Source organism: Hibiscus syriacus, unplaced genomic scaffold (assembly GCF_006381635.1).
Source record: "Hibiscus syriacus cultivar Baekdansim isolate YM2019G1 unplaced genomic scaffold, ASM638163v2 tig00110076_pilon, whole genome shotgun sequence".
Taxonomy (NCBI): Eukaryota; Viridiplantae; Streptophyta; class Magnoliopsida; order Malvales; family Malvaceae; genus Hibiscus; species Hibiscus syriacus.
The window spans coordinates 938,950-1,011,038 of NW_024062586.1; positions in this window are offsets into that span (position 1 = coordinate 938,950).

Genomic DNA, 72,089 nt, shown 5'->3' on the forward strand with positions numbered 1-72,089 from the left:
ATATGTCCTATCAGAGCATCATATAATATCTAAATCCATGCCGACTCATACTGTTACTGATGAGGTAATCCTTGACAGATGATATCAGATGCACTCTTCACTCTGATTGTACGCTATTACCTATGCGTGAAAATATAACACACTAAATATTCACTTAGTGAGGTATAATATAATAAAAGAGGCATATTAAAACATATGAGTTTAATCCTATAAAATATATTAACACATAAAACTAGCTTGAAAGGCCAATTTTCCATCAAATAACGTACGAAACAGTATTTAGTAAGCCTAGCACACTTATCAATTAGTATATTTCAAAATATCCATTTATAACCCAATGTATGAAAAATGAGAATTCAAGGTACACAATAAGCACCTAAGTCCCCCAATAGTGTATAGGTACTGTGGTACACAACAACACTATACTAACCATTTCCGGAGTAGTAATCCCGTACGACTACCATCATTGCACACAAAGTACTACTCCAAGTACACAAAGTACTAGTACAAAAATGCAATAATGCATTAAACAAAATTGATAGATATCCATCATACACCAAGTATGCCAATTACATACATAGTGCTACAATACACAAAGTACTACTACAATATCACCTTATTTATAGTATTATTATTGCACACATGACTCTCCATGTACATAAAATAGGCTTTAAAATCCAAATTACAGGCTAAACATTTATTCCAAACCATCAATAAATAATAATTGGTGTGAAAGACATCCATTCATTTTAGGGTAATTTATACCCTAAAAGCATTCGTTAATTCATTTTAATAAACTTTATAAAAGTATTTCAAAATGCGTTAAAACATATTTAATTAAAAATACTCAAAGTTGACTCATCGCAAGACGTCCTCATATCATATAAGTACATAATAAATGCACTCACCTGGTATGCCTCACTATTATCCCTTACTATCAATATATGATTACTCGTGGACTTTTTCCTTGCCTTTCGCTTTGCTTGTATCACGATTTTCATCACGTTCTACAAAAGCATCCATACAAGAACATACAAATATAAAAGACATGTTAGTAATCTTTCTAATATTTTATACATGATAATAATACCCAAAAGTATAATTATTTTTCGAATTCTTCTAAAATTCATCTTAAATTTTCCTTTTTACGTATAATGGGCCCTTGCTATTATTTCTTTCAATTCAAGACCCAACTAGCCTAATAAATTTCCAGCCCAATATCTCAAGAATACCATAATTACCACTTAAGCAACTAACTTTCTCTATAATTAGCATTTAATAAATAAACTATGCCAAATTTTCATAATGACTAAGTTTTACATTTTAAATTCAATTTCAATCCTCAAAAAATAACTTCCAACAATGTACATCAATTATTGAGTAATTACACATTCAACACGTAACTTTTTAAAATTGTCGAATATGTCCCTCAACTTTTGAAAATTATAAAATGACCTAAATTTTTTTCCAAGGTTTGTAAAACCTTCCAAATATCATTTTTAAGCCATGGAAATTTTCTATAATTTTCTCAACTTATTTCCTCAAGGCCGAACAATATATATGTTAGGGATTCAATGTTTTCACATGATTCAAGCATGAAACTAACCATTATTAAACATTATAAAATCTCTACAATCAAACCCCTAACTTAATTTCATCAAATCATAATCTTTCCCCAATTCTAGGGTTAGGTCGAAATCAAAATAAACATGTATATACATGTATAGATGATTTTAATCGACAATCAAGCTTTAAATGATTCTACTACCTTAATAAATCTAAATCTTTCATCATATCATGAAACCCTAATGTGAACATAAACCCTAAAATGTGGGATCTTTGAACACAAACCAAATTAGCATGCAATAATGGTACCAAATGATAACGCTTTTTGAATAGAACAATTTTATAGTTCACAACTCGATCCAAAATCCAAAAGAAATTGCTCAAAATTGAAAAATACAATTTCTCTTACCTAGGTATGGGGGAGCACGAAGTGGATCTGAAAAATAGCTTGGTTTCATGAAATTTCTCCTTAATTTCATGTTAATTTACCTTATATTTAAGCTTAAATGAATATAATATTCATTTAATGAGAAATATCCAATTTGCCATAAATGAAACTTGATATTTACCTTAATAGCAAGCCACATAACCCTTATCATTTTACCCATGCAATTTTTCCAAAATTTTAATCTTGTCATTTTCATCCAACAGTCGAAAATAAGCATGTCAATAATTTATCAAATTCAATGATCAATATTATTTTCCATCATTTTAACATGTGGAAATAACATTTTTAAGTTTGATTTAATAACCTTTAATTTTCCTGAATTTTTTATTCGATCCGATATACCGAATTTTTACCGGACTTTAACACTTTATAGCTTTTAACATAAACTACAAATCCAAAATATATTTCCAATAGAACCCCACACCTAAGGGTAAACTATTTATTTACGGGGTCAAATTACCTAACTATTTTAAAATTACCTTTTCAGTCCCTAAACTTTTTCTAGCTTTATGCTTTGGTCACCAAGCTTTGAAAATTTATGTTTTGGTCACTAACTAGAGTTTGGGGTATTACAATTCTCTCTTAAGAAAAATTCATCCTCAAATTTTAGTACATACCTGATGTGAAGAGGTACAGATACTCCTTTTTCATGTCCTTTTCTCTTTCCAGGTAGCTTCCTCAACTTTGTGATTCCGCGGACTTTGACCAACGGAATTGTCTTGTTCCGAAGTTCTTTGACATTTTGAGCCAAAATCTCTATTGGTTCTTCTTCGTGAGTCAAATCTGGTCGAATCTCTATTTTCTACGGGGTGATAACATGCGAAGGATCTGATCGATACTTCCTGAGCATCGACACATGAAAAACATTATGGACATTGTCCATTTCCAGAGGCATAGATAGCTGATATGTCACTGGTCCGACTCTTTTAAGAATTTTATAAGGTCCAATAAATCTCGGACTCATTTTTCTTTTGCATCCAAACTGCAATACCTTCTTTTAAGGTGATACTTTAAGAAATACCTTATCACCTTCCTGATATTCAATCTCTTTTAATTTCCAGTATGCGTAAGAATTTTGCCGATTGGAAGCTATCTTAAGATTATCTTTAATAGTCCTCACTTTATCATCTATTTCTTTCATCAAGTCAGGGCTAACTAGATCTCGTTCTTTTAAGTCAAACCAATTTAATGGTGTTCGACACCTTCTATCATAAAGGGCTTAATAAGGGCCCATCTTGATGCTCGAATGATAACTTTTATTATAAGCAAATTATGCTAAAGGCAAATACTTTTCCCATGATCCATTGAACTCAATTAGACATGCCCTAAGCATATCTTCCAATATCTAAATGGTCCACTTCGACTGACCATCCGTATGCGGATGGAAAGCCATACTAAAACTCAATCGAGTACCCAAGGTCTCGTGCAAGGAATTCCATAATAGCGAAGTAAACCTTGGATCTCTGTCATATACTATTGACATAGGCACTCCATGTAGTCGAACCATCTCTTTTATGTACAACTTAACATATTTATCCATCAAGTAATCTGTCCAAACTGGAATAAACTGAGTTGTCTTGGTCAATCTATAAACAATCACCCATATTGAGTCTTTCTTGCTGGGTGTCAAGGTAGGCTTGTAACAAAGTCCATAGTGACTCATTCCCATTTCCATTAAGGAATCGAGATTAGTTGCAATAATTTGGAAGGCACTTGATGTTCATCTTTCACTTGCTATCCTATCAGACACTTTGCCACAAATTCCGTGATGACACTTTTCATACCAGGCCACCAAATAGACTCTTTAAATCTTGGCACATCTTATTTCCGCGTGGATGCATAGTTAACGGACTATAATGCCTCAAAAACAATATCTTTCTTTAGTTCTTCATCGTCGTGAATACAAAGTGTCCCACGATAGTACAAACATTAAATTCCTTAATCTTGCCATTTTTTACTTGCATAATTCTTACCAAGCATTTTTTGTCTTTCCTTTTTAATTCTCTTATTCGATCTAAAAGCATCAACTTTAACTTTAACTTGACAATCAAGGCACCGTCTTCCTTTAAAGAAAAATGTGCATCCAAAGCTTTGAAGGCTATAAAAGACAAGCATCGCGTTCTTCCCTGGTCTTACAACAGATCACAATAACATCAATGAACACTACCATCAATTAATCCAAGTATAAATGAAATACTCGATTTATCCAATCCATAAGTGTCACAGGAACATTCGTTAAATCAAACAACATTATTACTAACTTGTACTATTTATATTGAATTCTAAAAATTATCTTAGGAATACCTTATTCCTCATCTTTAACTAATAATATCCATATGGGAAATCTGACTTTGGAGACCAATGCACCCTTTTAACTGATCAGAAGATTATCAATCCTTAGAAGAGGATACTTGTTCTTCTTTGTTACCTTATTTAACAGACGGTAATCCATGCATAATTTCATAGGCTCGTCTTTCTCGTCTTTCTTTTACAGAATAACACTGTTTCATCCTAGATGACACACTTAGTCTTGTAAATCCCTGGTCTTAACAATTCTAGTAACTATGTCTTTAATTCTCTGAGCTCAGTTGGAGCCATTCAATATAGCTATAGAAATAGTCCAGGTAACTTTTACGAGTACATATTTGGATACTCTCAAACAGTAAGGATATCTTCCAGCTTAACATTGAAAGCTTGAGTATCCACCTCCTTTACTAGGAAGGCTTGACAAACCTAGTAGAAATAACTTTATAGCAATTGATGCTAAAATCACATTAGAAAAAAAATTTACTCTTTTTTTCTACCACAAATATCTAGAAACTTTTCGAGTTCTTTAAAATTCAACCGCTCTAAGTGGTAATTTATTACAACATGATAGGGGGTAATCAATCCATTCTAGAAATTTAACTTTTAAAGGTAATTCTATCAACTCCATAAAGCTCAACATATACTCTCATTAAAACTCACTTTAAATCCTTTCAATTTATAACATAAGTATTATCTGATTCACTAAGAACTTAGCTTTCTTTAAACTTTTAACTAACAATTTAATTACCGCTTACTTATTTTCTCTAACTCAAAATTAACTCAAATAAAAAATTTCTTTAAGCAACTTAATGCTTAAATTATATGTTCCTCAGATATTTAAGCTTATATGTAGAAACCTCAAAGTCATCAGTAAATTCAATAATCTCTGGATCCTCATCCGATTCAACTTCTCTAGTGATCCATTTAAAGTTTTTAATGGATTCTTCTATTGCAATAACTTCATTAAACGTTGGGGCATTTCTTCCACGGAATAGATGAAAATCCCTTACAACTCCAACTCTTCTAATGCGGATACTGAAGTCTTGTCGGATTTATTTGGATCGATTTGAATCTTGATCTTCTTTTCAACATTATTAACTTTCTTACCTTTATCCTTAGTTTTCGACATCAAACACAACACACATAATAACAAATTAAGTTAGTGAGGAGTGACATCAATCATATCATATCAACACCATATTGTGACTTTGACATCCTAGCGGCATGTACACATTTTTCACACAAAAGACACTCGTTTTCGGTCGAGAATTGACTAAACATCTATCCTTGATACCAATAAATGTAACACACATTCCCCGTATACGTCCCCATACACCAGTCATAGAAGTCACATGACTTTTAAAACATTACTATACTTGAAAACTAGTAAAATATTTTTTATAAAATGATTTAATATTATAATATTTAAAATGTTTGTTCATTAACTACTAATATATAAATAGCATTTTGAAACCCATCACATAGTAGCTTAAGTTCGAATATAATATAATATAATACTACCAACCAAATACCATAGGTCATATCAGAGCATCATATAATATCTAAGTACATGCCGACTAGTACTATCAAAATAAACATCTAGAGATGTCATACTGTTACTGATGAGGCAATCCTTGACAGATGATATCAGTTGTACTTTTAACTCCGATCGTATGCTATTACATACGTGTGAAAATCATCACATTCTAAATATTCACTTAGTGAGGAATAATATAAAAAATGAGGCATATTAAAACATAAGTATTTCATAAAAGGTCAAAATATGAGTTTAATCGTGTATAATATATTAACGCATAAAAATGACTTGATAGGCCAATTTACCATCAAATTACCTGCGAAATAGTATTTCGTATGCCTAGCATACTTATCAATCAATATATTTCAAAATATCCATTCACATCCCAATGTATGACAAATGAGAATACAAGGTACACAATAAGCACATAAGTGTCGCAATAACTTACATGTACTGTGGTGCACAACAATAATATACTAACCATTTCATGAGTAGTAATCCCGTACGACTACCATCCTTGTACACAAAGTGCAATAGTACACAAAGTAATACTCCAAGTATAAAAAGTTCTAGTATGAAAATGCAATAATGCATTAAACAAAATCGATAGATATCCATCACACACCAAGTATGCCAATTGCGTACATAGTGCTACAGTACACAAAGTACTACTACAATACCAACTTATTTATGGTATTACTATTGCACCTATGACTCTCCATGTACATACAATAGACTTTAAAATCCAAATCGCAGGTTAAACAATTATTCCAAACCATTAATAAATAGTAATTGGTGTGAAACACATCCATTCGTTTTAGGGTAGTTCATACCCTAAAATCATTTGTAAAATCATTTTCATAAACTTTATGAAAATATTTCAAAAAAGTGTTAAATTATATTTAAATAAAGATACTCGAGGTTGACTCATCACAAGTCTTCCTCATATCATATAATTACATAATAAATGCACTCACCTGATATACCCACTATTATGTCGTACTGTTAATATCCGATTACTCTTGGACTTTTTCCTTGCCTTTCGGTTTGCTAGTATCACATTTTTTATCACGATCTACACAATCATCCATACAAGCACATAAAAATATGAAAGACATGTTAGTACTCTTACTAAAATTTTATAAATGATAATAATATCCAAAAGTATTATTATTTTTTGAATTATTATAAAATTCATCTTAAATTTTCCTTTTTACTCATAATGGGCCCTTGCCATTATTTTCTTCAATTCAAGGACCAACTAAGCCCAATAAATTTCTAGCATTAAATTTCCAGCCCAATATCTCAACAATACCATAATTACCACTTAAGCCATTAACTTTCTTAATAATTACAATTTAGTACTTAAACTTTGCCAAATTTTCAAAATGGCTAAACTCATATTCTAAATTCAATTTAATCCCTCAAACAGTAATTTCCAGCAATGTACATCAATTATTTAGTAATTACACATCCAACCCATAATTATTCAAAATTCCCAAAAAGGTCATCAACTTTTAAAAACTTAAAAAATGACCCAAAAAATTTCTAAGGCTTGTAGAACCTTCCAAATATCATTTCTAAGCCATGGGACTTCTTCTACAATTTTTCCTAACTTATTTCCTCCAGGCCAAACCATATATGTGCTAAGGATTAAATGTTTTCACTTGATTCAAGCATGAAACCAACCTCTATTCAACATTATAAAATCTCTACAATCAGACCCCTAACTTAATTTCACCAAATTACAATCTTTGCCCAATTCTAGGGTTAGGCCAAAATCAACATAAGCATGTATAGACATGTATAGGTGATTTTAATAGACAATGAAGCTTGTAAATGTTTTACATCCTCAATAAAAACTAAATATTTCATCATATCATGAAACCCTAATATGAACATAAATCCTAGAATTTGGGATCTTTGAACACAAACCAAATTAAGGTGCAATAATGGTACCAAATGATTGCGTTTTTTGAATAGAACAATTTTGTAGTTCACAACTCGATCCAAAATCCAATGTTCAAAATTGAAAAAATAAAATTTCTCTTACCTATGTATGTGGAAGCAAGAAATGGAGCTTAAAAAAAGCTTGGTTTCATGCTGTGGCAATTACATGAAGCATACTGAACCGTTAGAAATGCCTAACCACAATATCCAATCTCCAAAGCCATCTATTAAGGAACCATATATGCTTGATTTTAAACCTTTACCAAAACATATGAAATATATGTACTGTAAAGAGAATGAAACACTGCCAGCCATTGTAGTAGCACAACTTACAACCTCATTAGAAGCTAAGCTAATTGTTGTGCTGAAACAACACAAGAGAACTATCACCTGCAACATCACCGATATAAAGGGCATTAGTCCAACATTTTGCATTCACAATATTCTTTTGAAAGACCCTAATAGAAGTTCGATTAAACACAAGAGAAGGCTAAATCAAATTATAAGGGATGTGGTTAGAAAGGAGATTGTAAATGGTTGGATGCTGGTATTATATATCCAATTTCGGATAGTAATTGGTTCAACTCTGTGCAATGCGTTCCAAAGAAAGGTGGTATTACTGTAGTGACAAACGATAAGAACGAATTAGTGCTGGCAAGGACCACCACTGGTTGGACGATATGCATGGACTATATAATACTCAATAAAGCAACGAGAACAATCATTTCCCATTACCATTTATAGATCAAATGTTGGGTACAATGGGGTATAATAAAATTTCTATAGTACCGGAGGACTAGGAGAAAACTACTATCATATGTCCGTATGGTACTTTTGATTTCCAAATAATGCCATTTGGTTTATGCAATGCTCTACTAACATTCAAGCGTTATATGATTGCCTTATTTTCTGATACAATTGATGATTATCTATAGGTCTTTATGGATGATTTTCTGTGTTTGATAATATTTTTAGTAATGTTTAACAAATTTGGCTATAATATTGAGATTGCGTGAGGAAACCAATATGGTTTTGACTTGGGAAAAATACCATTTCTTGGTTACTGAAAGTATAGTGCTCGGGCATCACATTTCTTGCTGTGGCATTGAGGTGGACAAGGAAAAAGTGGAAGTCATTGAGAAATTACAATCTCCAACTAGTGAGAAAGCAATTTAGAGATTCTTTGGACATTCTGGTTTCTATACAAGGTTCATGAAGGATTTTCCTCAAATTACTAAGCCATTATGTTCATTGCTGGAGAAAAATAGAAAGTTTGTTGTTGATGAAGAAGTGCTTAAGTCCTTCGAAACAACTAAACTACAGTACGCTATGCTCCTAGCACAGTAGCACCAGATTGAAGTTTACCTCTTGAGTTAATTTGTGACGCTAGCGACTTCGCTTGTAACGCCCTATACCGATATGACACACAGTCGACTGATCTGAATATCACGCGAAACCACTGAAGTGGCTAACAATATTTTTTCTTTTTTATTTTTCAATCTGAAATGATCATTTATAAATACTCATGTTAAAATAACTCAACAACAATTTAAATAAAATAGTTTAAAACCAAGAGCTTCCAAAAACTAATAATTCAATTTATACAGACCATTGTTTTAAAATAAGTTACGAATCGAATAAAAAAGTAGGGTTTACAAATATACATACCCTTTAAAGATAAACTCGAGACGTACTTTGCACTAGTCTGATTTGGATCACTGCTGGTAAAACGTTTATATGACTTCTCTTCGACTAACCTATGTAAGGAAACAAATTCTAAATGTTGAGCTAACTAGCCCAATGCTATACTAACAACTAAGCCATACTAAAAGCGTTCATGTCATGTTCAAGCTAACTAATAAACTACAATAGTGAGTATAGTCATATACTAAAATCTCTACTCTATAGTAAACATCATGGTACGGATGAGGGTTCTGCATCTTGGACCTCACGCACCCCTCTAGTATACCGAGGTTGAAGCCCAAAATCTCTACATCAGATATAACACCCTCGACTAGCCCACCCCTCAAGAGTGTTGGGCCTCGACCCTAGTTAGTCAGTTTAAAGTGCCTCACGTACTACTTAAGGATATCCAGACTGATTCTATACTTCTCATCATAATCTTATTAAAGAAACTCAGGTGTCTTGATCAATTCCTAAGCATCAATCAAGTCTAGTTTTTATGTCCCTTACTTGATCTCGTTTCTAAATGTAATTAAGCATCATTAATGTTCTCACTTGTAGTCTATTTCGATGATATACTGAAGTGTTGGGGTACCTCAAGTCTAATCCCTTACAATTGGACTTTCTTGCCCAAAATAAATTATTGGTATCGATACTAATCATTCGTATTGATACCCTTGACATAGTTTTGATACTTTGTGTAAGTATCGATACTAAAAAGCTTACTATAATTTGGTCTCGAGACTGTGACCCTAGTATCATTTCTCTTGATTGAGTATCGCTATCACTGCCTAGAAATTCATGAATTAACCCAAAAAATGAAGAAAAATCTCAATACTCGAGGAGACCCACGATGCAGAATGCACAAAATAAGCACGAAAAATCCTATTCTCCTGTCCCAAAGGCCTTAGTAGGTCCCCATTCATTATTAAACTTTATGTGATGAAAAAGGACCATAATAGAGGCTTTATAACATGCTTAAACATTAAATTATAAAATCTATTATGAGAATCCTCATCATGTTTTTATCTCAACCGTTATGCTATCTTGTACTTCTAATGACTCACTAAGGGTATAAAATAGTTCTAAATATGTTACCTTGGTTTTTTGGCTTTTAGGAACTCTATCAAATTACCCAAGTGTTAACTTTTCATTTCCTCTTGATTTTGAGCCCTCTCCCACCTCCTTCACTAAACAAAGGTAAGAAAAAGGTACTAAACCAACTAAGTTATTGGATTAAAGATAAGGGTACTCTAGTAACTTGAATATATTATATCCAAGCTTAGATTCGTGGATCCCTTCAAATGTCCATAAAACCCTTTTTCGAAAATAAATTATAAAGCTTGCAATATGAAGCTTAAATCAAAGCTTGAAGGATGGAGAGAAATATTCTTACATTGGTTACAAAAACTAATATTGAGTCCTTAAAACTTTTCACTTAAGAAAGGAAAAAAGAAAAGAGATATGATGATGAAGAAGAAGATGAGGGTTTGGTGGGAAATGGGGAGTGCTTCACGTAAACAACATAAAATAGTGGGAGCTTTAGCCTTTGAAATAAAAAATGGGTAAATTATACTTTTGGTCTCTTTACTTTTTATTTTAAACAAAACTCATCACCCTTTATAATTTCTTTTGGGCCCAACTGGAGCACAAAGTCAACAAACTTAGTCCCTTGGGCTTCAATAATGGGTGTCGGGTTGACCCGAACTACTAACTTGGGTTTTGGGGCGTTACATTGTTGTTGGTACAATGTTGGGCAATGAAAGGAAAAAAAGTGTTACATGCTATCCATCGTGCTAGAAGAATGTTAAATGATGCTCAGGTCAACTACAACACGACTTAAAAGAAATTATTTGATGTGGTGTTTGCCTTTGAGAAGTTTTGATCTTACTTGATATGCACCAAAGTAATTGTCTATAGCGACCATTCAGCGCTAAATCATTTATTCACCAAGAAGAATAAAAAGCCTAGGTTGATTCAATGGGTACTTCTACTCTAACATTTATATTGAGATTCAACATAAAAAGGGATTTGAGAATATGGTAGCGAAGATTATTTATCTAGATTAGAATATGGTAGTGAAGATGGCCGCATTATAGTAATTCCAGATGATTTTCCTGATGAGCTACTACTGGCTACTAAACATTACCTTGGTATGCTAATTTTCCAACTATCTAGTCAATTGGATGATGTCACCCGATCTTAACTATCAAGGCAAAAAAATTCATGCAAGATGTAAGGCAATATCATTGGGAAGAGCCATATGTTTTCAAACAGTACAGTGATCAAATTCTATGGCAATGTATTCCTAAGTGTGAATATCAAAGTATTTTATAGCACTGCCATAATGCTCCTTATGGATGTCATTTTGGTGGTTTACGTACAAAGATGAAGGTGCTTTAGTGTGGTTATTTTTGCCATCTCTATTCAAAGAGGCAAATGATTACGCTAAGCAATGCGATCACTACCATTAAACGTGCAATATTTCTCGATGAAATGAAATTCCAATGCAACCTATCTTGCAGATTTATTTTTTTGATGTTTGGGGAGTAGATTTTATTGGACCATATACATCTTCTCATGGCTAACTTTTTATTTTAGTTGATGTTGATTATGTATCAGAATGGATGGAAGATGTAGCTTTACCAAAACCAATGATAAAGCAGTGTTAAGGTTTCTGCACAAAATATCTTCACTCATTTCAGAACACATTGGGTACTTATCAGTGATAAAGGATCTCAGTTTATTGGAACAAGGTTGCTAGAGCATTGAATCGTTATGGTGTGAAACATTGGGTTGCTACAACATATAAACCATAAAACAATGACCAAGCCGAAGTATCTAATCAGGAAATTAAATAAATCCTTGAGAAGGTTGTAAATCCAATCGGGAAATTAAATAAATCATTGAGAAGGTTGTAAACCCATCTAGAAAATATTGTCATAGTTCCTTGAAGAAGCACTATGGACTTATATGACTGGTTATAAAACTCCACTGGGCATGTCCCCTTATCGCCTTGTTTATGGAAAAGATTGTCATTTACCTATGGAGTTGGAGCATAAAGCTATGTGAGTGTTGAAAATGTTAAATTTTGACCTGGATGATGCGTGATAGAAATGGATATTGGTGATTAATGTGTTAGAGGAGCTTTGAAATAATGCCTATGAGAGTTCACGAATTTGCAAAGATAAAAGTAAAAAGTGGCATGACCAACACATTTAGCCACGAAAATTTATCGTTGGACAACAAGTTTTACTATTCGATTCTCGATTAAAGTTGTTTTCAGTGATATTACACTCTCATTGGTCAGGTCGTTTTGAAGTACTTGAGGGTTTCCCTCATTACGATTTGTTACTAAAAAACTTGCTGGATGGGAGCACATTCAAAGTTAATGGGAAACGTTTAAAGCATTATTGCCAACAAGAAATCCCTAAGATTGCTTCAATCACACTAAACGATTCTTTATTTTAATTACTTAGCATTTTAAATAAGTAAAAAAATTTACATTATTATTTTTATTAGTTCTCATTTATATTTTCTTTCTACATGATTTTGCTTTTGCATTAATAGCCTATCTCATATCCTGAGTCTGATATTCTCTTCGCAGTAATCTTTGACTTGGTGATCACTCAATGCTGGTCCTGATGCTACAGCAGTAGCCAACTGGAAACATTTCCTCTACGGCAAAAACTAATTGTTTACTCACATTTAATTTTCCTTTATATCCTTCAGATTCCCTTATTCTTTGTTGACTCTTCGAAGACACCATTACTTTACAGATGCTTTCTTCAACCCTTTGCCATGGCTCCTAAGAAGGAAGCTAGCATGAATTTCTCTAGATAAACATGTTAGAGTATGCCCAAAGACCAATCATATGATGATTGTAATAATATTTTTATTTACCGATTTTATTGAATAAAGGCATTGCCGCTATTATTTTCAGTTATATATATGTGTTTAACATAAACTGGAAGATAATAAAGTCCATATAATGACATAATTTTTATTATTAAAAGATCCCTAGTCAAGTATTATTATGGGCATGGACAATAATAATGCGCTCAAGACTAACACATTATTGATTGATGACAACGACTTGTCATTGACATAGAGATGTCAGAATTAATACATGATTATATTGATAGAGAACAATGTATTGGATTGACCCACCATGAGCATATGTCTTGGATTATTATGTGACAGTCATAACATTACTCATGGTGATGGCTATATGTATGATCCTCAGACTTGAGATCAATACTATCCCAACATATATTGTTGTATGTTTTGATGCAACTAAACAAGCTTCGTAACTGGTTGCTCTATAAAGACTGTTATTGAATATATCTCAATATATGTAGTGGGTGTGTATGATTAAGATAGGATATGTCCTTCCTACATAATAGGAAATATATCATAGGCCACTTGATTGAGTAAGACTAGAAACGCATGGCCATGCTCGAATAAGTTGATATGAGATATAATAAACTATTCGTTAATTAAAGACTACTCTAGAAATCAAGAAACAATAGATGGGCTATACAAGTGTGACTATTCCAAGACTTGTGCCTATTCTAGATATAAAAGACATAAGGATATAATACATAAAAGAGTTAATCACCAAGATGACATATTTTCTTGTAACTTAGGTGACAATGATATATTGCTAGATGTTACTCATTATTTGTAATATTAGAATTGTTCTAATAATTACTTCTAATGTTACAAGAACCTACAGGGTCACACCGTAAGATTGAAATGAGCAAAAAAGTACAATTTGTTGTACGTTCCTAAAATATATCTATAGTTAATTAAGTATATATATTTTAATAATCCTGAATATTTAATTTCAATTAATTAAATATATATTTAATTAATTTGGAATAATAAAATCCCTGATATGATTAGGGTAACTTGGATATAAAAGGATTATTAAATTCTTATTAATTAAATATAGATTTAATTAATTTGAAATAATAAAACCCTAATATGACTAGGTTAACTTGGCTATAAAAGGGTGTGTTAGGTCTAGCAGCCGTTTTGGGGAGAACACAAACAAAACCTTCAGCCACTTTCTCTCAAAACTGTTTTGGGTGAAAACAAAATTGCTCTCAATCGGGTGAACTGAGTAGAGGCCGAGACATGATTTCGTGGAGGCTTACGATTCGAATCGATCTACACCACCAGAATTCACTGCTTTCCTTGCTGGTTTTCAAGGAACCCGCTGTAAGTATTTGCATCTCTTCCTCCCGATTTCAGTTTTTCGTACTTGGATTACTGGTGAGACCGTCGAGTTTTGTTTCTGCTGTGCCATGTGGTGCACCGAGGGTCCTAACAGTGGCATCAGAGCCACTTGTACGATCTGATTTTGGGTTAAATATTTTGGTTGATGCGATATGTATGAGATGCATGTTCTAGTTTTATCGATTTCGGTAAATATGTTGATATCATTGTTCGAATCGATACCCATAACGATTAATTTGTTAATAAGTTTATCAATCGATTTGTTACTGGATGATCTATGGGAGTGCGATAGCAGATCGCGTTTAGTAGTGGAACAATGGTTGTTCCGATGCAGAAAAGCTTCGGGATTGAAAATCCCAAAATAACGATTTTGTTGATAATTGTTATCAAATTGAAGGCCCAAATTAATATTTTAACAAAGGCGTAACAACGTGTATATATATATGATATGTTTGTTTTGCACGGTGTTTGATATGCATGGTTATAGCCCTTGTTCAATTCACAATGGTTTATTTTGAAATACGGTCTGCGAGCCGTGCCTTTCTATATCTCTGTTGTATTTCTCTTCTCATCTTACTCCCTCGTATGTAAAACGAGTTTCTTTTAAAATTGTAAATCTATGAAGATTCACAAGGAGCAGAAGAATGGCGAGAATATGTCTAGAGAGTAGTCTTAGGCTTTAGGGTTCTTGGTTCTCTCATTGACTTGGGATGGGCCACCTTAGTCATTGTTTTGGGCTATAACCATTGCATCTTTTTATTGTTATATTTGTTATGTATGCAATGCATCAAATGATATAATAAGAATAAACATGATGAGATCAATAAGGGCCTAATATAAAAACGAACAATGATGAGATAATTACGCAAATCCCTCTTTGTAATCTAAGTTAAATTAACCGTCCAATATTTACCCTCGTTAAGGCTTTGATCGATATTGTGTGGGCTTTGCCAAAGTATTCGCACATAAATCTATCTTGGCTAAACGCGAAGAATAAGCAAGTGATATTCACCGGTTGAAATATTGGTAATAACTTAGCTAGGTTATTCTAATAGGATTAGAAACCTAGAGGTTAAATATTTGGATAAGTCGTGAGATGACTTTAACAAAAGTTGTTCACCAAAAATGAGGAGTTACATGAGATGTAACTAGTCAAGTGTTACTTACCTAAATAATCACTATCCTAAAAGAAAAGCCAAAGCGGATTTAGGAAATTGATGTATTATGGATCCTCACCCACTAGAAAAAATTTCGTTGAATTTTTCCGAAATTAAAACAAAGAGGGGTTTTAATTTTGAATAAAATAGTGGGAGTAATTTGTAAATAAAGTTTTATTTATAAATTTTAATTCGGTAAATTTACTTACTTTAATATTTCCATTGTTGTAGATTTAATGGCAAACAACACTTTATCACTGCGATCACTCCTTGAGAAGGATAAACTTAATGGCATAAACTTCCTTGACTGGTTTCGTAATTTGAGAATTGTTCTCAAACAGGAAAGGAAGGAGTATGTCATTGAGGAACCTGTTCCTGATGAACCGGCAGCTAATGCTTCAAAAGATGACAAAGACAAATTCAAGAAACATATGGATGATATGTTAGATGTTGGATGTCTAATGCTTGCCACCATGACTCCTAAGCTTCAAAAGCAATATGAGGACATGGTTGCATATGAGAAGATTCAAAATCTCAAAGAAATATATGAAGGGCAAGCACGTCAAGAGAGATATGAGACCTCTAAAGCTCTATTTCAATGCAAAATGGCAGAGGGAACTCCTTTAGGAGCTCATGTCATCAAGATGATGGGTTACATCCAAACGTTGGGAAAGTTAGGATTTCCTCTCAAAGATGAATTGGCTACCGATGTTATCCTGCAATCGTTGCCAGATAGCTTTAGCCAATTTGTCCTTAATTTCAACATGAATAAAATTAACAAAACTTTGCCACAGTTACTTGGCATGTTACGAACTGCTGAAAGTAACATGAAAAAGGTTGGACCTAAGCCCATTCTGATGGTCCACAAGGACAAAGGAAAGGGAGATGCAAAGTCTAAGGGAAATGGTAAGACCAAACCAAAATGGAAAAATGCATTGAAACCCAAGGGGGAGTTAACAAAGAAGGAAAATGTTTCCATTGCGATAATACTAGACACTGGAAGAGAAACTGCCCTGTTTACCTTGAAGAAGTCAAGAAGGCAAAAGCAAACGGAATGTTTCTTTCAGGTATTTATGTTATTGATGTTAATTTTCAACATCTACTTCTTGGGTATTAGATATCAGTTGTGGTTCTCATATTTGTACTTCTGTACAGGGACTGCAAAAGAGAAGGAATCTGGCTAAAGGAGACGTGGACCTACGAGTGGGAAATGGAGCAAGAGTTGCTGCATTATCTATAGGGACATATGTTTTATCTTTGCCTAGTGGACTTGATTTAAATTTGGAGGATTGTTATTATGTGCCTAGTTTGACTAAGAACATTATTTTTATTTCTTGTTTGGACAAGATTGGCTTTGAGATTATTATTAAGAATAATTGTTGTTCTTTTTATCTCGATAGTGTTTTTATGGTTCGGCACAATTGGTTAATGGTCTCTATATTTTGGATCAAGATAACACCATTTATAACATAAATACTAAGAGATCAAAAACAAATGACTCGAATCAAACTTATCTTTGGCATTGTCGTTTAGGCCATATAAGTGAGAGACGCATATCAAAACTCCATAAAGATGGATTCTTAGATTCATTTGTTTTCGAACAATATGATGTATGCAAATCTTGCCTGTTGGGAAAAATGACTAAAGCTCCTTTTAATAGTAAAGGTTAGCGAGCAAGTGATTTATTGGGGTTAATACATAGTGATGTATGTGGACCAATGAATACACAAGCCAGAGGTGGATTCTATTACTTCATTACTTTTACCGATGACTTCAGTCGGTATGGGTATATTTATCTTATGCGCAAAAAATCTGAAGCCCTTGAAAAGTTTAAGGAATTTAAAAATGAAGTACAAAATCAACTAGGAAAGAGTATTAAGGCACTCCGATCAGATCGAGGTGGAGAATACTTAAGCATAGAGTTTGATGAACTCCTAAAATAATGTGGGATTGTCTCACAGCTTACACCACCTGGTACGCCACATTGGAATGGAGTTTCTGAAAGAAGAAATCGAACACTGTTAGACATGGTTCGATCGATGATGAGTCATAGTGATCTTCCGACTTCTTTTTGGGGACATACACTTGAAACAGCCGATTTCACACTAAATCGTGTTCTATCTAAATCGGTTCAAAAGACACCATACGAGATATGGATTGGGAAACATCCCAGTATGTCTTTTATGAAAATTTGGGGTTTGAAGCTTATGCAAAACATTATATGTCTACAAAGCTCGAACCTAAATCTCATAAGTATATATTTGTTGGATATCCTAAAGAAACTAAGGGATACTATTTCTTCAACCCTAACGAGAATAAAGTGTTTGTTGCTCGAACAAGAGTTTTTCTCGAAAGAGAATTTCTCTCATAGAAAGGGAATGGTAGAAATATTAAACTTGGAGAAGTTCTAGAATAACAAATAAATAAACCTAAAGTTGAGCATGTTTCACAAGTTGTTGAGGAGCATTCAACAGATTTAGAAATACAATCACTGCGTAGATCCACAAGAGAACATCATGCACTTGAGAGATTTGGATTTCTCCTTACGACACATGGAGATGTTCTTCTTACGGATCAAGATAAGCCAGGACTTATCAAGAGGCAGTGTCTAGCCCAGACTCTGAGAAATGGCTTGAAGCCATGAGATCTGAGATGGATTCTATGTCAGTAAACCAAGTATGGACGTTGGTTGAACCACCTGAAGGGGTCAAACCTATTGGGTGTAAATGGGTTTTCAAGAAGAAAACCGACATAGATGGTAATGTACAAACATACAAAGAGCGATTAGTCGCTAAAGGTTTTCGACAAGTTCATGGTGTAGACTATGACGAAACATTCTCCCCTGTAGCTATGTTTAAGTCCATCCGGATCCTGCTCGCAATAGCAGCATTCCATGATTATGAAATCTGGCAAATGGACGTCAAAATCGCCTTCCTTAATGGAAAACTTTAAGAGGATGTGTATATGACACAACCAGAAGGTTTTGTCTTTCCAGGAAATACTGGAAATGTTTGTAAGCTATAGAGGTCTATTTATAGACTAAAGCAAGCTTCTCGAAGCTGGAATCTTCGTTTCAATGATGCAATCAAAGAGTTTGGTTTTATCAAAAATGAATATGAGCCTTGTGTTTATAAGAAGGCTAGTTGGAGCATTGTTTCTTTCCTAATCTTGTATGAAAGATTTGGGTGATGCAGCGTATATCTTAGGAGTTAAGATCTATAGAGATAGATCAAGACGACTTCTAGGTCTAAGTCAAAGTACATATATAGACAAAGTGCTGAAAAGGTTCAGTATAGAAGAATCCAAGAAAGGATTTTTGCCTATGAGACATGGCATTTCTCTTTCGAAGGAAATGTGTCCTTCAACTCCACTAGAAAGAGAACGGATGAATAAGATTACATATGCTTCGGCTATTAGTTCTATCATGTATGCCATGATATGTACTCGACCAGATGTATCGTATGCTTTAAGCATGACAAGTCGGTATCAAGTGAACCCTGGTAAAAATCATTGGGTTGCGGTTAAAAATATCCTTAAGTACTTAAGAAGAACTAAGGATAAATTTCTTGTCTATGGAGGAGAGGAAGAGCTTTGTACAAAAGGTTATACTGATGCCAGCTTCCAAACTAACAAGGATGACTCACGATCGCAATCGGGTTTTGTGTTTTGTCTTAATAGAGGTGCTGTGAGCTGGAAAAGTTCAAACAAGACACAGTAGCTGATTCTACAATAGAGGCTGAATACATTGCAGCTAGTGAAGTAGCAAAAGAGGTTGTTTGGATCAAGAAATTTATAATGGAATTAGGGGTTGTTCCCAGTATATCAGATGCTGTAGAACTCCGTTGTGACAATAATGGAGCCATTGCACAAGCAAAGGAACCCAGATCTCATCAACGATCCAAACATATTCTTAGGCGCTTTCATCTCATTCGAGAGATCATTGATCGAGGAGATGTGGAAATATGTAGAGTACACATGGATGACAATATTGCTGATCCCTTGACGAAGCCTCTTACACAACAGAGGCATGATCACACTAAGTCACTCGGTATTAGATATGTGAGTGATTGATCTTAGTGCTAGTGGGTGATTGTTAGAGTATGCCCAAAGACCAATCATACGATGATTGTAATAATACTTTTATTTACCGATTTTATTGAATAAAGGCATTGCCGCTATTATTTTCAGTTATATATATGTGTTTAACATAAACTGGAAGATAATAAAGTCCATATAATGACATAATTGTTATTATTAAAAGATCCCTAGTCAAGTATTATTATGGGCATGGACAATAATAATACGCTCAAGACTAATATGTTATTGATTGTTGACAACGAGTTGTCATTGACATAGAGATGTCAGAATTAATACATGATTATATTTTTAGAGAACAATGTATTGGATTGACCCACCATGAGCATATGTCTTGGATTATTATGTGACAGTCATAACATTACTCATGGTCATGGCTATATATATGATCCTCAGACTTGAGATCAATATTATCCCAACATATATTGTTGTACGTTTTGATGCAGCTAAACAAACTCCATATATGGTTGCTCTATAAAGACTTTTATTGAATATATCTCAATATATGTAGTGGGTGTGTATGATTAAGATAGGATATGTCCTTCCTACATAATAGGAAATATATCATATGCCACTTGATTGAGTAAGACTAGAAACGCATGGTCATGCTCGAATAAGTTTATATGAGATATCATAAACTATTCGTTAATTAAAGTCTACTCTAGAAATCAAGAAACAATAGATGGGCTATACAAGTGTGACTATTCCAAGACTTGTGCCTATTCTAGATATAAAGGACATAAGGATATAATACATAAAAGAGTTAATCACCAAGATGATATATCGAATCATATTTTCTTGTAACTTAGGTGACAATGATATATTGCTAGATGTCACTCATTGTATGTAATATTAGAATTGTTCTAATAATTACTTCTAATGTTATAAGAACCTACAGGGTCACACCCTAAGATTGAAATGAGCAAAAATGTACAATTTGTTGTATGTTACTAAAATATATCTATAGTTAATTAAGTATATATATTTTAATAATCCTGATTATTTAATTTCAATTAATTAAATACAGATTTAATTAATTTGAAATAATAAAATCCCTGATATGATTAGGTAACTTGGATATAAAAGGATTATTAAATTCTAATTAATTAAATATAGATTTAATTAATTTGAAATAATAAAAATCCTAATATGTCTAGGGTAACTTGGCTATAAAAGGGTGTGTTAGGTCTAGCAGCCGTTTTGGGGAGAACACGCACAAAACCTCCAGCCATTTTCTCCAAAACTATTTTGGGGGAAAATAAAATTGCTCTCAATCGGGTGAACTGAGTAGAGGCCGAGACATGATTTCGTGGAGGCTTACGATTCGAACCGATCTACACCACCAGAATTCACTACTTTCCTTGCTGTGTTTCAAGGAACCCACTGTAAGTATTCGCATCTCTTCCTCCCGATTTCATTTTTTCGTAATTGGATCACTGGTGAGACCGTCGAGTTTTGTTTCCGCTGCACCATGGGGTGCGTCGACGATCCTAACAATACTCACTTCCAATCATACAATGGTATGACTCTGCCTGACTATCTAGGGGATGGAATGTTTACTCCATTTCATCTAGTATGTGGGATGATACTTGTGATAGGTCGACTTCCCTTGTAGCAGTGCTTAAAAAATTAAAGTTACTTTTAAGTAATTGGGAGTAATGTACTTGTTCTTAAATGTTTGAATATATGCTACGATAGAATAAATTTCCTTAGAATTTTTAACTAAGCATTAATTGGTTAAATTACGCACATACAATGCAAAAGACCTTGTCTTAGGGTAGTATTATTGAAATCTCCACTTGTCTAGCTTGTTGAAGCCAATACATTCTTGAGGGCTGAAATATAAACCATATATAAATGCTTGAACATAAATTTGGTATAGTATTTTTTACTTGATTATTATTCATTGCTTGAGGACAAGCAATAGATTAAGATTATGAGTGTGATAACCCGTGAAAAATCTATATTTTGTGCTTTTTCACTTAGGTTATTGGTTGTCTTAAGCCTCATTTAGTTCATATAGATGCTTTTAGGATTATATCATTACATGTGGTGGAGTTGTTATGCTGTAGCATCTTATTTTGTAATCTGGTTTTGCTTAATGGGGAAGGTTGTGTTTGGCTGTTGATGTGCATGTGATTGAAAGCAGAGGAAAGAAAAAAGATTTACCATAGCATTTTAAATTAATGAAGCAGTGGAAAATGCTACAGCAGTCAGGTCTCAATTCTTGTAAGCAAAAAAGGAGGAAAGAAAGGTAAAGATATTTTTAATGAAAGGCCTATTGTCCAGCCCACATGTTGTCCCCTCCTGCAAGCTACCGTGTGAGGACCAAAATCATCATTACACACCCCTGCACGTGAAGAAAATGATAGCAATGGTACAAATTGAATTTTGGGAAAAAACCAGGTCATTCTCCTAATATAAATAAATATGGATACCCTAGAATTGAAGTTGAGTCTTTTTGGGAAAAGGGTGAGGTAGACAAGAGTGAAAGTCAGATACAAAGCTTCCATTTTCCCCCTTTTCATATATTTTGTGGTGCCCTCCATATCCAAGCTTAAAGGGGGTAACTAGCTAGTCGTTTGAGAGAAGCTAGCTTGCTAAGGTAGTTCACTATGGCCCAAGGGAGTTCACAGCAGTTCTCGTGTTGGGAGTTTCCTCTATCCTTGTGCTTTCATTTCATTTTTATTTTGTGGGTTCTTATGGAACAAATTATTTCTTTAGGTGATTTCTACCCCACAATGAACTAACCTTATTTGGTGTGGGTTAAGAATGGATGATTAATTTTTTGTTTAATGAATGGTTGATGTTTTTATTTTATTATTTGCTTTACTAATTGTATTTATTTAGTTATGGTTGTAAGAGCTTATGAGAATAGCCATTTCTTATGTTTGATTCCTAGTATCGAGAGAGCTAGGTGAGGTCATAATCCACCTTAGAGATAAGGATAGGATTTCAATGACTAAAACTATTAGTACTTAAACGATAGGAATTTGTTGTATTTCACGCTGAGAGGTATTGTCATAGTATTTTTCCCTGTCAAGTTCCTTACAAGAGATGGCCTAAGAACATTTTTAGCAAACTCTATCAAGAAAATAGGCATAAGAGGCTTAAATCATCGTAGAAGACAAGGCTTAGGATTTCTTAGTGACGCTACCAGTTATCCCCATTATAGCTTGTTTGTGTGAGGTTGTCAGGTTATCTTATTCATTCCCAGATTCTCAATTTAATTTGCTTTCGCATTTCTGAATTGTTACATTCCATTTTACCTCTGCTTTTCCAATTGTTTACTTGCCATATTAGCATCACATTTTCATCTTCATATATTCCATTTTGCCATAACATTTCCAATTGTTGATACCATTATATATATAGTTATACATTAGGATATATAGTTTTAGTGCATTAACGTAACTTGAAAATCCCTCCAATCCCTATGGACATGATACACACTCACTACTATATTACTTTTGATTGTGTATACTTGCACATTCTTGCGTGCCATAGCATAGTACATTACACACGCAATAACAAACAAGGAATATAAACCACATGATTTTTGTTGGAAAATCTATCTTCAATCTAAGCCATTAGATTTGAGATATTCTGGAAATTTTTATTTAGGAAAAAAATGAATATGGTTTATATTATGGGTTGGAAAGAAAAATTATGTGCAATAAGGTGTTCAACTTCTTCTCCTCCTAGACGCCATTTTAGAAGGTAATGGTTCTTATCTTTTTCCTTCTTTTTCTATTAAAGTAATGAGATGATGGGGTAGCTTGTAACACCCTTAACCCATAAATGTGTACTATTATGAGTTAAAGATGCCACATCAAATATTCAAACATTTCTTAACCCAAAATGGTTTAAATTTTGTTTTCCTTAAAAATTTCCAATTTTTAACATTTACTATAAAAGATTTAATCACCGAAAATCAAAATATAATATTATGACTTCTATTTCAAATACAGGTTCAAGCAGTAATATGCAGTTTTGCTCTGTTTCATGTAATAAATAAAAATGTCTAAAATATGTCTGATTTAAAATCTAATTATTTAATATTTAAAAAATAGTTTGATATCATAATAATATTTAGGGTAAATTACATGCTTGTTCACTAAACTTTACTATTTCTCTAATTTCACTCATTGCACTTTTAATTTTTCCAATCTGGTCAATGAAAGTTAGATATTGAACTTTTTTGTTCAGTCTACTATTAAATTTCTAACGGCATTAAATTAAAATTGAAAAATTAAAAGTACAGTGTGATGTGATCATACCAAGGACCAACTTCTTCAACACATAATCATTTCATGGACATTTTACCTTGCTAATTCTAAGGGAGTTTTACCTTATTTTATTACTTATTTACTCATTTATGCTTTATATGTGTTATAAGCATGCTTTCACATTCTAAAATATGCTTGAATATTCATATATTGTCCTATGTTTCCATCCTATATGATATTCATGCATGTCACATCTTTAATTAGCTTGTTTCAAGCATATGTTACCATTCCTTAGTTATGTTATGATATTAGTTGCATTATTATATTAGCCATGAAATCATGAGTTACATTAGAATGTTACTTATTACTTATTCATTACCTTGAGCATTGTAACTTATCTACATTTTGTATTTAGTGCAAGGTACATTCAAGGCAATCCAATGGATAGTGTACGTCAGTCAGATTGATTGCCATTTTTGAACATGTTCCAAGCATCTTTGGGTGATTAAGTATTCTTAACATTTAATCCTATATCTATTATCTTTCCAGCTGACTTTGAATCGTATCAATCTGATATTGGGAGATCGAGATATGGCCATATTACTGATGACGGTGCAGGCTGGAAATAAATACGGGATTTGCAACCATTCATCTCTTTAAATGACTTATGCATAGGAGGAATTAATGTAGACATGCATGGACGAGAAAAGAATATTAAAATGAATCAGCACATTTGTGAGGAGGTTCAAGGATTCATTCAAAAGCTTTAAAGTTCATCCATTCATGCATATTCATGCAAGAAGCCAAATAGTCATGTTCACACAAGGGGGAAGAATTTCAGCCAAGATACATTCATGAACAATCATCCATAGAAGAAAAATCAACAAGTTCACACAAGGTGGGATGAATTCGGCCAAAGGATGCATTTCATTAAAGATGAACATCCATTCATCAAATTCATTCACCTAAGTCATGCTTTGTATCTACTTAAAGTATGAACATTCATCCATGAATGTTCACTCATTAAAGCTTGTATGTGTATCCTATGAATCCTAAGGCCTATAAATAGTTTAGCTTTCATTTTTTCAATTAACTAACTTTGTTTAATTAAAACTTGTGAGATTTTCTATCTTTCTAGTTCTTTGAGAACAATATTGACTTATCAAGTGCTCCTGTGCTTGTGGCGTCGCCGATCTTCTATCCACCCTGCTACTTTTGGTTCTTTTGGTTTAATATACTTATAGGATCAAAGTCCTTAAACACCATCCCTCAAGTTTCTATAAGTTCTAGGGTTATGCTTTAATATAGCTTAGTTTGATTCATTTGTTTCTTGAGATACTATCTTCATTCTTCACTACCATTTCCATACTTCTTTCTTCCATCACCATAACATTGTTCCATATACAAATACTTCTTTAAATTCTTTTAAACATATCCTCATCTTCATCTATTTCATTGTCATTTCTACCCTACCATCTTACTCATTCATATTTAACCATTTTCTTTAAAGCCTTCTTATTTAAGGAACACTTGTTGCCTTCCTATGTCCTACAATCAAAGTGCAAGTCTTACCTTAACAAGTAGAGTAGGGCGTGCATGTATCACAGTGAGTGAAATATGAGAGATGGTAAAGATCAGTGAGCCAACATCTGGCATGTTTTAATATGAAAAAAAAGCCATGTAAGCACCCAATTACTGAGTAAACGGTCGAGTGACCAAAAAAGTTTAATATCTAAAGTTCAGTGAGAAAATTGAAAAAATTGAAATTACGGTGAGTGAAATAGGAGAGAGAGTATAGTTCAGTGAGTAAACATGCAATTTACCCTAACATTTATTCATACTATTAACCATATTTAATACTAACTATATTAATAATTTACATACATTTTTTACTCGTATACATGCCAACTAGAAAATTTAGAACACAAGAGGATGTCATTACTGTTACCTATAAATATTCCTTGGTGATTGATGCCAAACACAGTTCCTTACTCTTCTCGCATTCATTTACCTACGCGTGAAAATCATCACATGCTAAGTATACACTTAGTGAGGCAATCAATAGAAATATTCAAGGAAATGCAACACATAAATGTAAATGAGTTACAATATTTAAGGCATTATGACTACTTTACCAAATGAGTAACAATAATCAATGTATTATGATCACTCTACCTGATATTTCAATCAAGCTATAAATACTAACATGATATGAACCATATATAAAATTTCTTACCAATATACTTGCCATTTATTCCATAAGCTCATAAGCTTCTTCACCTGTATATCAATTATTAACCAATAAACCATAGCTCAATTTAAACCCTAAGGACCTTAGATACTCGAGTCAAATATATGCATTGTATTGCTTACACGTAGGGTCGTGCCCACCATATACACTAAGTGTCTTGGGTATAGACTCTAGTGTTATGAACTAAGTGTCTTAGGTATACACTCTAGTGCCTACACTAAGTGTATGGGGTATACACTCTAGAAATAAATCGATTATGCAATTGCTTTTGAACCCTATGGCATGCTAACTATACCCTGTCCCTCAATGACTTACTTGGGCCTATAGTATTTTTTATTCAATTCATGGCAATGTATATCAATATCATTTAATATTTGGACAGTTCATATCTGAAATAACATTCACATATATGTATCAACAAGTGATCAATGAATTTAATATTTAACTCTTGAAATATTTAAAACATGCCAAACACATGATAAATTACATAATATCATACTGATATAAACAATGTAGACTCATCACAAGTCTTCCTCATGATGAATAAAACATCCATGAATAATGTCATGCATGCATTGAGATCACTTTGACACTTTATATTCAAGTCAAAATTTAAGTCTCACTAAGCTTTAACTTGATCCTTTGCTTTCGATTTTGTTCGATCCCAAAATTTATCACAATTTCATATTATTGCAATTTGCACTACCTTCAAATAAACATTATTTTGTATTAATCTACACATTTAAAAATCATTATGTTTATATCAATGGAAACTATACTCGAATACAAATCTATCCATATAAGGAAATTCTTCTAATTCAATTTGTACAATTTATAGTGAATTTTCAAAGTTGACTTACGGAAGTTGTTTTGAGCAGAATTTACTACAATTGTAACCCCCTAGACCCGGCCTATGCGTTTCGACTAAGTCTAGTGGATCACATTATGATTATTAAATACATTTTTCGAAACCGTTATTTCACCAATATAAAATCACATTATAAATAACCTGAAATTATAAACAAATTATACTATCAAAATTCAACTCGTAAATATAGTACCAATAAATAATAATGTAATTTAAAACATGTCTTCAAATTCAATATCACAATAAACCGAGCAGTATTAGCAAAAGAGTTATCATTATAAAATCCGATATTTTAAAATAAGGTCCATGTCACCAAAATAAAGTCAACTTGCCAGATAAAACTTATTACAATCTGATTTACTTCAAGAGATATGTTGATCCTCCAAGTGCTCGAACCAAGGTATCTAACCAACAGTATCTGAAATGGGAAAACATTTTCAAAAGGTGAGCTAGGCTCAGTGTGTCCCAACATTTCCATAAAATCACAATAGGTACAAATCATAGTCCAGTAATCTCACAAATTCGTAAAAGAGTTTAACTTTTTGAAAATCATAGTTTAAACCCTTTTCCGGTACACCATCAGTAGTTCCCAAAAATTATTTTCCATATAGCTTACTTTATGCACATAGCAAAAAGAAAGCCGACTTAAGGATAGGCTCTGAAGCTTGTATCCTTAAGCCCAAGTCAATAAGTCCATATAGCTTACCTTAAGCACACAGCAAAGGAAAGCCGACCTAATGAAACATCTTGGGGCCCTCAAGAGTCACATTAGGCCCAGTTAGCTTGATCAGAGCTATTCCATCGTAATTCAATTCCAAAGTTCAATTGCACCGTGACACAAATTCCATAAATCCAAAACATGGTAATCATATACCAGTTCAAAACAAAATTAGATAGCAGCCATATTCCATGAATTGTCACATTAAATTGGTGCATCAATAAAACAATAACCAATGAATTCGGTGTACCACATATTAAAACCAATAAAACAGTTCAGTAATAAGTAGGGAACACACCTCGACAATAGATTCAAATAACAAATCTACTGATTGTTGGTTTCACCACGCTCTGCTATAGTTTTCGAACGGGTGAATACTGGTACACGTGGTTTAACTGATCTAGAAGAGCTGGGTCGACCTGTCGAACGATCCGGAGAGTCTCTTGTACCTTCAAACAATAATATTTATCAGTCCCAAATCCTATTTAATTGTTCAAAGCTAAACTTCTTAAGTATATAAGCATTTTTCGGGTTTGACTATCAATTTGAGGTATTTCGAGTCTGAATTTGGACAAACGGATTGCGGAATCGGAATCAGGGAGTCGAAAAACATAAAGTATGACTTTTCGAAAATTCAAATTCTTGGTCAAAGTCAAAGTCAACCACTTTGACCGTAGATTTGGAGACCTTCGGATTCGAATTTGACAAAACGGACCACGGAAACGGATTCGGCACGTCGAAAACTATCAGGATAGGTATACTCGGAAAAGATTAACGGTCGTTTAATGCTCGGTCAAAGCCATTTTAAGTTTTGGTCAAAAAAGTCAACGGTCAACGGTCAACGGTCAACGGTCGGGTCGGGTCGGGTCAACGGTCAAAACCGATTCAGACCGGTCAAACCGGTTCGAACCGGTTGAAACCGGTCAAACCGGTCAGAACCGGTTGAAAACCGGTTAAACTGGTTTCCAGCAGCCACTCGCCCTGCGGCGGCGCGTGTGGCGCGTGAGGAGTCCTCCGGGGCCCTAAAAATCCCGGAAAAATTTCTAAAAATTATTTTGAGCGATTTCGAGATACTTACAACGATCGGTTCAAATTTGTGAACGGCGGAGTGCTCGATTTCAAATCGGCTGAATCTTTGACTGCACCACCTCCTCACGCGCCGCCGTCTACGGCGGACAAGGTTGACACCGGTGAACTCGGAACGGCACAAGGAACACGATGGTGCGGGAGGTGTCATAAACGGAGCAACGATCAGCGGTGAATTTAAGATTTCCTCGGCGATAGAGCTAACAAACCGTCGCTACTTTGACTGGAAATTCCCGACGTTTGGCCACGTTTCGCTTCAATTAATTTGAAGGGTTTGTTCCTCGCTCGATGATGAACACAACGGTGATTTTAAAACGATGATCAGAATTTGGACGGCGTCGGAATCGGAGTTGGAAACTGCGTATGGGAAAGGAAAATTGGGAGCATTTTGGTTCTGTAAATCAGAACCAAATGTACGCTTATAATCAAAGCTGCCGACAGTTTTAGGGTAAATTCAAGGCTTGGTCCTTGGATTTCCTTCACTTCTAAAATGGCCTATAAACTCTCATAAATTTTGATTTAGTCACCAATAATTTACCAATTTTCAAAATTAACCTCCAATTTCAATTAAATATTATTTTGTAAATATTCGGGTTGTTACAATTCTCCCCCTCTACAAGAAATTTCGTCCTCGAAATTTACCTTATGAGAATAGTTGAGGAAACTGAGCCTCCATTGACTCCAATGTCTCCCAAGTAGCTTCTGAGGGGCCTCGATTACTCCACTGAACTTTGACCATTGGAATTCGTCTATTCCGAAGAACTCGTTCATCTCTCTCCAAGATCTGAATGGGCTCCTCTTCATATGACAAATCAGGTCTCAACTCTACTTCTTCAACCTGAATAATGTGACCTGGATGTGGACGGTATCTCCTCAACATTGATACATGAAAGACATCATGAATACGACTTATCTCAGAAGGCAACTCAAGCTGATATGCAACAGGTCCTACCCTCTTCAAGATACGAAATGGTCCAATAAATCTTGGACTCAATTTACCCTTACGCCCGAATCTCAATACTTTCTTCCAGGGTGAAACTTTCAAAAAGACCCGATCTCCCACTTCAAACTGTATATCCTTCCTTCTTTGATCTGCATAAGATTTCTGCCTATCAAATGCCTCTTTCAGACGGTCACGGATTAATCTGACTGTGTCCTCCGTCTCTCGCACTAACTCAGGTCCCAACGTTTTCCTATCACGTAACTCAGTCCAACAGATCGTAGTGCGACATTTACGCCCATAGAGCGCTTCATAGGGTGCCATACGAATGCTGGTCTGATAACTGTTATTGTAAGCAAATTCAGCCAACGGCAAAAATTTCTCCCAACTACCATGAAAATCGATTACGCAACCCCGCAACATATCCTCCAGAATCTGAATTACTCTCTCAGATTGACCATCAGTTTGTGGATGAAAGGATTAACTATAATCCAATCTTGTTCCCAAAGCCGTATGTAACGCCTTCCAAAATCTCGAAGTAAATCTCGGATCTCAATCAGAAATAATAGACAATGGAACACCATGCAATCTGACAATCTCTGAAATATACAATCTTGCCAGCTTATCCAAAGTATAATTTACTCGCACAGGAATGAAGTGAGATGACTTTGTAAGTCTGTCAACAATCACCCAAACTGAATCTTTTTTCGAAGGAGTCATAGGCAAGCCAGTAACAAAATCCATAGTAATACGCTCCCATTTCCATTCAGGAATCTTAGTAGGCTGTAACAAACCTGATGGATGTTGATGTTCTGCCTTAACTTACTGACAAGTCAAACACCTAGCCACAAAGTCAGATATGTCTTTCTTCATACCAATCCAATAATACCTCTCTCTCAAATTTCGTACATCTTATCTCCTCCGGGGTGCATAGCATATGGACTACTATGAGTCTCAGTAAGGATAGTCTGCCTCAACTCAGCATCATCAGGCACACAATTCTACCTTTAAAGCATAAACTTCATCCTGATCAATTGCGTAATCTGAGTTTGTCCCCTGCTCTACTTGCTCAAAGATGGAAAGTAAGGAGCTATCAAGGGGCTGCTTAGCTTTGATATCATCAACCAAGGTCGGCTTAACTTGCAATTCTGCTAACAAAGTGCCATCGTCATATAAATTCATCTTGGCCATTAAAGACCTCAACTCCGATACCGTCTTTCGACTCAAAGCATCTGCTACAATGTTAGCTTTACCAGGGTGGTAATCAATCACGCAATCATAATCCTTTATAAGCTCTAACCAGCGACGCTGTCTCAATTAAGTTCCTTCTGGGTCAGAAGATACTTTAAGCTCTTATGATCTGTGAAAATGTAACACTTCTCTCCATAAAGATAGTGTCTCCAAATCTTCAAGGCAAAAATTACTGCTGCCAACTCTAAATCATGAGTAGGATAGTTACTCTCATGCGGCCGCAGCTGACGGGATGCATAAGCCACCACCTTACTTTCCTGCATTAAAACACAACCAAGTCCTGAATGTGAAGCATCACTATACACTGTAAAATCCTTCCCGGACTCTGGTTGAATCAACACCGGTGCTTGAGTCAAAACCGCCTTTAATTTCTCAAAGCTCTCCTGTTGTGCCTCGCCCCAGTCAAACAGCACATTCTTCCTTAACAACTTTGTCAAAGGAGAAGCAATGATCGAGAAGCCCTCAACAAAACGTCGATAATAACCAGCCAAGCCCAAGAAACTGCGGATTTCAGATACGTTCTTAGGTCGTTTCCAATTCATAATAGCCTCTATCTTGTTGGGATCCACCTGAACACCTCGCGCAGAAATAATATGCCCCAGAAATGACACTTCTTGAAGCCAAAATTCACACTTGCTTAGTTTGGCATATAGACGATGCTCTCTCAAAGTCCGCAAACGATCTTCAAATGCTCGTCATGCTCTGCCTCAGTACTAGAATAGATCAGAATATCGTCAATGAAGACCACCACAAATTGATCCAAATATGGTCGGAACACCCGATTCATCAAATCCATAAAAGCTGCAGGAGCGTTCGTCAAACCAAAAGGCATCACTAAAAATTCATAATGACCATATCTAGTGCGAATGGCTGTTTTTGCAACATCAGATCCTTTAACTTTCAATTGATATACCCCGAACGAAGATCAATCTTAGAGAATACAGTAGCTCCTCGCAATTGATCAAATAAGTCATCAATCCTGGGTAATGGGTATTTATTCTTGACTGTCATCTTGTTCAATTTCCGATAGTCAATACATAATCTTAGCGACCCATCCTTCTTTTTCACGAATAGATCTGGAGCTCCCCATGGTGAAGTACTATGTCGGATAAATCCTCGATCGAATAATTCTTGCAATTGGACTTTCAACTCCTTAAGTTCCTTTGGAGCCATACGATAAGGTGCCATAGAAATAGGTGAAGATCCCGGATAAGTCTCAATCTCGAACTCTACCTCTCTATCAGGAGGTAACCCAGGCAACTCCTCCGGAAAAACATCAGGAAACTCGCTAACTGTACGAATCTCCTCGATCGTGGACAATGCACCTTTGGTGTTCAAAATACAAGCAATGAAGGTCTCATATCCCTTCCGGATCATATGATCAATTTCCATCGCTGAACTATATTGGAGAGATAACCACGCCGTTCACCAATTAACACAACAGTCCGACCATCTGAAGTCTTCAGAGTAGCCCGCTTGTATTCGCAATCCAGCTTTACCTTGTGTTTATTCAACCAATCCATTCCAAGAATTAGATCGAACTCCTCTAAAGGAAGTTCCATAAGATCAGCGAGAAAAATTTCTCCCTGAACCTCGAGAGGACAACGCCGAAATACTTTATTCACTAATACCGCTTGTCCTACTGGACTTGTAACTGTAACAGTATTTTCAGTGTTCTCGATCGAAATCTGAAGGTTTCGAGATACTGAGCTCGACACATAGGAGTGAGTGGAGCCATTGTCCAATAATGCAAAGTATGGGGTAGAATTAATAGTAAATGTCTGCAATAACCTCAGGCTCATCTCTGTCATCACGACGTCTAGTTGCATAAACTAAAGATGGCTGTCTAGCCTCAGAAGCTGTTGGCCCTCTATTTTGCTGAGGTCGGGCTCTACTGTCTGTCCTGGACGCTGATCCTCGAGTCTTTCCTTGACTACGATCTCTAATTGGGGTATGTACTGTAGTCTGCAACGCACAGGAGTTTGGGTAGTGGTATGCTCAAACGAAACTAACTGAGGACAATCCCTCCGATAATGACCACTAGATCCACACTGATAGCAAAGACCCATCTTCTTACGACACTCTCCTGAGTGCTGTTTACCACAATACTCACAAAGGGGCCCATTATAATACGACGAGGAACCGCCTCGACTGACAGCTAAAGGTGAGGATGCTGCAGGCCTGAAACGTGTATTGCTTCTCTGAGGGGCTGAAGTACGAGTCCTCTTTCCGGACTGTGCTGATGACTCCATCGGGCCTGAAAATTTCTTAGATCGATCTTGATCAACACGCTCTCTACCAGAAGCTAAAACCTCCACCTCTTCCGCATCTTTGGCTCTGCCCACCAGCACATCAAATATTTCATCCTGATGGGTTACAACTTGCCTACGCAGCTCGTATCTGAGTCCAAGGGCAAATTTACGACATCGATCTCTCTCCGTAGGTACCATACTGAATCCATACTTCAGCAACTTCAGGAACTCGATCTCATATTCAGAAACAGTCATGTCTCCCTGAACCAGATCTTGAAACTGTTGTCGTCTCTGAGCTAAGTAGCGCTCTCCCAGAAAACGGCTCCGAAAGCGATCCTTAAAGAAATTCCAGGTCAAACGATCGGTAGGAACACTACTGGTCACTGACTCCCACCAAGTGTAGGCATTGCCATCTAACATCGCCACAGCACCCTGATATCTCTTAGTTGAGTCCAAACCCAACTGATCCATGCGTCTCTCTGTATCCTGGAGCCAATCTTCAGCTTCAGTAGGAGCTCCACCTATTTGTCCCCCAAAAGTTCTAACTCCATTGGCAATCAAAGTCTACGAAATAGGAACCTCAGCTACAACACCAGTAGCTCTGACTGCTCCCTGTATTAACTGAAGAAATTGTCTACCAAAATTCTCATCCAAAGCAACTCTGGTAGACTCTGACTCAATATCAGTCGCTCCTATTATCGGTGTAGTCATGCCAATACCAGCGGCAGGAGGCAGATCCGTTGGGGTCGTAGGAGCATGATCACCTATCGGAGGTGGGGGATCTACCCGTATCTCATCGATCGGATCTGCGAATCTAGCCACTCGACCTCGTCCACGGCTAGTTCGACAACCACGTCTAGCACTCATTTTGATGGATCTCAAGTTTACTACAGAAGATAAACTTAGGGTTAGATAAGCACTTAGAGTCTCAAACATAGTTAAAATCTTAATAACTTTGTGACATGGCCTTAGTAACTCGTTTGTAAATTTCAAAACCGTATTTTCAATGTGGAACTCATACACAGTCCGAGGTTTAAAACCAAAAGCTCTGATACCAATAATGTAACCCCCTACCCGGCCTATGCGTTTCGACTAAGTCTAGTGGATCACATTATGATTATTAAATACATTTTCGAAACCGTTTTTCACCAATATAAAATCACATTATAAATAACCTGAAATTATAAACAAATTATACTATCAAAATTCAACTCGTAAATATAGTACCAATAAATAATAATGTAATTTAAAACATGTCTTCAAATTCAATATCACATAACCGCAGTATTAGCAAAGAGTTATCATTATAAAATCCGATATTTTAAAATAAGGTCCATGTCACCAAATAAAGTCAACTTGCCAGATAAAAACATTACAATCTGATTTACTTGTTTAACTTTTGAAAATCATAGTTTAAACCCTTTTCCGGTACACCATCAGTAGTTCCCAAAAATTATTTTCCATATAGCTTACTTTATGCACATAGCAAAAAGAAAGCCGACTTAAGGATAGGCTCTGAAGCTTGTATCCTTAAGCCCAAGTCAATAAGTCCATATAGCTTACCCTAAGCACACAGCAAAGGAAAACCGACCTAATGAAACATCTTGGGGCCCAAGAGTCACATTAGGCCCAGTTAGCTTGATCAGAGCTATTCCATCGTAATTCAATTCCAAAGTTCAATTGCACCGTGACACAAATTCCATAAATCCAAAACATGGTAATCATATACCAGTTCAAACAAAAATAGATAGCAGCCATATTCCATGAATTGTCACATTAAATTGTTGCATCAATAAAACAATAACCAATGAATTCGGTGTACCACATATTAAAACCAATAAAACAGTTCAGTAATAAGTAGGGAACACACCTCGACAATAGATTCAAATAACAATCTACTGATTGCTGGTTTCATCACTCTGCTATAGTTTTCGAACGGGTGAATACTGGTACACGTGGTTTACTGATCTAGAAGAGCTGGGTCGACCTGTCGAACGATCCGGAGAGTCTCTTGTACCTTCAAACAATAATATTTATCATCCCAAATCCTATTTAATTGTTCAAAGATAAACTTCTTAAGTATATAAGCATTTTTCAGTTTGACTATCATTTGAGGTATTTCGAGTCTGAATTTGGCCAAACGGATTGCGGAATCGGAATCAGGGAGTCGAAAAACATAAAGTATGACTTTTCGAAAATTCAAATTCTTGTCAAAGTCAAAGTCAACCACTTTGACCGTAGATTTGGAGACCTTCGGATTCGAATTTGACAAAACGGACCACGAAACGGATTCGGCACGTCGAAAACTATCAGGATAGGTATACTCGGAAAAGATTAACGTCGTTTAATGCTCGGTCAAAGACGTCGTTTAATGCTCGGTCAAAGCCATTTAAGTTTGGTCAAAGAAAGTCAACGGTCAAGTTGAAACCGGTCAAACCGGTTTCCAGCAGCCACTCGCCCTGCGGCGGCGCGTGAGGAGTCCTCCGGGGCCCTAAAAATCCCGAACAAATTTCTAAAAATTATTTTGAGCGATTTCGAGATACTTACAACGATCGGTTCAAATTTTTGAACGGCGGAGAGCTCGATTTCAAATCGGCCGAATCTTTGACTGCACCACCTCCTCACGCGCCGCCGTCTACGGCGGACAAGGTTGACACCGGTGAACTCGGAACGGCACAAGGAACACGATGGTGCGGGAGGTGTCGTAAACGGAGCAACGATCAGCGGTGAATTTAAGATTTCCTCGGCGATAGAGCTAACAAAACCGTCGCTACTTTGACTGGAAATTCCCGACGTTTGGTCGCGTTTCGCTTCAATTAATTTGAAGGGTTTGTTCCTCGCTCGATGATGAACACAACGGTGATTTTAAAACGATGATCGGAATTTGGACGGCGTCGGAATCGGAGTTGGAAACTGCGTATGGGAAAGGAAAATTGGGAGCATTTTGGTTCTGAAAATCAGAACCAAATGTACGCTTATAATCAAAGCTGCCGACAGTTTTAGGGTAAATTCAAGGCTTGGTCCTTGGATTTCCTTCACTTCTAAAATGGCCTATAAACTCTCATAAATTTTGATTTAGTCACCAACAATTTACCAATTTTCACAATTAACCTCCAATTTCAATTAAATATTATTTTGTAAATATTCGGGTTGTTACAACAATATTTTCTGACCTATCCTCGATTAAAAATTCATATATTTTTGTATACTCCATGAAATCAATATTCGTTTATTTTCAACAACAAAAGACTGATATAAAAATCCAACGGTATAAAAATAATTCTCTAATAATTTCTGTAGAATTTATGACGATTTTCTAAACTTACTGTTTAGATCATAATTCTAGGTAGATTTCACAAATTAGAATTTTTCAGCTTATTCACTAATTATATCATCTCACCAAATGCACATATATGCATAAATCACAGTTACACAATATTAGGAGTCACTTATTATCATAGCAACTCTGTCATTGGCTCATCACAAGCCAATGTTTATTCGATAACATAAGTACAAATTAAATATGCACTCACCTGGTGTCCTTAGCTTGCAACCTTCCTTAGAAATTCACATTTCATCCTTAACCTTCTCCTTAGCTTTAATATTGTTTGATCTTGATTTCAAGCACACAATCTAAATGAGCATTATTTACAAAACGTATGCAATTAAAACCACATGTCGAAATCTTACTAACATAGGCACAAATTAGGAAATAAATTCCTAACAAATCTTCTGATGCTCGTTCGATACAAATTCCATGTTAAAACATAAATGTTGACCTTAACATAACATTTTTATCCAAACTTCACATAACATTTTCACTTAAGTTCCCAACGTTTCCATATTTGTGATTTGAACCTCAACTTTTACCAACTTTCCAAAATAATCCAATTTCACAATCTAACATTAGTTTCTAGCACAATCCATCAACTATTAAACAATAACACATTGATCCCATAATTTTCATAATTACTAAATATGTCAACTTAATTTCACAAAATAACAAAAGGGCCCCTATAACTTTCTAAGGCTCGTAGAATCATTTATATATCATTTCAAAACCCTTACGTAAATTTTCCATAATTTTTCTCACTTTCAAAAGCTTAGGTTGAATATCATAGGGGTACGGTTTCATGATTTCACTTAATTTTAATTTCATTCAAGAATGAAATCAACCTCCATTCAACATTTCCAACTCTCTACAATTAAACCCATAAGCAAATCTCATCAAAACACAAACAACCCCAAATTTGAGGTTTAAATCAAATACACAATAAACATATCTAGGTGGTTTTAATCGTCAATCAAGCTTGTAAATGATATAGCTCTTCGAATAGAACAATTTTATATTTCAGCTTTAATCCAAAAACAAAGGAGTTTGCTTGAAATTGAAAAATAAAATTTTCCCTTACCTTTTGTGAAGCTCATGACCAAGGAGAAGAAAGATGAACAAGCTTTCATGAAATTTTGGTCAATTTCATGTTAATGTGTCATTTATTAAGCTTAAATGAATTTAAAATTCATTTAATTGGGAAATGACAATTTTGCCATTATTCAAACTTGATAATTACATCCATACCAAGCCACATGTTACATATCATCTTTCTAGAGTCAAAGATGAAAAAATTATTATTCCCTTTAAAAATTATTATGACATACAAATTATTTTGTCATTTATTATGCACTTTTCAAAAATTTTAATCTTACAATTTTCATCTAACGGTCCAAATCGAACATAAAATAAATTCTCAAATCCAATTATCCATATTATTTTTCATCATTTTAAAATATGGAAATAATATTTCTAATCTTAATTTATCATCCTTCAAAATTTCTCAAATTTTCTATTCCATCTGATTTACCGAAATTTTACCGGACTTTAACACTTTAAAGTTTTTCATAAAAATGTATAAAAAATTTGATTCCCACGAAAATGTCACTTTTAGGGGGTGAATTATTCATTTATGGGATAAAATTTCTTTTTGGAAAATTATCACTTTGGTCCCTAATCTTTTCCCATGTTTATACTTTAGCCACTAAATTTTAAAATTTTCATTTTGGTTACTAACCAAAATTTTGGGGTGTTACAATTTTCCCTTTAATAAAATTCATCCTCGAATTTTTAGTACACACATGATGTAATATATGAGGATACTGCTTTTTCATATCTTGCTATCTTTTCTAATTAGATTTTTCAACTTTTGCTTTCTTTAACGAACTTTAATAGGTACTGATTTCATAAGTCAAATTTTGAATGAATGATACTATCCTCCGGTGTGATAACATGAGAAGGATATGATTGATACTTTAAGAAACACTTGACACCAATTTAATAAAAGTTCTATTTTCTTTTCAAATCTGAATAAGACTTTTGTCGATCGACAGTTATCTTGAGATTATCTTAAATAATCTTTGCCTATTACAAAGTCCACTGTAACTCGTTCCCATTCACACTAAGGGATATAAATTCGTTACAACAATCCAGAAGGCATTTGATTCTATACTTTAACTTGTTGTCATATCATACATTTAGAAATAAACTCAGTGATTGCTCTTTTCATGCCTGCCACTTATATCGAATTTTTCCTCGATAATATAAGTATCCATCACACTTAAGTTCAAAGTCTTTGATTTAAAATTTTCCACTTGTTCTATCTTAGACAAACACAATAATATTCATTTTTTCTTTGAAAATCCTTTACTCAATCTAGCAACATATGCTTTAATTCTACAATCAAAGCACCGTCTTTCTTTAAAAACAATCACGTATTCAAAATTCTCAGAACATAAATTTATTTCAGCTTTATCGTATCAACAACTACATTAGCTTATCTTGGTGGTAATCGATAAACACATCATGATTCTTTAAGGAATTCAATCCATTTCCTTTATTTTAACTCCTTCGAATTAACACGTACTGTTGACTTCTTAGATTTGTAAAGATATAACGTTACTCATCATATACACAGTGGCATTATATCAATAAAGTAAACACAATTGTTACCAACTCAACATCATGAGTCAGATAATTAATTTCATATTTTTAGTGGCTATTAAGTCTAAGCAATAACTTTTCCTCTTACATGAGCACGTATCTCAAACTACTATGAGATGCATCATTATAAATCACATAATCTTTTTCAGATTGGATTATGTTGACCCTGGAGATTATGTCAATAATATTTTTAACAACTTAAAGTTTTCTTTGCACTTATCAGTCCAAATGAATATCATATATTTTCTCAAAAGATTGGTCAGAGGTAAAACAATCATAAAATAGTTTTTTACAAACCCTGGATAGTAGCCAGAAAGTTCCTAAAACTTTGAAATTTGAAACATTCTTTGGACTTTATCATTCGGCTATAGCTCGTGCTTCCTTGATTTATATTCTTATCCCCTCAGCTGATACCACAAGGAAAGCAATACAACCTTAGACAAACATCATTTTAACTTTGTCATTTTAGCATACAACTTTTCCCCGAAGAGTTGGAAGTGTTATAAAAAGATATGCGTCGTGTTTTTCCTTAGTCTTACAATATATCAAAATATCATAAATGAACACTATCATAAATTAATCGAAGTATAACTGAAATAATTAGCTTATCAAATCCATAAATGTCGTATGAATAGTCGTTAAACCAAACGAAATTACTGCAAACTCGTAATGTCCATACTGAATTATAAAAACAGCCTTAGGAGGATATTATTCCTTATCTTCAACTATTAATATCTAGATAGGGGATCAATCTTAGAGAACATCAATGTAACTTTAAACGGATCAAAAGATTATCAATCGTTCAAATATGATACTTATTCTTCACTTTATTTTATATTGACTGATGATAATCCATGCATAATTACATAGACTCGTCAGCCCAGATAACCCGCTTGGTCTTGTAAATATTTTTTCTTAATAATTCAAATAAATATGCATTTTAAGCCTATAGTCTCAAAAGAAGCTAATTAATAGGAGGTAATCAAAATAAACGCATGCCCTGTAGAACCTCTATATTGTTTTATTTATTCTACATCTTAATCTGGAAATAATCCAGGTAACTTTTGTGGATACACAATTGGAACTCTCTAACAGTTGGAATATCTTCAAACTTAACTATGAAATTTTGAGTATCCATCTCATTCACTAAGAAGATTTAACATGTTATAGCATGCCCAAAGACCAATCGTAAGATGATTGTAAAAATACTTTTCCTTTATCGATTTTATTGAATAAAGCCATTGCCACTATTATTTTCAGTTGTATTTCTTTGTAAAACATAAACTGAAAGATAATAAAGTCCATATAATAATATGATTATTATTAAAGATCCTTAGTCAAGTATTATTATGGGGATTAAAAATAATAATACATTTTAAGAGTAACATAGAATTGATTGATGATAACAAGTTATTATTGACATAGAAATGTCAATATCAATTCATGAATATGTTATTAGAGAATAATATATTAGATTGACCCGTTATGAGTTGTGTCTTGAATTATATCTAACAGTGACAACATTGCTTATGGTGATGACTATATGTATAATCCTCAGACTTGAGATCATTATTATCTCAAAATGTATTGTTGTATCTTTTGATACAATTAAACATGCTCCATAATTGGTTGCACTATAAAGACTGATATTGAACATGTCACAATATGTGTAGTGATATGTGAATGATCAAGATAGGATTTGCCTTTCAAAATAATTGGAAACATATCAAAGGCCACTTGATTGAGTGAGACGAGAAATGCATGGCCATGCTCGAATAAGTTGATATGAGATGTCAAATTATTCGTTTATTATAGTGTACTTTAGATATCAAGAAATAATAGAAAGGATATACAAGTGTGACTATTCCAAAACTTGTGCCTATTTTAGATATAAAGGACAAAAGGATATAATACATAAAAGAGTTAGTCACGAATATGTTATGTCAAATCATGACTTCTTGTAACTTAGGTACAATGATATATTACTAGATTTCACTCATTGTGTAATATTTAAATGGTTCTAATAGTTACTACTAATGTTACAGGAACCTACAGGGTCACACCCCAAGGTTGAAATGAGTAGAAGTTAAACGAATTGTAATTGTAAAATTTAATTATACATCAATGTAAATGTCTATTATAAAGTTAATATATATTTCATATATATGTAACTTTAAAAATACTGAATATTTATATATATATGGTTATCAAAGAAAATATAATTATGATTATATTTAAAACCTAAGGGTTAGGTTTTTTTGTCGTATAAAAGGATTATAATGGTCTAGCAGCCGTTCTAATCTCTTGGATATTTTTTTTTCAAAACGGCTTTGGGAAAAAAGAAAAATTGCTCACAATTAGATGAACTGTGTAGGTGCCGAGACGAATTTCGTGGAGGTTTTGGATTTGAGTTTTTCATGACTGTATTTATGAATTGCTATTTTTCAAGAAAATTGAGGTGAATTTCGTATCTCTTCCTTTTGAATCTTAGTTTTTGTACATGGCTCACTGGTGAGACTGTCTAGTTTGTTTATGCCACGCTTTGGGGTATTCCGATGGTCCCAACAGTGGTATCAAAGGCACTTGTACAATCTAAATTCGGGTTAAAAACTTGGCTGATACGATATGTATGAAAAATGTGTTTATTCTACCATTTTTCGATGAGTATGTATGATATATACGTTCGATTCAATGGTTGTTGTGATTAATATATTAATCTAGTTAAAAAAGAATAATTACAATCGTTGATTAAAATTTTAATCACATAATTATTGTCTGATTCAGTGTTTATATATTAATTGTTAACATTGTGAACTCGCGGTTTTGATGGTCGATCGGTTTGGGTAGAGGAACAATGGTTGTTCCAGTGTTAAAAATGTTAAGGATTGAAAATCCCAAAAACATGATTAGTTGATAAAAGTTATCAAATCATGAGGTTTTTACAGTAACAGTGGGTGTTGTTTTCCAAAAATTTCCCACCAGTCGTGCCGCTGCGACCCCTTGACACTGACTGTCGCAAGAGACAACCCCTTGACCTATTCTTAGGTAACAAAGGTTGTAGGCCCGTATCAGTTAGTAATAATAAACTTGTAATGGAATATGTATGATATGTTTGATTTGTACGTGCTTGACATGCATGGTTATAACTCTTTATTTACAATGGTTATAAATTTTGAAAATACGACCTGTGTGTCTTGCCTTTCTACTCATCTGTTGTATTTCTCTTCTCATCTTACTCTCTCGTATGTAAAACGAGTTTCTAAAATTGTAATCATGTGAAGATTCAAAAGAGAAGAAGAATGGATTGACCTAAAGGCGAGAAGATGCTTTAGAAGTAGTCTTAGTTTTAGGATTCTTGGTTCTCCCATTGGCTTCAGATATGCCACCTCAGTTATTATTATTTGTGGGCTATAACCATTGTATGTTATTTACTACTTATATCTAGCATGTATGTTATGCAATGAATTATATGCTAGCATGCTAAATCAATTGATGAGATCATTAAGGGCCTAAAACTAAAATAAACAATGATGAGATAATTACATAAAATTCCTAGTTATAATCTAAGTTATCTTAACCGTCCAATATTTACCCTCGTTAAGACTTTGATCGATATCATGTGGGTTTTGCCAAAGCGATGGCACATGAATCTATCTTAGTTAAATATAGAGAATAAGAAAGTGATATTCACCAGTTGAAATATTAGTAAAAACTTAGCTAGGTTATTCTAATAGGATTGAAAACTCAGAGGTTAATTATTTGGATAAATCATGAGATGATTTGAACAAGAGTTGTTCACAAAATGGAGGAATTACATAATATGTAATTAGTAAGGTGTTACTTACCTAAATAATTGTTCTCCTAAAAGAAAAGCCGAAACTGATTTTGGAAGAGGGTGAAATATGGATCCTTACCCACTAGAATAACTTTTGAGATGTTTTTCCAAAATTAAAAGTGATGGTTTTTAATTTTGAATAAAATAGTGGGAGTAATTTATTAAGAAAGTCCTATTTTTAAATTTTAAACTCGGTAAATTTACTTACGTTGTATATTTCCATTATTGTAGACTTAATGGCAAATAACACACTTTCATTGCGATCGATCCTTGAGAATGATAAGTTGAATGGCTTGAACTTCCTTGACTGGTTTTGTTATTTGAGAATTGTTCTCAAATAGGAAAGGAATGAATATATCATTGAAGAATATGTTCCTCTCGAACCAGCAGCTAATACTCCTAGAGCTGACAAAGATAAGTTTAAGAAAAACATGGATGACATGTTAGGGTTTTCTTATGATTGTTTTCATGACCCCTTAGCTTCAGAAACATGAGGACATGGATGCATATGAGATGATTCAAAATATCAAGGAATTATATGATGGGCAAGGGGCTTAGGAGAGGTACGAGACCTCTAAAGTTCTATTTCAATGCAAAATGATTGATAGATCTCCCATTGAAGCTCACATCATTAAGATAATGGGTTATACCCAAAAATTGAAGAACCTGAGATTTTCACTCAAAGATGAATTTGCCACTGATGTCACCCTGCAATCATTGTCGAATAACTTTAACCAGTTTGTCTTAATTTAATATGAATAAAATTAACAAGACTTTGCCACAGTTACTTGGCATGTTATGAACTATTGAAAGTAACATGAAAAAGGTTAGACCTAAGCCCATTCTGATAGTTAGCAAAGACAAAGGAAAGGAAAAGAATAAAACAATAGTAAAGTCCTCCTGATTTATCTAGCCAGGGTATGCTGACATAGTTAATTTTCTTGTTAGTGGTATTGTTCCTCCTGATTTATCTATCCAGGGTAGAAAAAGGTTTCGACATGATGCACAACACTATTACTGGAATGAACTGTTTCTATTCAAGTAATGTGGAGACCAAATTATCCAAAGACGCATTCCAAAAGAAGAGCACAAAGAAATTCTACTTCAATGTCACTCGTCAATGTATGAAGGACACTTTGGTGGAATGAGAACAATGACAAAATTACTACAATGTGGATTTTATTGGCCAACCCTCTTTAAAGATGCGCATGACTTCTACAAGTCATGTGATAGATGCAAACGCATAGGAAACATATCAAAACGACATGAGATACCATGGTAAAATATTATGGAGGTTGAACTTTCAATATATGGGGTATAGACTTTAATAGGACCTTTTCCCACATCCTTTGGAGATTTGTACGTCCTCTTGGCAGTGAATTATGTATCCAAGTGGGTTGAAGCCATTGAAACACCTAAAAATAATTTCATACGGTGCTAAATTTTTTGTACAAAAATATATTCACACGTTTTGGAACACCACAAGCTATCATTAGTGATGAAGGCACTCATTTTGATAACAAATTGATTGCCAAGGCATTGAAATGATATGGAGTGCGACATAGGATCGCTATGGCGTATCACCCATAGATTAATGGACAAGATGAAGTATCTAACCGAGAAATCAAACAGATCCTTTAGAAAGTGGTCAACCCAAGTCGAATGGACTGGTCGCCAAAGCTAGATGAAGCACTATGGGCTTATCGCACAGCATTCAAGACACCGCTAGGAATGTCCCCATTCAAACTCGTATACGGTAAAGAATGTCATCTACCTGTGGAACTTGAACATAAAACCTATTGGATCATCAAAAAGTTAAACATAGATGCTCAGCTTACTGGAGAAACAAGATTCATGGAACTAAACGAAATGGATAAATTCAGAGCACACGCATATGAAAATGCCCACCCATACAAAGAGAATACAAAACGATGGCATGACAGAAAATATTACCTAGGGAATTTTATTCTGGTCAACAAGTATTGCTCTACAATTCACGTCCAAAGTTATTCCCATGCAAGCTAAAGTCATGATGGTCATGACCATTCATCGTACATCAAGTTCATAACAATCGAGAAATAAAATCAAGAACCGAGATGATAGTTTCATTTTTAAGGTGAATGGGCAAAGCCTAAAGGAATACAAAGGAGCCCCAGTTATGCGAGACAAATCGGCATCAACGGTACATGATGCCCAAGAGTTTGCCTTACTTACTTGAACAAAAATCGTTGCCTAGGGAACGAAAATTTGAATTCTGTGCATAAATAAATTAAGTTATTTTATGCACTCATTATCCGTTTTATTTTATTTTCTTTCTTTATGTAGGCATGCAGAGTACACGTGGCAGCATAGGGAGATAGTTCATGCATGAAAGGAGAGAAAACCCTAGTGCAAGAAATTTGGGTGGCAGAATTAAAAGAGGGAAAGTATCTTTCTCCCAACTTTACGCCTAATCAAATATCACACAATAAATGCCAAATCTTTTCCCCTTATCTTTTGACCGAATTACCCCAAAGAAACCACTCAATAGTTTCTAGAAAAACCACCCTCAACTCCATCTACTTTATCGTGTTTCACTCTCTCTACAACAAGAAATTTTATTTCAACAAAATTTCCCCATCGCTTTCGCTAAACCCACTGCATTAAACAAGTATCATGGCTAGATTGAAGAAAAACCCAGCCCCAACACCAAAGTTTGAGCGTTTCCAAACAGATGAAGCTGAGGCACACTTCAAAAATCTCCAAAATCGGTAAGTATATTTAGAAGACGGGTTTGTCTTTCCATCAGAGGACGAAGAACCATTTGGACTGGAGGTCATGAACGTGATTCGGAAGAACAACTGGGAAAAGTTTACTCACCATCCCAAAGTTGTAGCACCAACAATGGTAAAAGATTTCTACGCCCATCCAACCACATGGTATATGTACGATAGAAGCTCATTCGATTTCCCTTCATCACTCAAGAGATACTTCAAGTTTGGGAAGGTGGAAAAGCAACATTAGAAATTTTTGGCTGAGGTAGACCAAAAAACCTACCACGGAGTACTCGAAGATCTTTGCATCGGGGGGGCTAAGTTCGAGGGGAATGCGCCAAAGAGGAAGAGAGTCGATTGCCGAGCCCTTAAACTGATCGTTAAGTTATGGAACCATTTTCTCAAGGGTAAGCTTACACCAACATCTCATAACACAACTGTGCTCGTGAAAAGACTGATGCTATTACACTCGATAATATAGGGAGAAAGATTAATGTTGGAGAACTCATATTCAAGCAAATCCATGAGTACGCCAAAAGAAACGGAGGAAATATATTATTTCCTAACTTGATAACTACTTTCTGTAGGAGAAATAAGGTCTTTGAGGAGCCCATTGAGTATTTCATTAAATCCAATGAGGGTATTACCTAAAAGAAAGTATGGAGAAGGGAACAAAATCTGTTATCGTGGCCAGAATGGAAGTAGTGGTCACGTATACACGAAAAATGCGTGAGAATATCGAGCGCCTTGAAAATCACATGGAGATCTTCTTGGAGTACGTCAAGGAAAGGGACGCATGGCTCAACGCCTTTTTCAAGGAGTTACTCCAGGTCACAACCGATAATCTGCTACCTTTCCCCAATGTCATTGTCAAACACACTGCTGGCGGCGGAACATTCCATGCTTCAACATCAAATATCCCCCCATAAGTACCCATAAACGTGCCACCACTGGCCACCCATGTCTTGCCTATAATAGAGGAATGCCATGGTGACACTGACGAGTTCCTTAGCTCCTCATCCTTCTCAACCTCCGAGAGCACTCAAGAGACTCCGCCCCACTTTTTCTCCGATGAAGATTTCCCTCCCGCCCCGAAGCGACCCGAGCAAGGTCCCATACAATCCCCTGTTTGTCAGGCAACGCCAGTTCCTGAACCAGCTCAAAGTCCAGCTCCAGTTCCTGTACAACTGACTCCCACTATAGAGCAACCAACTACAGCACGAGCCTCAAGCAACAAGAGACGCATCAAGCGAACAGCAGGTCGTTTCCTTCATCCATCACCCTCAACGATAGCAGCAATAGACTTGGGCTCCGAAAGTCCCCCTCCTCCTAAAAGACATCGAATGAGGGCGTCCAGTCAACCCACACAACTACTGTAAGTTTGCATTTTAGTTTTTTTTATTTGCGTGTAGATTCATGTAGTTTAATTTCTCATGCATTGAGGAAAATGTATCCTTTAAGTTTGGGGGATGTATTGTACCTTATTTTGATAAAAAGCAATTGATAATATTTGGTTGAAAATTTTGGTTGTCATGACACAATCATGTTAAGCTTATTGTTTGGAATGGATTAGGGATGCCCAATGATGAATGCATAATTTGATTGCCTAGCCCAGATTTATTGTTAGGAATGTCTAAAGAAGAGAACCAACCCCAGGCTTGATTCTTTGAAAGTTACAAACAAGATTGTAGGTTGTCCCTACTTAAGGTAGTCAGTAAAAAAATTAGGAAAGAACTCTCTGCTTGCCGAGATATTGAAAATATTTTAAGTTTAAGGTGGAACTCCCTAGTGTTTAAAAGTTTAAAATAAAAGGGGCACTCCTCTACGCAAGGGCATAAACAGAAAAACTCCATAAGAAATTGAGAATTGTCGAGGCATATGAGTGAATGAAAATAGTCACACGATGACTCTACCCAACTAGCTTGGGGGGAAGCTATGCTCCCTTTCACCTAGAGTGTGGGACGGTAGGTGTGATGAGTTGACTCCCAAAAAAGTTAATAAATAACTATGAGTATAAAGTAAGCCTGACAAATAATTTGATGCCTTGACAACCCCGAAGCACTTACTTTAAGTTTTCAAATTACCTTAATGCATAGACTGATTACAATCATGCACACACAATAGCAAGGAATCCTGACTAGGGAAGAGACTTGACTGATATGACTATCGAACATATTAAGGACGACTATTTTTGCTGAGGGTTGAAATCTCAAACCATATGCTTTTTTTAACACTGCTTTGCCATGACAATTTTAATTTTCTTCTAGCTATTGTACATTGCTTGAGGACAAGCGATAGCTTAAGTTTAGGGGTGTGATAACTCCGTAAAAAATTCAATTTCTAGTCTTTTCACTTAAGTTATTGCTCATCTAAACAAAATATGCACAACAATTTAGTTGCATTTAGGTTATATTTGATTAAGGTGGATAAGTTTTGCTTCGAAAAGATTTATTTGGTTTAACTGATGCTGCTGAGGAGAAAGGGTTTGTGTGAATTGTGTATTTACAGGAAACTTACAGAGAAAGAACATTTCAGTCGTGACAACGTAATTTGCAAGGGCCAATAGAACAGAGAAGAACGTGAGGAGTAGATTTATCTCGCCAAGGCAAGGTTTATCTGTAAAGTCTGAAGCAGATATGATGAAATCGCCTATGTCACATGTCAGCTGGATGACCTCCTTCACTTGCAAACAAGCCCTAAATATTCTGATAGTCACCTTTCATTTTTTAGTCTGGACAAAATAATAATGGTTATTTAAGGAATCTCCAATCATGCGAAACCCTAGGAGATTCCTCTCTATATATTTTCAACCATAATCGCCAAAGAAAAGAGGGAGAAGAGCTTTACCAAGAGTGTGAGCGAGCAACTGCAGTACTTTCCCACTATTTACCAATTGACCTTCCTTGGTGTCCTCCATAACCAAACTGTAGCAGAGCGGTGATCAGGTCTTGAGAGAGGTTGATCACCAATGCAGGCGCGGTACTGATCAAAATTGTCACGACAGTGCCCCCAGTTTTGGGAGACGTTCTTCCTTTGTTCTTAAATTCTTTACATGTTTGGGGTTGTATTAAACGATGATACTTGGATGACTTTTTTATAGTTCCATGACTGTCTTACTTGGTGTTAATCTTTGTTTTCCTAGACAATAATTTTCTTTTTTATGAATGATGAATTATGTTTTTGCTCATGATCGTTTTGTTTATTGTTTGAATATTTTACCTTGACACTGTAAGAGCTTCGAGAGATTGCCTAGGGTCTCGGTGAAACATGTCTTGGCAATGTAAGCGCAACGAGAGATCGCCTTTAGTCGAGATAGTGATTCTTAGATTTGAGAGAATTAAGATAGATCTACGTGAACAATGAAAAGGATCTGAGATGGTGATGTTCTAACCTGTCTACCTTAGAGATAAGGAGTAGGTTTCATTTGACTAAAAGAGATCGACGCAAGAGTATGATAGACAGCGACTATATATATCACACCGATAGGTATTGCTACAACAACAGTCTGACAAACCAAGGGTTGTAGTTAACGTTGAGTGGTATTGCCATAGCAACCGTCTAAGAATACTTAGTAATCTTGTCAGCTGGATGACCTCCTTCACTTGCAAACAAGCCCTAAATATTCTGACAATTGCCTTTCATTTTTTAGTCTGGACAAAATAATAATGGTTATTTAAGGAATCTCCAATCATGCGAAACCTTAGGAGATTCCTCTTTATAAATTTTCAACAATAACCGCCAAAGAAAAGAGGGAGAAGAGCTTTACCGAGAGTTTGAGCGAGCAACTGCAATACTTTCCCACTATTTACCAATCAACCTTCCTTGGTGTCCTCCATAGCCAAACTGTAGCAGAGCAGTGATCAGGTATTGAGAGAGGTTGATCACCAACGCAGGCGCTTTGCTGATCAAAATTGTCACGACAGAGCCCCTAGTTTTGGGAGACGTTCTTCCTTTGTTCTTAAATTCTTTACATGTTTCGGGTTGTATTAAACGATGATACTTGGATGACTTTTTTATAACGCCATGACTATCTTACTTGGTGTTAATCTTTGTTTTGCCTAGACAATTATTTTCTATTTTATGAATGATGAATTAGTTTTTGATCATTATTCTTTTGTTTATTGTTTGAATATTTTACCTTGACACTGTAAGAGCTTCGAGAGATTGCCTAGGGTCTCAATGAAACATGTCTTGGCAATGTAAGAACATCGAGTGATCGTCTTTTGTTGAGATAATGATTCTTAGATTTGAGAGAATTAAGATAGATCTACGTGAACAATGGAAAGGATCCGAGATGATGATGTTCTAACCTGCCTACCTTAGAGATGAGGAGTAGGTTTCATTCGACTAAAAGGGATCGACGCTAGAGTAGGATACACAGCGACTATATATCACACCGACAGGTATTGCTACAACAACAGTTTGACAAACCAAGGGTTGTAGTTAACGTTGAGTGGTATTGCCATAGCAACCGTCTAAGAATACTTAGTAATCTTGTCGGCCAGCTTAAGCAAGTCATAGTAATTTATTCTGTACTTAGAATAATTGTTGTCAATACAAAAAATTAACATAAGTTCTCCGTAATAAGTCTGAATATGCAATGTTGTTTGAATTATATTTGAATCAATGTTTGTCATTTTATTATTTTCGATACTTTACAGATTTATTTTTCCTCAACCAAACTTTTATGCAATTATCCTTTATAGTATTTTCTTACTTATTAATAATAGCTTTTTAGTTTGACGAGGTTGTAGGAATTAGCTTGTGACACATTGTTCTGGTTGTGGTGAAGGTTAAAAATGTTCGACCAATCCCTGAGGAGTCGATTCTCACTTAACCTATATTACTTGATTCGATTGTGTATACTTGCACAGAATTGGCTGCCTTAACATATACATTTACAAGAGCACTCATGCTAATCTTTTGTATTGACAAGAAATTATTCTAAGTCCAAAATGAATTGTTATGACATGCTTAAACTGCCCGATAGGATTACTAAGTGTTCTTACACGGTTGCTATGGCAATACTCCTCAGCGTTAACTACAACCCTTGGTTCATCAAACTGTTGTTGTAGAAATACCTCTCAGTGTAAACTATAGTCGTTGTCTATCTTACTTAATCGTCAATCACTTTTAGTAGATTGAAAAAAGATCCTTATCTCTAAGGTAGAAAAGTTAGAACTTCACCATCCCAGATTTATTCCATTGTTCACAGAGATCTATCCTAATTCTCTCGAATATAAGAAATAATATCTAGACAAAAGGTAATCTCTCAACGCTCTTACATTGACAAGACATGTTTCACCAAAACCCAAGGCATTCTCTCGAAGCGCTTACAGTGTCAAGGTAAAATATTCAAACAATGCACAAAACAGTCATGAGCATAATCATAATTCATTATTTATAAAGCAAAAAATAATTGTTTAGGAAAAACAAAGATCAACACCAAGTAAGACAGCCATGGTACTATAAGAAATTCATCCAAGTATAATCGTTTTAATACAGCCCCAAATACGTAAATAAATTTAAGAAAAAAGTAAGAAAGACTCCCAAAACCAGGGGCTCTGTCATGATAATTCTGATCAACACAACGCCTACCTTGGCGATCAGCTCTCTGGAGACCTGACCGCTGCTCTGCTATAGATTGGCTATGGAGGATACCAAGGAAGGTCGGTCGGTAAACGGTGGGGAAGTACTTTAGTTCCTTGTTCATACTTCAAGTAAAGCTCTTCGAATTTCCTTCTCCCTTCCCCTTTCTTTGGCGGCTATGGATGGGTATTTATAGAGGAAAATATCCTAGGGTTTCGCATAAGTGGAGATTCCCTTGATACCCGTTATTTTCTTGTCCATGCTAAACAAGGAAAGGTGGCTGGTGGTTGTCAGAATCTTGAGGGCTTGCTTGCACATGAAGGAAGTCGTACAGCTCGCATGTGACATAGGTGATTTCGACATATCCGCTTCAGACTTTCTAGACAAACCTTACCTTGGTGAGATAAATCTTCTCATCATGTTCTTTAACTTCTCTATTCCATTGGCCCTTACAAATTACATTGTCGCAACTTAAATGTTCTTCCTCAGTAAATTTCCTACACATACACAATCCACACATACCCTTTCTCCTCAGCAGCATCAGTAAAACCAAATAAATTTTGCCAAAGCAAAACTTATCTACCACAAACAACTATAACCTAAATGCAACTAAAATGTTGTGCATAATTTGTTTAGACGAGCAATAACTTAAGTGAAAAGACTAGAAACTGAGTTTTTTATGGAGTTATCATACCCCCAAACCTAAACTATTGCTTGTCCTCAAGCAATGTACAATAGCTAGAAAAAAATTAAAATTGTCATGGCAAAGCAGTGTTAAGAAAATCATGTGGTTAGAGATTTCAGCCCTCAAAAAAAAGTTGGCCTCAACATGTTTGATTATCATGTTAGTCAAGTACCGTCCCTAGTCAAGATTCCTTACTATTGTGTGTGAGTGATTGTAATCAGTCTATGCATTAAATTAAATAGAAAACTTAAAGTAAGTACTTCTAGTTTGTCAAGGCATCAAATTACTTGTCAGGCTTAGTTTTTACTCCTAGTTATTTATCATTTTTTTTTTGGAGTCAGTTCATCACACTTACCTTCCCACACTCTAGGTGAAAGGGAGCATACCTTCCACCCCCAAGCTAGTCAGGTAGAGTCATCTTGTGATTACTTTCATTCACTCATATACCTCGACAACTCTTAGTTTTTCATGGAGTTTTTTGATTATGCCCTTGCATAGAGGAATGTCCCTTTTTTTCTTTAAGTTTTAAATACTAAGGATTTCAATCTCAACCTTAAAATTTTTTGATATCCCGAGAAGCAGAAAGTTCTTTCCTAAAAATTTTATTGATTACCTTAAACAAGGATAACCTATAATCGTGTTTGTAAATTTTCAAAGAATCAGGCCTAAGGTTGGTTCTCTTATTTAGATAATCTTTAACAATAATGTGGGCCTCGGTAATCAAATTATACATTCATCATTGGGCATCCTTAATCCATTCCAAACAATAAACTTAACATGCTCATGTCATACAACCAAAATTTCAACCAAATATCATCTATTCCTTTTGAACAAAGTATGTTACAATACCTCCCCCAAACTTGAGGGGTGCATTATCCTCAATGCATGAAAAATTAAACTACATGTATTTATATGCAAATGCTAAAAGAAATTAAAATGTGATATTATTTTGGTGGTGTGGCTAGACTGGATGCCCTCGTTCAACGTCGTTTGGGAAGAGGGGTACTCTCTGATCCCGAATCTACTGCTGCTATCGTCGAGGGTGATGGCTGAAGGACACTGCTTGCCATTTTCTTGATGAGTCTCTTGGTACTCAGGGCTCGTGCTGGCGTTGGCTGCTCTTCGGTTGGAGTGGGTTGCATAGGAATTAGAACTTTCTTTGAGCTATTTTAGGGTCTGGCATTCTTGACGGATAGGGGACTGTACTGGAGCTTGCTCGGGTTACGTCAGGGTTGAAGTGAAATCTTCATCGGTGAAGAAGTTGGGTGGAATCTCTTGAGCGCTTTCAGAAGTAGATAAGGAGGAGGAAATGAGGAATTTGTCTGTGTCACCATGGTCTTTCTCTGGTATAAGCGAGACATGAATAGCTAGTGGTGGAAAGTCTGTGGGTTCCTTTAGGGGAACATTCGATTTCGAGGCTTGGATTGTTGCCGTTAGTAGTGTACTTCAGGATGAAATCAGGGAAGGTGGCATATTATCGTTTGTGATCGGGAGCAACTCCTTGAAGAAGGTGTTTAGTTATGCGTCTCGTGCCTTGACGCACCAAAATAAGATTTCCATATGATTCTCTAAGCGCTCGATATTCTCACGCGTTTCTCGCGTGTACGTGATAACTGTTGCAATTCTGACAACGACAACAGATTTTACTCCCCTATTCAAACCTTCATACGGGGAGTTGTCATCAAAACTCATCAATTCTGGTACTTTATTTTTGGTGATTCCTTCCTTGGATTTAATGAAATCCTCAAAGGGCTCTTCGAGGACATTCTTTTTCCTACACAAATTAGTTATCAAGTTAGGAAATAAGATTTTGAAGATGAGTTCTCCAACATTGATTTTTCTCTCATGTATTATTGAGTGTAAAAGCGTCAGTCTTTTCAAGAGCATAGTTGTGTTATGAGATGCTGGCATGAATTTCCCCTTGAGAAAATGATTCCACAAATTTACAATCGGCTTAAGGGCTCGGTAATCGACCATTTTCTTTGTTGGCGTATTCCCCTCAAACTTAGCCCACCCGAAACAGAGATATTCGAGTACTCCATCGTAAGTCTCATGGTCTGACTTAGCCACAAACCTTTTATGTTGATCCTCCACTTTCCCCAGCTTGAAATATATGTTAAGTGCTAAAGGGGAAAATCAGAGGAGTTTCCCTCTGAAATACATACTGTGGTTGGAAGGATCTTCTAGATGAGCGTAAAACTATCTAACCATCACGGGTGTTACGGCTTTAGGGTGGCAAGCAAACTTCTCCCAGTTGTACTTTCAAACCACATCCATGACCTCCAGTCCGAATAGCTCTTCGTTCTATGATGGAAAAACGAAATAGTCTTCCAAATACAGTTACCGTTTTGGAGGTTTTTGAAGCGTCCTCGGCTTCGGCTATCTAGAAACGTTCAAATCTTGGTGTTGGAGATGGGTTTTTCTTCGATATGGCCATGATACTTATTTAGTGCAGTAAGTTTAGAAGTGGCGATATGGGGGGAAATTGTTTTTGAAAAAAAAAATGTAGAGAGAGAGTGAAGCACGATGAAGAAGATGGAGTTGAGGTTAGTTTTTCTTGAAAGTTAATGGGTGGTGTATTTAGGGAAATTTAGTCAAAACATGAGGGGGAAAGATATTGCATTGATTGCTTGATATCTTATTGGACGTAAAGTGAGGGAAAAAATACTGTCCCTCATTAAATCTGTTGGCCAAATTTTCTTGCCCTAGGGTTTGTCTTCCTTTCATGCATGAACTTTCTCCTCATGCTGCCACATGTACTGTGAATGCATACAATAAATAAAGAAAACTGAAATAAATAAAAATGGATAATGGGTGCACAAAATAACTTTACTTTTTTATGTACATAATTCAGATTTTCGTTACCTAGGCAACGAATTTTGTTCAAGTAAGTAAGGAAAACGCTTGGGCATCATGTGTCGTTGATGTTGGTTTGTCGCGCATGAATGGTGCTCCTTTATACTCCTTTAGTCTCTACCCGTTCACCTTGAAAATGGATCCATCATCTCAGTTCTTGATTTCTATTGCTCCATTGTTATGAACTTGATGTATGATGAACGGTCCTAACTTGATTTCTATTGCTCCATTGTCATGCCATCGTTTTGTTTTTTCATTGTATAGGCAGGCATTTTCATAGGCATGTGCTTTAAATTCATCCATTTCATTAAGTTCCAAGAGTCTTCTTTCTCCAGGTTTAACTTTTTGATGGCCCAGTAGGCTTTATGTTCAAGTTCCAAAGGCAAATGGCATTCTTTACAGTATACGACTTTGAACAGGGACATTCCTAGCAGTGTCTTGAATGCTGTGCGATAAGCTCATAGTGCTTCATCTAGCTTTGGCGACCAGTTCTTTCGACTTGGGTTGATAACTTTCTCTAAGATCTATTTGATTTCCTGGTTAGATATTTTGGCTTGTCCATTAGTCTGAGGGTTATATGCCATAGCGATTCGATGTCACACTCCATATCGTTTCAATTCCTTGGCAATTAATTTGTTGTCAAAATGTGTGCCTTCATCACTAATGATAGCTCGTGGTGTTCCAAAACGTGTGAGTCTGTTCCTGTGAAAAAACTTGAGCATGGTCTTGGAATTATTTTTAGGTGTTGCAATGGCTATAACACACTTGGAAACATAATCCACTGCTAAGAGAATGTACAGATCTCCAAAAGATGTGGGGAAGGGTCCCATGAAATCTATTCCCCATATATCAAAAAGTTCAACCTCCAGAATGTTCTGCAATGGCATCTCATGTCTTTTTGATATGTTGTCTGTTTGTTGGCATCTGTCACATGACTTGTAGAATTCGTGTGCATCTTTGAACAAGGTTGGCCAATAGAATCCAGATTGAAGAATTTTGCCGTTATTCTCATGCCTCCAAAATGTCTTCCATACAGTGACAAGTGGCATTGGAGTAGGATTTATTTGTGCTCTTCTTCTGGGACGCATCTTCGGATTATTTGGTCTCCACATTGCTTGAATAAGAATGGTTCATCCTAGTAGTAGTGTCGCACATCATGTCGAAACTTTTTTCGGCCTTTGCTAAATAAATCAAGAGAAACAATACCATTAACAAGAAAGTTAACTATGTCAGCATACCACGACATTGTCGTCACTAATAAAATTTTCTAATCAAGGAAATCCTCTTGAATTTCTGTTATGTAATCTCAATCAATTTTATTATCTAGTCGAGACAAATGATCTGCTACTTGATTAGCCTAGGCTTTGCATCTTTTTTTATTGATCAAATATTTATTGGGAGAATGATCTGTATGCACAATAAATTTAGTGCCTATAAGATATGGCCTAAACTTATCGAATGCAAATACTACTGCTAAGAGTTCTTTTCCTATGGTGGTATAGTTTACATGTGCATCATTAAGAGTACGGCTAGCATAGTAGATTACATGAAAGATTTTACTTTTCTGTTTCCCTAGCACTGCTCTGACTGCATAATCACTAGCATCGCACATGAGTTTAAAAGGTTCATTCCAGTCTGGTGGAACAACAATTGGGGTGCTGAAAGTTTTTTCTTCAAATCTGTAAAGGCATTCAGAAAATCATTAGTAAACTCAAATGGATGATTTTGTTGAAGTAAAAGACACAAGGGTTTTGAGATTTGAGAAAAATCTTTTATGAACCGCATGTAGAAGCCTGCATGCCCAAGGAAATTGCGTACACCTCTCACGTTGGTGGGTGGAGGTAGGTTTTCGATTACTTTCACCTTGGCTTTATCGACTTCAATACCTTGACCAGAAATTTTGTGACCCAACACCATTCCCTCGGTTACCATAAAATGGTATTTCTCCCAATTTAGTACTAGGTTGGATTCTTTACATCGTTTTAGTACTTTGGCTAAATGGACGAGATCTATTGAAATCTTCACATGAGATGGAGAAATCATCCATAAATATTTCCATTCACTCTTCCACCATATCTGAAAAGATGGCCATCATGCATCTTTGAAAGGTAGCTGGGGCATTCCATAGCCCAAACGACATTCGTCTAAATGCATAGGTACCATATAGGCCTGTGAAAGTAGTCTTCTCTTGATCCTCTGGTGCTATGGCTATTTGATTATATCCTTAATATCCATCAAAGAAGCAGTAAAATTCTTTTCCTGCTAGCCTATCTAGTATTTGGTCAATAAAAGGGAGGGGAAAATGGTCTTTCTTTGTGGCTTTATTGAGTTTCCAGTAATCCATACATATGCGCCAGCCCGTGACTGTTCTAGTAGTTAAGAGCTCATCATTTTCACTTTTAACCACTATCACACCACCCTTATTTGGCACACACTGCACCGTACTGACCCTTGAACTATCATATATAGAATAAATCACTCCCGCATCCATCCATTTTATAATTTCCTTCATGACTACCTTTTTTATGATCGGGTTGAGTCTTTTTTTTGGGTTCCACTGAAGTAATGTGGCTATCTTCTAAATTGATCTTATGCATGCATATGATAGGGCTAATTCCCTTTAAGTCTGCCCTTATCCATCCAATAGCTTTTTTATGTCGTTATAAAACATTTAACAAACTATTCTCCTGTTCGGGGTTATATTAAATTATCACTGTAAAGTTTCATTACTACCTAGGTAAGCATATTTCAAATGTGATGGCAAGGTTTTAAGTTCCAATTTAGGTGTATGATGTAAATATGATTATGGGGGTTAACTTCATTAAAATTAAGGGTTCGAATTTCATACCTGATATATTATAAATGAGACTATATTGTTCCTCTGACCTTGTTTCATACTCTGCCTTGGTGTCGTTAGCAAGGAACTCGATTTGTACTTTAATTAGACTGCTATCACCAGGGTCAAAATTTTTAGAATCTTCTTCTGAAAATAATTTGACTGAGCCATGATTTTCTTGCTTATGCATCATGGTTAGTGAGTTGTGGCACAAAGCATTGTATTCACTAGCTTTAAAAATTCATCGTGGCCAAGAATTGCCTTTTCTTCCTCCTCTATTCTATTGAATCCACTTCTCTAATGTATTGGCATTCTTCTGAGTCATCCCCATACTTCATGGAGTTGAATACATTTATTGCGACTCTTTGCTCTCCTACCCGCATCGTGAGCTCTCCCTTTTTGAAATCTATTAGGATTCTTCCAGTGGCTAAAATGGGTCGTCCCAGGATTATAGGTGCGTTTTCATCGACTTTGCAGTCAAAGATAAGGAAATCTACTGGAAATACGAATTTTTCCACCTTTACTATGACGTCTTCTATTATTCCCTCAGGGCCGCACATAAGATTGATAAGCCAACTGTAGGATTACTATGGCTAGACAAGCGTGATATCTTTCTAGCTTCAAAAATATGGACTTTGGTATCAAATTTAAACTTGATCCTAAATCAACGAGAGTTATTACCAATTGAACATGATATTATAAAACTGCCAGGGTCTTTTTGTTTTGGTGGGAGTTTGCCTACTGCAGAGAAGATTTCTGTTGCCGTGGATACATTTTCTACCTTTCTCTTCTTTGTAACAATATCTTTTTGAAACTTAGCATATTAAGGCATTTGCTCGATGGCTTCAAGTAAGGGCACGCTGATATACAACAGGTCTAGAACATCAATAAATTTCTTGAACTAGATATCATCATTATATTTATTTAATCATTGAGGGAACGGTGGTGGAGGTCTCACATTATCTTCTATTGGTGCTGAGGAATTTCTGGCCCTGGCAGTGAATTTCCCATTATCTGTCTGATGTTTTTATGAGCCTTCATCATATTCCTTCTCTTTAGGCGATTCGACTTGTCCCTCATCTTCAGCTCGATCCTCTAGTTTTGTAGTGCATTGACAAAACTTGTTCAGTTGCTCTCCCCTAAACTTATCATTTTGTTTATTCTATGTTCCACTCCATTGCTCTATTCCGTGATGCTTAGTGATTTTAGTATCACTAAGGAGAATTCCTTGTGGGCGAGAATATAATGTCGTAGCAATTTGACCCACTTGGTTCTCCAATGCTCTTAGAGATGAACTATGGCTTTGGAAAAGTGCAACTTGGCTTTACAACAAATTTCCTTGGCTTTTTATTGTTGAAGAATGCTCGTGCATCATGGCCTTTGTAGAAGCCATGAAATCTTTTGTCGAAGCCATAAATTCCTGCAATGAAACTTCCAAGGAGTTAGTATTGGAATTAGTATTAGAGGAAGAAGCTATACCTTTAGTGTTTTGCCAGGGCAGTTGATGATGCTGATTCTGAAAATGTTGATGGTTTTTGTTACTCTGTTGTGACCTATTGTAATTTGTTGTTTGATTGTTATTGTTTCCGTGATTACCCCATGAAAAATTTGGATGTTGTCTCCAGTCTGGATTGTACGTATTTGAATAGGGGTTATTATTGCTTCGGTTGTAATTTCCCAAAGATTGGTGGACTCATGGTTTTCCGGACATTCACTCCCATGATGGTTGCCGTGACAAAATATACATGCATTATTAGTTGCCTTGACTTCTCTTACCTCATTAGGACGCTGGAAATTTTTTAACATATTAGTTATGGAAAAAATTGAGCAACTACTGAATCTTACCCTCTAATTCATATGCACTACAAGCTTTTCTGTTGGTTCCTAATCTTGTGTTTTTGGTATTGATAGTATTATTTGTTATCCTATCAAGGATATCAAAGGCTTCCTCGGATGATTTGTCGAGTAAGGTGTCATTTGCTGAGGCATCTAACATCATTCGAGTTGGTGCATTAACTCTGTTATAAAACATCACTACTTGGGTCTAGTCATGAAATCCATGGTTTAAACACTTACGAAGTAAACTTTTATACCTATCCCAACATTCGTACATTGATTCATCATCTCCTTGGCGAAAACTTGCAATATAATTACGAAGATGTGTATTCATATTGGGTGGATTATATTGAAGTAGGAAACTCTTGCATAAATCTGGTCACGATTCCATTTAGCCTGAAGAAACTCTACTGAGCCAAGCTCTTGCTCTACCGCATAGGAAATAAGGGAAAAGTTTTAATTTAAGCACATCTTCATGCACTCCTTGTTGTCGGAATAAATTGCATACTTCAAGGAAGGCACGAATATGCTATCTAGCATCCTCATTAGGTGAACCAGCAAATTAACCGATAGAATTTAGCATGTTAAACATCACCGATTTAAGCTCAAAATGAGTTGCTTATATTTCAGGTGCCACGATGCCTGGATTGAGATCATCAAGAATTAGATTCAAATGGTGTCGTATTGTCTGGTCTTGCAACTTGAAGATTAATTGCTACATCGGGATCTTCTTGATCTCACATGTTGTCACCTTGTAGCTGTAGTTGGTTTATATAATCTCTGGTTTGTTGGTTACGTCGCCTCTGTCTGAACGTTTGTTTAATTTCAGGGTCGAATGGTTCTAATGGTTTACCAGCATATCTCAGGGTCATGCAATAATAAAACCTACAAAATTAAATAATAAAATAAGTTAGACTAAGTAAATATAAAGTGACAAGAAAAACTTGTTATGGCAAAAAATAAAAAATTTTGTTAGTTGCCAATCCCTGGCAACGACGCCAAAAACTTGATTTGATTTCCTGTAAATGTATATGCTAAGGCAAGCAATTATGTGCAAGTATACACAATTAAATGAAGTAATATAGGGTAAGTGAGTATCACCTCCTCAGGGATTGGTCGAAAGTTTTTAAGCTTCACCACAAGTAGAACTAGTTGTCACAAGCTAATTCCTATTGTCTTACCTAACTAAAAGACTATTAATAATAAAACATGAAAACACTATAAAGTTTGATTGCATAAAATTTTGGTTGAGACAAAATAAATATGTATACTATCGAAATAAAATAAAACAAAAAAAACGTTGATCCAAATACAATTCAAATAACCTTGCATATTCATACTTATCGCAGAGCACTCATACTAATCTTTTGTATTGACAAGCAATTATTCTAAGTCCATATTGAATTTTTATGACATGCTTAAACTTCTCGACAAGATTACTAAGTGCTCTTAGACGGTTGCTATGGCAATACTCCTCAGAGTTAAATACAACCCTTGGTTTGTCAGACTGTTGTTGTAGTAATACCTCTCAAAGTAAACTATAGTCGTTGCCTATCCTACTTAAGCGTCCATCCCTTTTAGTCGATTGAAACAAGCTCCTTATCTCTAAGGTAGACAAATTAGAACTTCACCATCCCGGATCCGTTCCATTGTTCATGTGGATCTACCTTAATTCTCTTAAATCTATGAATCAATATCTAGACAAAAGGCAATATGTCAACGCTCTTACATTGCCAATGCATGTTTCACCAAAACCCTAGGCATTCTCTCGAAGCTCTTGCAGTGTCAAGGTAAAAATATTTAAACAATGAACAAAATAGTCATGAGCAGAATCATAATTCATCATTCATAAAGTAGAAAATAATTGTTTAGGCAAAACAAAGATTAACACCAAGTAAGACAGTCATGGTTCTATCAAAAAGTCATCCAAGTATCATGTTTTTAATACAACCCCAAATACGTAAAGAAATTTAAGAACAAAGGAAGAACGACTCCCAAAATCGGGGGCTCTGTCGTGAAAATTTTGATCAACACCGCGCCTGCCTTGGCGATCAGCCTCTCTCGAGACCTGACCGTCGTTCTGCTATAGTTTGTCTATGGAGGACACCAAGGAAGGTCGGTTGGTAAACGGTGGGGAAGTACTACAGTTGCTCGCTCACACTTCAAGTAAAGCTTTTCTAACTTCCTTCTCCTTTCCCTTTTCAAGTGGAGATTCCCTAAATACATGTTAATGTCTTGTCCACGCTAAAAAAAGAAAAGCGGCTGGCGGTTGTCAGAATCTTGAGGGCTTGCTTGCACGTGAAGGAATTTGTACAGCTGACATGTGACATAGGTGATTTCGTCATATCCACTTTAAACTTTCCAGATAAACCTTGGCTTGGCGAGATAAATCTGCTCCTCGTGTTTTTTAGCTTCTCTATTCCATTGGCCCTTACAAATTACGTTTTAGGGACTGAAATGTTCTCCCTCAGTAAATTTTCTGCACATACAAAATCACACAGACCCTTTCTCCTCAACAACATCATTCAAACCAAATAAATTTTGCCGAAGCAAAACTTATCCACCACAAAAAACTATAACCAAAATACAACAAAAAACAACTAAAATGTTGTGCATGCTTTGTTTAGACGAGCAATAACTTAAGGGAAGAGACTACAAATTGAGTCTTTTTATGGAGTTATCAGTCACTCATTGTTTGTAATATTACAATGGTTCTAATAATTACTACTAATGTTGGAGGAACCTACTGTGGGTCACACCCTCGGGTTGAAATGAGCATAATTTAAATGAATTGTAATTGTACAATTTAATTATACATTAATGTAAATGTCTATAATTAAAGTTAATATATATTTGATATATATGTAACTTTAATAATCCTGAATAAATATATGGATATTAAAGAAAATATAATTATGATTATATTTCTTTTAATAAATATAAAATTCTAAATAATTATTTAATACAGAATAAACATAAGGGTTAGGGTTTCTTTGTCGTATAAAAGGATTATAATGGTCTAGCAATTGTTCTAATCTCTTGGATATTTTTTCTCATAACAGTTTTGAGAAAAAAACTGCTCACCACCGGGTGAACTGCATAGATTCCAAGACGATCTCGTGGAGGCTTTGGATTCGAGTTGTTCGTGACTACATATACGAATTGATGTTCATCCAGGAAGCCTAGGTGAATTTCGTATTTATTCAACCTGAATTTGAGTTTTTCGTACTTGCATCGCTAGTGAGACCTTCAAGTTTATATCCACCGCGTAATAGAGTACGCCGACAGTCCCAACATAACAACCTTATAGGAATAACTTTATAACATTTAATGTTAAATTCACATTAGGAAACAAATTTACTTTATTCCTCACTACTAATATCTCGAAACATTTCGAATTCTTTAAAATCAATCGCTTTAAGTGATAATTCATCATGACATAGTAGGGGTAATCAATCCATTATAAACATTACCTTTGAAAGGTAATTCTAGCAAGTCCATTAAAACTCAACACTTAAAATCCTTACCAGACAGTTGCTGTCTACGAATACGATTCACCTCGCACTCTAGCCTAAAGTTTTAGTCGCAAACATGTCACTTAGGTTCAATTCTATCAAAATTACATTCTTTAATCCATACTATACTTTTATAAGAATAAGGGTATCCTTAAACTTACATTGGTACTTCCTATTATGCCGATGCATCATCATAATTAGACTAAATAGGAGAACTGTGACTAACCGCATTACTATCACTAATTTTTAAACCTCATGTTCGTTCGTTTACTCAAATTGATTACACACATCTTATACATACACTAAATTTATTCACCTTTATGAGTAAGGAATGGCATCAATCGAACCTTACAAACACCATATCAGTAACAATGGCATCCTAGTGGCATGTATACACTTTTTGACTAAAAAAAGAATGATTTAGTCCTAGAATCTGCTAAACCTTCAGCTCTGATATCAATAAATGTAACACCCTCAACCAGGAAATGTGTACTATTACTAGTTAAAGATGTCATATCAAATATTCAAACATTTCTTAACCCAAAATGGGTAAAATTTTCTTTCCTTAAAAATTTTAAAATTTTAACATTTGCAATAAAATAACTAATCACCGAAAATCAAAATATAATATTCCGACTTCAATTTCAAATCTGGTTTCAAGCAGTAACAGGCAGTTCTACTCTGTTTCATATAATAGATAAAATTGTTGATTTAAAATCTAATTAATTAATATTTAAAACATAGTTTGATAACATAATAATATTTATCCATACTATTAACCATATTTAATACTAACTATATTAATAATTTGCAGATATTTTTTACTCGTATACATGTCAACTAGAAAATTTAGAACACAATAGTATGTCATTACTGTTACTTGTAAATATTCCTTGGTGATTGATGTCAAACACAACTTCTTACTCTTATCACTTTCATTTACCTATGTGTTAATATCATCACACGCTAAATATAAATCTAGTGAGGTAATCAATAGAAATATTCAAGGTAATGCAACACATAAATGTAAATATATAACAATATTTAAGGCATTATAACCACTTTACCATATGAGTAATAATAATCAATGCATTATGATCACTTTACCTGATATTTTAATCATGCTACTAATACTAACATGATATGAACCATATATAAAATTTCTTATCAATATACTTTCCATTTGTTTCATAAGCTCAAAAGCTTATTCACTTGTATATCAATTATTAACCAATAAACCATAGCCCAATTCAAACCCTGAGGACGCTGGGTACTCAAGTCAAATATATGCATCGTAGTCATTACACATATGGTCGTGCCCACCATATACACTAAGTGTCTTGGATATACACTCTAGTGTAATGCACTAAGTGTCTTGGGTATACACTCTAGTGCCTGCACTAAAAGTCTAGGGTATACACTCTACTACGAATGTAATGGTATAAAAATCATCCTATAATAATTTCTTTAGAATTTATAATGATTTTCTAAACATATTGTCTAGATCACAATTCTAGCCAGATCTCACTAATTAGAATTTTTCAGCATATTCACTAATTTTATTAACTCACCAAATGCACATATATGAATAAATCACAAAGTCACACAACATTATGAGTCACTTCTTATCATAGAAACTCTGTCACTGGCTCATAGCAAGTTAATGTTTATTCGATAACATAAGTACAAATAAAATATGCACTCACCTGGTGTCCTTAGCTTGCAACCTTCCTTAGAAATTCACATTTCATCCTTAACATTCTCCTTAGCTTTAATATTGTTAGATCTTGTTTTCAAACACACAATCTCAAGTATCATTATTTACAAAACGTATGCAATTAAAATCACATGTCATAATCTTACTAACATAGGAACACGTTAGGAAATAAATTCCTAACAAATCTTCCGATTCTCATTCGATACAAATTCCATGTCAAAACATAATTGCTAACCTTCACACCTCTATTTAACCACTCAAGTTCTTTTTTATCCAAACTTCACATAATATTTTCACTTATGTTCCCAACTTTTCAATATTTGTGATTTGAATCTCAACTTTTACCAACTTTCCAAAATAATTCAATTTTACATTCTAACATTAATTTCAACATTCTAACCTTAATTTCATGCTTAGTTCATCAATTATTGAACAATTATGCATTGATCCCATAATTTTCCATAATTACTTCATAGGTTCCACAACTTTCAAAAAATTAAAAGAGGGTCCTTATAACTTTCTAAGGTTGTAGAATCCTTCCAACTTCATTTCTAGCCCTTACATAATTTTTCCATAATTTTTCTCACTTTCAAAAACTTAGGCCAGATATCTTAGGGGTACGGTTTCATGTTTTCACTTGATTTCAATTTGATTCAAGCATGAAATCAATCTCTATTCAATATTTCAAAGCCTCTAAAATTAAACTCCTAATCAAATTTCATCAAAATACAAACTACCCAAATTTAAGGTTTAGGCTGATTACATAAAAAACATCTATAGGCAGTTTTAATAGTCAATAAAGCTTTGAAATTATTCTACAACATCAAAAAAACTCAAAATCCATCATCAATTCATGAAACTCTAACATGTTTATAGACCCTAAAATTTGGGATCTAAATACTCAAGCAAGATAGCACAATAATGGTACTAAATGATAGAGCTTTTCGAATAGAACAATTTTCTATTTCACGCTTTAATCCAAAAACCAAAGGAATTTGCTTGAAAATATTTTCCCTTACCTTATATGAAGCTCACGCCCAAGGATAAGAAAGATGAACAAGTTTTCATGAACATTTGGTTAATTTCATGTTAATATTTCATTTATTAAGCTTAAATGAATTTAAAATTCATCTAATTGGGAAATGACAATTTTACCATTAATAAAACTTGATAATTACATCCATACCAAGCCATATTTTATTTATGATCTTTCCAAAGTCAAAGATGAACAAATTATTATGCCATTTACAACTTTGCCCATTTACTTTTCTAAATATTTTAATCTTATCATTTTCATCCAACAGTCCAAATTGAACATGAAAATAAATTCTCAAATCCAATAATCATATTATTTTCCATCATTTTAAAATGTGGGTAATTTTTCTAAACTTAATTTATCATCCTTCAATATTTCTATTCAATCCGATTTACCGAAATTTTACTAGCCTTTAACACTTTATAGTTTTTAATACAAAATTCATATCAGAAATCCGTTTCACACAAAAACGTCATTCTTGGGTGTGAACTATTCATTTATGGGATAAAAGTTCTTTTTGGAAAATGACCACTTTGGTCCCTAAATTTTTCTCAGGATTATACTTTGGCAACTAAACTTTCAAAATTTATATTTTGGTCACCAACAAAAATTTTGGGGTGTTACAATTCTTCTCCCTTAAGAAAATTCGTCCTCCAATTTTCAGTACGCACATGATGTAATAACATCATATATTGCTTTTTCATATATTGCTCTCTTTTCCAATTTGTTTTTTCAACTTTTGATTTCTTTAACAAACTTTAATAGGTACTGATTTCTCAAGTCAAATTTTGATTGAATCTTAATATCCTCCGATGTAATAACATGATAAGGATCTGATCGATACTTTAAGAAACACTAAACACCAACTTAATAAAAGTTCTCTTTTCTTTTCAAATATGAATAAGACTTTTGTCGATGGGCAGGTATTTTGAGATTATCTTAAATAATCTTTACTTGTTACAAAGTCCATTGTAACTCGTTCCCATTTCCACTAAGGGATGGAAAGCGGTTACAACAATCAAGAAGTTACTTGATACTCTACTTAAGTTGTTGTCATATCATACATTTAGAAACAAACTCGGTGATAGCTATTTTTATGCCTGGCACTTATATCGACTCTTTCCTCAATAATATAAGTATCCATTAGACTTAACTTCAAAGTCTTTGATTTTAACTTTTTCCACTTGTTCTATCTTAGACAAGCACAATAATTTTATTTTTTTTCTTTGAAGATCCTTTACTCAATCTAGCAACATAGGCTTTAATTCTATAATAAAAACACCAACTTTATTTAAAGTCAATCACGTATTCAAAATTCTCATAACATAAATGTATTTCATCTTTATCGTATCAGCCACTACGTTAGCTTTTCCTGATGGTAGTCGATAAACACGTCATTATTCTTTAAGGAATTCAATACATTTCCTTTATTTTCACTTCTTCGAATTAATACATACTTTTTACTTTTGAGATTTGTAAAGATATAGCTTCACTCACCATATAGATATTGTCATTATATCAACGAAGTAAACAAAATTGTTTCCAACTCAAGATCATGAGTCGGATAATTTCTTTCATGATTTTTAGTGGCTATGAAGCATAACCATAATTGTTCCTCTTGCATTAGCACGCATCCCAAACTATTGTGAGACGCATCACTATAAATCACACAATCTTTTTCAGATTGGATTATACTGACCCTGGAGCTTATGCCAGTATTCTTTTTAACATATTGAATTTTTATTTGCATTTATCAGTCCAAATAAAGAGTGTGTCTTTTCTCAATAGCTTGGGTAGAGGAAAAACAATCATCAAAAAGTTTTTCACGAACCTTGGGTAGTGACTAGCAAGTCATAAGAAACTTCGAAATTTGATAACATTCTTTGTACTTTATCATTCGACTATAGCTCGTGCTTCCTTGATTTTTTTGTTATGCCCTCAACAAAGACCACAAGGCTAAGGAATACAATCTTGGACAACCAGCATTTTCACTTTGTCAACTTAGCATACAACTTTTCCCCTAAAGAGTTGGAAGAGTTATACAGAGATATGCATTGTGTTCTTCCTTGGTATTACAATAGATTAAATTATCATAAATGAACACTACCATAAAGTAATCCAAGTATAAGTGAAATATTCAGTTTATCAAATCCAAAATGTCATAGGAACAGTCGTTAAACCAAACGACGTTACCGAAAACTCGTAGTGTCCATAAAGAATTCTAAAAACTACCTTAGGAGGATATTCTTCCTTATCTTTAACTATTACTATACACGTAGGGGATCAATCTTAGAGAACATCAATGTACCTTTTAATGGATCAAAAGATCATTAATCCTCGAAATATGATACTTTTCTTCACTGTTATCTTATTTTGACTGGCGATAATCCATGCATAATTACATAGACTCATCTTTCTTTTTCACAAATAACAGTGGTGCATCCCAAATGATCCTCTTGGTCTTGTAAATATTGTCTTAATAATTCGAATAACTATGCCTTTTAAGCCTTTAGGCTCAATCAGAGCTAATCAATATGTGGTAATCGAAATAAATGCAGTGCCCTGTAGCACCTCTATATTATTTTATTTATTCTACATCTCAATCTGGGAGTAATCCACGTAACTTTTGCGGATACACATTTGGATACTCTGGAATAGATAGAAGATATGAAAGTTTGAGTATCCATTTCATTCACTAAGATGGACTAACAACCTTATAGCAATACTTTATAACAGTTACTGTTAAAATCACATTAGGAAACAGATTTACTCCTTTTCCCTACTATTGATAGATCGAAACTTTTCGAATTCCTTAAAATCAATTATTTTAATTGATAATTCATTGTTGCATTGTAGGGGTAATCAATCCATTATAAAACTTACCTTTGAAATGTAATAATATTAAGTTCGTTAAAACTAAACCCTTTGAATCCTTACCATACAGTTACTGTCTACAAATATGATTCACCCTTGCATTTTAGCCTAAAGCGTTAGTCAGAAACATGTCACTTAGGATCAATTCTATCAGAATGTTCCATTCTTTAATCCATACTATACTTATGTGTGAACGAAGGTTTCCTCAAACTTACATTGGCATTTCCTATTGTGTCGATGCATCTTCATAATTATATTAAACAGGAGAACAAACTACATTACCATCATTATTAGCTTATTTTTAAGCCTCTTGTTCGGTCACTTACTTCAAATACTCGATTACACACATCTTAAACATACACTACATTTATTCACCTTCATGAGTAAGTAGCGGTATCAACAGAACCTTACAAACATCGGATCAATAATAATGACTCTTAGTGGCATGTATATACTTTTGAACTAAAAAAAGCTCAGATTAGTCCTATAATCGGCTAAACCTGCAACTCTGATACCAATAAATGTAACACTCTTAACTTGTAAACGTGTACTATTACGAGTTAAAGATGTCACGTCAAATATTCAAACATTTCTTAACCCAAAATGGTTAAAATTTTGTTTCCTTAAAAATTTCCAAATTTTAACATTTAATATAAAATAATTATTCATCGAAAATTAAAATATAATATTTTGACTTCTATTTCAAATTCGGTTTCAAGAAGTAATAGGCAGTTCCGCTCAGTTTCATATAAAAAAGTAAAACCATCTAAAAATTATCTTATTTAAAATCCAATGAATTAATATTTAAAACATAGTTTGATATCATAATAATATTTATTCATACTATTAACCATATTTAATACTAACTATATTAATAATTTGCATACATTTCTTACTCGTATACATGCCAACTAGAAAATTTATAACACAATAGGATGTCATTACAGTTAGTTCTAAATATTCTTTGGTGATTGATGCCAAGTACAGCTTCTTACACTTCTCACTTTCATTTACCTACGCGTGAAAATCATCACACGCTAAGTATACACTTAGTGAGGCAATCAATAGAAATATTCCAGGAAATGCATTACATAAATGTAAATGAGTAACACTATTTAAGGCATTATGACCACTTTACCAAATGAGTAACAATAATCAATGCATTATGATAACTTTACCTGATATTTCAATCATGCTACTAATACTAACATGATATGAACCATATATAAAATTTCTTACCGATATACTTGCCATATATTCTGTAAGCTCATACGGTTCTTCACATGTATATCAATTATTAACCAATAAACCATGGCCCAATTTAAACCCTGAGGACCCAGGGTACTCGAATGAAATATATATGTATCACAGTTCTTACACATAAGGTCGTTCTCACCATCTATATTGTGTCTTCAGTATAAACTCTAGTGTTATGCACAAAGTGTCTTGGGTGCACACTCTAGTGCTTACAATAAGTGTCTTGGGTATACACTTTAGTGCTAAACCAATTATGTAGCTGCTTATGAACTCTATGGCATGTCAACTATACCTTGTCCCTTAATGACTTGCTTGGGCCTATAATCTATTTTTATTCCATCCATGGCAATGTTTATCAATATCATTTAACGTTTGGGCAGTTCATACCCGAAATAACATTCACATACATGTATCAATAAGTGATCAATGCATTTAATATTTTACTCCTGACATTTAAAACATGTTAAATACATGATAAATGACAAAATATCAAGCTAATGTAAACAATGTAGACTCTTCGCAAGTCTTCCTAATGATGTATAAAATATCCATGTATAATGTCATGCATGCATTGCACTCACTTTGACACTTTATATACATGTCAAAATATAATACTCACGAAGCTTTAACTTGATCCTTTGATTTTAATTGGGGTGATCCCAAAATTTATCACAATTTCATATTCTATTAGTTTTCACTACCTTTAAAGAAATATTATTCAGTATTATTCTACAGATTTAAAAATTATTCTGTTTATACCAATGGAAACTATACTTGAATAGAAATATAAGCATATAAGGAACTTATTCTAATTCAATTTGTACAATTTATAGTGAATTTTCAAAGTTAACTTACAAAAGCTGTTTTGAGTAGAATCTGTTGCCCTGCTTTCTGACATATCCTCAATTAAAAATTCATATCTTTTTGTATTCTCCTTGAAATCAGTAACCGTTTGTTTTAAACAAAACTAAATTGTTATAAAAATCCAACGGTATAAAAATCATCCTCTAATAATTTTTGTAACATTATTGACGATTTTCTAAAATTACTATTCAGATCACAATTATAGGCAAATTTCACCAATTAGCATTTTATGCAAATATACGCATAAATCACAAAGTCATACAACATTATGAGCCACTTCTTACCTTATCAACGTCGTCACTGGCTCATCACAAGCAAATGCTTATTCGATACCATAAGTACAGATTAAATATGCACTCACTTATTGTCCTTGGCTTGCAACCTTCCTTAGAAATTCACATTTCATCATTAAACTTCTCCTTAGATTTAAAATTGTTTGATCTTGATTTCAAACATAAAATCTAAATGAGCATCATTTACAAAATGCATGCAATTCAAAACACATGTCAGAATCTTACTAACATAGGCATATATTAGGAATTAAATTCCTAACAAATCTTCCAATTCTCATTCGATACAAATTCCATGTCACAACATAAATGTTGACCTTAACATCTCTATTTGACAATTGAAGTTCCTTTTTATCAAAACTTCACATAACATTTTCACTTAAGTTCCCAACTTTTCCATATTTGTGATTTGAATCTCACCTTTTATCAACATTCCAAAATAATCCAATTTCATATTCTAACATAAATTTCAATATTCTAACATTAATTTATAGCGTAGTCCATCAACTATTTAACAATTACACATTGATCCCATAATTTTATACAATTACTAAATAGGTCCCCTAACT